The sequence below is a fragment of the Sylvia atricapilla genome, chromosome 3 (assembly GCF_009819655.1).
Source record: "Sylvia atricapilla isolate bSylAtr1 chromosome 3, bSylAtr1.pri, whole genome shotgun sequence".
Taxonomy (NCBI): Eukaryota; Metazoa; Chordata; class Aves; order Passeriformes; family Sylviidae; genus Sylvia; species Sylvia atricapilla.
The window spans coordinates 43636111-43697058 of NC_089142.1; the positions used below are offsets into that span (position 1 = coordinate 43636111).

Below are 60948 nucleotides of genomic sequence, written 5' to 3' on the forward strand. Positions count from 1 at the left end.
GTATGCAAATTCCCTTTTTAGAAGGGAATTTGTACTCTGACATGTGAATCTAATATCAGTACAATGAGAAAACTTTAGTTATTGGCTCATGCTCAGAATAAATAAATTTGAACTTCAGAAAGCCACAAGACTAATTGAAATTACACCAGAAAATGCATTTGGAGTCAGACTAACCAGCAGATAAGCTGTTATAGCATTTGTTTGTTGAAACACTGTGTAGCAAATGGGGGCTGACTTACAAGAACACAAAATTGTTTTTTTGTGACATGTGTGTCACAAAAAAATATAACAGACATATTGAGAAAAAAAAAACAAAACCCAAACCAAACCAAAAAGAAGTAATGGATTAAAAATTACTAAAAGGAGTAATGAATTAAAAATTACCATGGCCTTTGCTTTTTTTCTTCTTCCCTCTTCCTTATTTTGTAAGATAGTTTCCTGTCATCACTGTTTTCTCTTTTTCAGAATCTTTTCTTTTTTAGAGGACATCATTCTTGTCTCTTATCTCATTCAGTCTGTCCCTCAGAGTACCTTATGTCTTAATCTTCTCTAACTTATGCCTCAATTTTTAGCCTCCTTTTTCTATCCTTTTCACAGTGTTGTTTTTATTTCTCCTCTATTTCAACTTCCATTCCAAATACATTGTCTTCCCACGTCAGAGTTCCCTTCCCCTGTTCAACCTTTGTCAGAAAAAAATTCATAGGGCTAACCATCATTTGACCCCTCCAGACAAAGTATTTTGAATGACCACTCTGGCTTCAGGGAAAAAGGAAGTGTTGGTGGATGTTGGGTTTTTTCAGTATCTGAGCTCCTTTCAGTCACAACAAGATCACTACTACTTCCTCTCAGGTTGAATTCAAAATCGTTTGCAATTCTTAGGAAGCTTCATTTGCTATTAAACTAAACCTACAAAGTAGGGAGAAATGGGATATTAAAAGAAAGTGGGTAGAGAGATCCACTTTCTGCCTGCTATACAAGTGAAAAATCAAAAAGTACTCAGAGGTGAGTTTATTTTTCAAAGTATATTCAATCTAAACTAGTGGTAAGAATTAACTGCATTTTATTGGCTATCGTGGTCAAGGATGCCTTTACTATAAGTAGAGTACAACGAGGTTTTCTATTTGTGAACTTGGGATCTCATGTCACTTTTTAATAGGCTTCTGCAGCACACATCTTTTTGACTGCCTGTGATACAGCAGAGGTCATTACCAGCTGCAGGACCTGCTACTTGGCTGTGCCTGTCTTGGCTGGTGGGATGTCTCTTGTGGACATTGTGACTGTTGCCACTTGTCATTTACCAGTACCAGGGAATTTCCAGCCCCGATGCTTTTGCAGATCCTAGGCAAGCATCACAGATGTGGTGTGGAAAGCAAGGTGATGCCTTCTACCTCAGTCATGCTGTTGCATCTCTACAGATAAAAGTACAGATAAAAGGGGAGGGGGGGAGGGGCAGTGTTGTCCGTACATAACCCTTTGAAAATGATGCCAATACAATCTTAATCAAGTCTAGTGGAACAAAAATGGTCTTGCTTCTTGCACAAGCCAATGCAGGGAACAAGGTGGCCTCTCATAGTTTTAGCAACATCTCATTTCTACACATGCTGAGTTTCCAATATTTGTACAAGAAGCTGCTCTGTGAAGGTTGATTGGAAGTGATCGGGATTGTTTTGTGTCTCAGTTTTGCATATTTCTGTTTAAATCAGATTAAGTCATCATATTTGAAATGCTGGATATGGCAGCAACAAAATTGGTTGAAGGAGGACATGAAAATCATCTCTTTGTGTGCAGAGGACTATTGTTAACTTAATATAACAGGGTGTCAAAACCCATCATGTGCTAAGTGTTTATAAAGTGCTTTTATTAATGGTGTAAAAAATCCAATAACATCTCAAGAAACCTCTCATTATGAGAGGAGAAAACATTAGTGCTTTTCCTGACTGTGTTCCTTTTCATGGGGGATTCCTCTGTGGAACACTAATCAAATCCATTCAGAAAGATCTTAATTAATTTAATTAAAATCTGTCAGATCAAACTGATTAGCCTGACATCCAGCCTGGCAGGAGGAAGGAGGCTGGTACATGCATTGTAAGTGTGTTGAGGTGGGCTTGCCTCTTGCAATCAGAGATGCGTGGCTGCTGTGGGGATCAAAGCCATCTTTCATTGTCATCAGAATTAATGTTAGGGCTCCCCCGGGCAAGTGATCCAGTTTCTTTTTGTTAGAAAATATTTTATACCTCCAAAGACCCGGTGGCTCAGGGGACAGCAAGTACCTGGTCCTGCGCCTGGTTGAAGGGGAGCACCAGGTGACCTTTCCTACCCTCCTGACAATGGGAATACAGATTAGACATTTCTCATCCCTTCTCCATCCTCTGTCTCAGCTGTTGGCCATGGATAGGAGAGGGAGGCCATGGTGACAGGGGTGACTGCATTTTGATGCTGAACATGGGTGTTGCTGCAACAGAGCCTTTCAAGGAGTGGTGTGTCCACACGGGGCATCTTTCTTCTGCTCCCACCTCCCACTGAACGGAGGTGGGAGCTGAGAAACTACACTCTCTGCTATCTGCCTCTGCTTGTCCAAAACATGAGGGACTACCTCAGCCACGTAAGCTTCTTAGTTCTGCAGCTGCTAATAATGATGTGTGGTTTCTATAGCAAACATCAGGGCAGCCAGTGCCAATCTGTGTCTCTCTTTTCACTTCCCCTACCCCACACATGGATTTAGGGAGAACCTCTCGTCTTCAAAGATTTTTGTAAACACTTTTATCCATTGTTATAGTGGGATGGATCCATCAAAAGGGTAATAGCTAGTAAATACTCCATTTTTCAGGCCCCAATCCTGCAGGCTCTTAGGCATGTGTTTTAGCTTTAAGTGCCATAATTCAGCCTTCAGTGGAACCATTCACGGTACGTGAAGTTAAGCATGTGTGTAAGTTAGGAATTGTAAAGATTAAATAGCATTCCTGTTAGCTGAAAATCAAAAGGTAGATGAGAACAGGGACTCCAACTACAGAGGAAACCCAGTTCCTGAAGGAAGAGCAGCAGCTGACATGAAAGACTTGCCAACAGAAGACCTGTCAGTGGCACGTGTTTGGTCTTTATTTGTGAGAGGGACTCTTCTCCTGGCAGAATGCCAATGTATCAGTTTCTTCAAGTGTGGAACTCATCTGGAGTGTTGTGTTCCATTTGCGTGGGCACACACCTAGTGAAAGCATATTTCTATAGTTTAGAAGCATGCATCCCATTTAAGTACGTGGGTTTCACCAGACTTTTTTGCCAGGAAATGATAGATTGTTGGAAGAAATGGGATGTAAGTTTCATCTGCAGATGCTTTTCCTGACTTACACCTTCCCAGTACTTTCTGGCCATGTCAGATGAATTGATACCAATATCCTTGAAGCAGGCAAGGTAGCTTTAATTTGATCAGTGATCATACAATAAAAGGGTATGTTTGGTCAATTTAGGATCCTACAGCTGAAGGAAGATGCTTTATGGAATGATCCTAATCACTGATTAGGATAGGGCAGACAAATAGGTAGAAATGAGCCACCAGCCACAATGTCTTTTTTTTTTTTTTCTTAATAAAATTGTAATAATCTTTAGCCTTCTCTGCTATCTAAGCTTCAGCTTAGATATTTAGACACATTTTTCCCTGCCTGACAAGGACTTCTTTGAGACTGATCTTGTATTACCTCCACACTGGCCCAAGGATCCACCCATGATGAGACCTTTTAGCAAGAAAATGTATGACACATATAATAAACATGGTCTCTGTTGACAGAGACTAAACTCAGGCCATTCTTCTAGCGGAGTACCAGAGTCTCTTTTTTTTCTCCTGGTTGCTTTTACTATGCAGTCCTTCCCTGGCATCTTCCCAACTTCTCCATTAATTTTCTCTTAATGTAAAACTGAATTTTATTCAGCCATACTTACTAAATTGGATTATGCTCTGTATTTTTTCCCCCCTAAATATCAGGAAACTAACTTGAAAAACTTCAAGGTTCCAGTCATGGAACCGAGGCTGAGTGGTAGGTTCAATACGTTGCCATAAGGCATATTTGTAGATATAAATGGGCATCAAGAAGTAATTTTTGAAGATATATTTTATATAAGATTTTATAAAATTTGTCTCTTCCTATGCTGCAGCTGTATTAGCTGTAGGTACTACTTGAATCAAAGTGACTTTTATTTTTTTCTTTATCTTTTGCAGTCAGCTAACCTAATATTTTGAGGAAATAATACTGGACATTATTGATCTATTTTTTTCTTTTCTTTCTGGCTCCTAGGTCACAGTTTAGGCCCTAGTTCAGCAAAGTACTTAAGAAGAGGCTTATCTTTAAGCACATGTTCAAGTCTCAGCAGAGTAAATGAGAATTAAGCAAATACTTAAGTACTTTACTGAATAGGGATAGAATTAAGCACGTAGTTGAATGTTTTGCTGAATCAGGGCCTTAAAATTAAAAATTAATCTTATTTGTGCTACGAAGATTGGAAAGCTACGCACTAGATTTGGATCTTGAATTAATATAAACCAGGAACAGGGTAGCACCAACTGTCACAAGGAGAAGGGTGTATAGGTGTAAAAATGGGGTTGTTAAAATTGCTGGGGTTGTTAAAATCGTGGGTAGAACATAGGAGAGATGTGCGTTCTGTTCCTGTGTCTGTTTCAGGCTAAATTACTGGAGACTGAAATTCCTTTGTGTTTCAGTCCTGGAGCTGGGGAATCCTGGCATGCATAAAAAGTTCTATAATGTTAATAGCTGCCATGCTAAGTCTGAAGTTGCAGGGGAAGGGACTTAATCTTTCTAAGCCTCAACACACACTCTGTTTGTCCTGTGAAGTGAAGGTAATGCCACTTCCCTTCTTTCCAGCTCTTTGAGCTGGTGAAGTTTCTTTCTGCATGGTATCTCAATGCCTGGCACAGTGCTCTTGCTTGTGCCTTCTAGAAGGTTTTGTAATAAAAGTCCATAATAATAAATCCTATGCTTTGGGCTTGACAAAATTATTTGTGTGACATGATAGAGTATTGTTGCAGCTGAAATTTTTGTCAGGATTTAGGCTGATACAAAATAATGGTAGCACTAAGTACTTTTCTGACCAGCATAATTTACTTGTGAGACTCTAGGAAAAAATGTTTGAAGTGTTGTAACATTCCACTGTTTTTTTACGAAGACAGCTGCTGTTTTCAGCCTGTAGATTTGATCAGGTTATGGATGTATGTAGGGGAATGTTTGCATAGACCGGTTTTAGGAATGTCTGTTAAATCTGAAAAACCTCTAGAGTTTTTAGTGCCTATCAATTCCTTCTGAGCAGTTTTTGGTATTGGCAATAAACATTTGAGCAGTTGAAGTGGGGTATTTGGCAACCATCTTTTCTATGAACATGGAATGTGTACCTGAAGCTGGCTCAGTGTTCATTATTTTGTTTTTTGTTTGTGTCGCCCTGTAGCGATGCTTTGAGAAGACTGATTGACCCAAGTGCTTCTTCAACTTCATATAGGGGTAGCTCAGCAAGAAGGTACAGTGAGTGTAATGTGATCTGCATGGGTGCTAGCTAATGGTTAACTGGCTCTGCTGAACCTGTGTGCCTTAAACGAACACTATCAGTGTGAGATGAGTTGTCTTGTTCCTGCAGACAACCTGCTTCAGGTTGGAGACTAAAGCTTTACTCTTAGGAGTAGAAGAAAGCAGGAGGGCTTTCACTGCCTGCTCAAACAGAGAAGGGAAGGGAGGACAGGAAGGAAGGCATCACGTTACTAGAGCTGCTGCTTTCAAATTGAAACGGGAGGGATGAGGGTAGTAGGGTTTCTGTGTATGTTCTGAAGTGTGTAGGGTGGCTGACCTCAACTCAGCTGTTATTTTGATTTTTTAACTGACTGTGGTCCGAGCAGGTGCTTGATGCAGTGTAAAGCTTCTCAGGATAGCTGGCCTAACTTTGTGCTAAGGGTTTGACAAAGGGGAGAGAAACAGGCACGATCATGCTTTACACAGGAGGTTACAGTGTGGAGATACTCTGTATGGAGAATGAAGGGGCAAGACAGTGCTGAAACTTTGAGCTCTCTGTACAAGGCAGAAAATTAATAGGTAAGGTGAGTCAAAACTGTGGACCTTGTATGCTGGGGACTTTGAAAACTTCGTGGAAACTGGTTGTAATTAGGCATATGGTATAACTGTCTTGTTTTCTGAAATTTCATAGAGGCATAAATTTACATTTTGTGTATGTGAGAGACCTCTCACAAGCACAGTTCTTGCAATGATAGCATTGTATGATCATCTCTAGTAATCATCTTGGCTTATAGAATGGGTTGAGTTAGTATATTAAATCTGAACTGTTTAAAAAACATTGGTTCTAGATGAGTTGTAATAGTGTGGGGTTTGGGCTTTTTGTTGTTGTTGTTGTTTTTGTTTTTTTTTTTTTTTTTAATGGCCAATACAAATTCCCCTCTATGCATTTGACATACGAGAAATAGGTTTTTTTTGAGAATAAGCAAATTATTTGTTCCTACAGGTAGAGAGATCCAGAACTCAGCACTGAAGGCTTTAAAAGCATATATAGAGCAAAAACAGTGGGTTTCACTTTTTCAGTTATGGGCAGAGTAAGCTGATATTTCATTTTTTTGATCCTGACTAGTAGGAAATACAATTGCTACATCAGAGATTTTCTCTTTGTGGTTATTTTTTATTTTAACTTTTCCTCCCTTTATGAAGTGATCCACATCTAAAAACAAGCTAGCTTTGTATAAAGTGATGGATTTTTAACTGTATAGCATCAATTGCTACAATAGAAGCCTCTGTTCAGAGCAGAAGTTTACAATTTGATGCATTTAAAGTATTTTTTTTTACAAGATAAAGATTCTTTGTTAAAATATTGTTGGGGACTCAGTTCCCTCTTCATTTAGGTTACCCTTGCACCGGTGTAAGTACACTTAATTCAGTTGAGCTCCCCGTGACTTAGAGCATTAAACAGCTGACAAGAAACAAAATTATGAGAGACTTAAAAGACAACTCATTTTCTTCTAGTTTTGTGTTATTTATTAACAGTATATTTCATTTGATTTCGGTTGCACAAAAGCTCTGTCAACTGAGTTAACAGTAAATGTCCCTTCCTAGTTAGCCTGACATGAAAGTCTCTGGCATACACAATGATTATTTTAAGCATCTTGCATTCACAAAATAAAATACATACCTGTAATTTTTACATTTAATATTTTTAAATTACTACCAAAGAACAAAACCTTTATTTGTTATTTTGTTTAAATAATTTTCTCTTGACAAAGTATAGTTTGATATGATAACTGAATTGATTTCTAATACAGAATGAAAGATTAAAATATTTTAAACAGATCAACGAAACATTGACAGGCCTGGAATGTAAGGGATTTTGATTTGCGAATTCTCCAGCCACTTTTTCTTAGGGAGAAAAATCACATTTGCACCATTTCTAGGAGTTATTCTGATAATGGCAAAAAGTTTAAACTTATAATTCAAAAATTTTGAAGCAAATCAGAAATTAGGAATCTGGAACAAGAGGCAGCTTTTGAACTCCAGATTTGTTAAATAAAAATGCTTTAGCTTTTTTCCTGGGAAACTCTTCTTTTAAGCACAGCAAAGTTATAAATTTTTATCTCCTTAGTACCTTCTTGGCTTAAAGTGACAAAGTTTAAAAGGACTTTATGAATACAAGTTTCAGGGATTTTTTTTTGTTTCGTTTCACTAACATCCATTTTACGGAGACTTTATGAGTTCCTGTGCATCCTCCAAATATTGACACTGCTGGGGCTGGATGGAAAGTTCAGACCAAATCTTGAACCTCCTCTTGTTGGTTCTACAGACTGTCTGGAGTCCAAAGGTTACGAACTGCTTGTAAACTATCTCCAGAATAAAAGCCTGTGTGGCAGGACATCAGTGCTGGTATTGTGTCCTCTATTCTTTTCCTAATTTGCAGTTTCTCCCCACCCTGCCCCGGTGGATTGTCAATGGCCTGAATTGTTTCAGTCTGTTTAATTCAGCGAGGCTGTGCTAATCGGTGTCGCCTGAAAGACTGTCCGGAGACCCCGAGACTTCAGAGATGTTAATTCGCTTAGTATTACAAAACTAAAAGGGAAAAGGGGGGAAAAAAAGGGAAAAGAAAAAGGGAAAAGAAAAAGGAAAAAGAAAACAGAAAACCACCAGAGTAGTTCTACATTGTCCACTCTAAAAGCACAGACATTAAACCTTAGGATTCTGAGACAGTCAGTACACAACTTTTAACAGAACAGTTTTTAATACACACCAATTTAACATAAGTATTTTCTTTAACAATAAGCATTCAAACTGTTCTGTACAAGATTGACCCAGTGAGTAAAAGTCAACAGAAATCTTTCTGTGAACCCGAATTTAAAGAGTTTGCTTTGCTTAGCTGTGCAAGATTTGCACCTTAAATCATTTATTTATCAGACCATTTATATCCTCAAACCTGAGACAGTAACAACGCTGAACCTACAGCTTTCCCAGAGTGGATGTGGACCCGTCTGCTACGTACCTGGAGGAAAATCTAAGAGCTTGAGTTACTGCTGAGGCTCTCCGGGTGACTCAGTGAGAGAACACAGTACTCAGGAGAAGAATCCCAGGAAGCCACCAAGTTCAGCCAGGAGCATCCTGAGTTTAGTTCAATGACTTGAGCATTTTTGGGAAGTGGAGGATAGGACAGAGTTCAACCACATCCTTCCCCAATAAACAGAATTGCCCTGTGTGTTCTTGGATATCCTTTGAGGATCCAGGTTCAGCCTCTCAGGCAGAAGTGTAAAATAGTAGATTCTTCAATATTATTAAAAAAATTTGTTCTAAATGAACATTTCTGCCTAGAGCCATTTTCCAAATAAATACTTTAGGTAGAGAGATGGGGAGCAATCACTTACAGATTTCCACAGGCAAGTGCTATACATATTTTTACTCCCAACTGTGACAAATTTACTTTGGGTTTAGTTCATTAAGGAAATTTCATCAGGGAAATGCAATTTCTCCTCACTGTGTAAACATAACCAGTAGTACCTATCTCCTTTGTCTAGCTGTTCTTCAGATATGAAATTCCTGTTAAATGGATCTTATTAATACAAACATTTTTAAAAGCCACACATTCTTTTCCACTCCATCAGTGTGTGATTTTTAGTTGGTAACAGAATATGTACAATCACTGGTTTATCACAGTGATTAAAAGTCCAGTGAAGGCAACTTACATGAGTCTTTAACTATGAATTAATGAGTCTTTAACTATGAATTCATCCTCAGTGATCAAGCTTTAACTTGTTGCTTTATTCAGGAGAAATTTTTTTTTTTTTTGTAAAATAGCCTTTGCCAAAAAACTTGGGTTTGTATCAGGATTTTTTTATGTGTTTGTGGCCTGTACCTCATGATTATTATCTAAATACTCTTCACAGCCAGCAGTAATCTTAATGACAAATCATTTTGCAATGTTTCAAATGTTCTTAACTCAGAGTGAGATAATTCCAAATTCAGTGTGTTAAATATTTTCAAGCAATAGGCTTGCTGACTTTTAATCTGCAGGTCTGTTTTGTACCACGGGCAGTTTCCAGGTACTCGGTATCTCTTGTGCTGCGTAACCTGTTTCGCGTGCGCGGCTATCTAATCTTGCGGCAGGTGAGATGCTGTAATTTGTGGAGTTTCTTATCGAAATGCAGAAAACTGATGTGGAAAGAATGGCAAACCAAGCTGTATTTTGCCCTCGCGGTATTAATTTTGTTTCTAAAAGAGGTGTCACTGAATGAATAATCTCCAGAGCTGTTAAAACATAGCAGGTTGCATGGTTCAAAGCCAAGCCCCGCAGAGCCGAGCTGCGTGGGGCAGCAGCGCCCTTCACCCCCCAGGAGCCCAGCAGCGTCCCCCATGCTCACCAGGATCTGATTGTCCAGTGATGCAAGAGTTTGCTAATTCAACAGTTCGCAGAGGTGTTTGGGGCAGAACCTGTGGACATTTGACCAATTCAACAATTTATGGCTGTAATTGAAGGGGTTAGCTGGTGTTTATTAACTAGCCTTTCTGTCACGTTTCGATGGCTGGACTAACCCTTGGTCCCTGATCTGTTTTCAAGTGTCCCACCGGTGGTGTTGGCGCTGCAGTGTCACTCTTCGGGCTGCCACTTCAAGGCCACAACTTCACATATCAGGCTTTTGCAAATTCAGCCCCATTACTGGACTTTTTCCTCCTTGCTGGAGCAAGTGTTTTATTACAAAGTGCTGTTGCTTTAGAACAAAAAAAAATTATCTTAGAAAAAAAAAGTTTCAATTTTTAAGAAATTTCAGCAAACTGCTTCTGGCTTGAAAATGGTCTCTGGCTTTGTAACCACAGCACAGCACCAGTTTATTTTCGTTTTATGTTTATGGTCACCTCTGCCGTCTCCATCATCATTAAGGCGCTTTTGGGCTGGGATAAAGGCGTCATTGCGGTGGCGTGCAGCAGGGCTTCCCGTCAAACCGCTGAGGCACGCGCAGTTTGGGACACAAATCTATTCAGGGGAACAATGAGTCCTGATGGTGAGAACAGGCTGCTTCTCCCCCTTACCCATGAAAGCTTCTATAACTAGAACTAATTGGCCGTTCTTAAAGTGCAATTAGCAGGGATATTAATCTAGACCTGACAGGTGTGAAAATGTGTTTGAGTCCTTTCAATAGACATCCTATCTGATCACCCGTAGGAGGGGTCTGAAGCAATTGTACCTATAAACTCTCAAGGCTTTAGTTTGCTGGAACCGAACAGCCCACTTTTTATAATCACATTTGAGTCAGATGACATTAACTCAACAGAAATGGATGGGAGGAATTTCACTTAATACTGACTTAATAGTTGGTATCACTTCCATCATCGGGAAAGGAAATGACTGCTTCTGCCTTCCTTTGGGTACGTGAAGAAAAGGGAAGACTTTTTAAAAATATGTATTTTAATGAGAGAGTTAGGACTGAATTATTTTGCATTGAGGATAATTACGTGTCCTTCCTTGGTTTGCCTCTTGCGCAGTTTGATAATCTCCATTTGCAGTGTTTGCTGCTTTCTTCATTTACTTGTCCTTCATCCCAATAGGCATAGCATAGAGCAGAGACTTTAAAAGGTTGTTGCCAACAAGGATGATATTATCATCAGCTCAGCAGCTTTTACATTGTAATAATGTAACTGTTTAAGTCCAGTTGGGGATGGAGTTTCAGGACTCAAGATGGATGCAGCGCTACTAGTTCAGCTTTGCTGCAGCTGGTGTACAAGGGCACAGCTCAGTGGAGCTGCACTGGTCTATATGTGTCCAAAGATCCTTAATTTAACCAGCAGACTTACTGTGGGATGCTGAAAGGGTTCCAGCTGAATCTGCAGATGGCTGCTTATGTTAGTGGGCTTCAGGCTTGGAACTAAATGAGGAAATTTGTATTTCCCTTTTTAATTAAAAGGGGTATTCACAATCTAAGACCAAAAGACAAAAGCCTACCCCAAAGACATGCATCTGTTTTACATAAGATAAATGCATTATAAGAGTGAGAAATTGCTTGAAGATGGTCTTGATACTGAAAATAGTGTGAGTTCATGGGCATGCACATGCATGTATACTGCTCAGTCAGCTAGATTTTTTTCCAAAGATGGAAAACTTATTATGTATGGTCTGCCCTGAAAAAAATATATCTGCATAATGCTTTATTAATTCACTCTTCTGGAAGTATCTGAATGTCTAGACCACTGTGATACTTCTTAGAAATACCGCAGAAGACTCGTTAGACTTGTTAGAAAAGATGGGTCTAGGTCTTCTCAGTCACTCAGCAGAGTCTTCTGAGAGAAAAGGCAACTTCATTTAAAAAACTGTTCTACAGTTTTTTACAGGTATGAAGCCCCCCCTTACCAAGGCTGGCATTTCTTTTCTTGCCTCACCACAGTGATGGAAAAGCCTCTCTTACACTAAAGAACTTCTTGTCTAAATTTGCTCGGGAGAGTTTTGTTTTTCAGGAAAATCTTTAATGGAAAAATCGCAAGAAATAGCTCCTTGATGTTTACTTCATGACAGTCTGAGCACAGCCACATCCTTTCCCAACCTTGGCAAAACGAGAAAGCAAGAAAGATCACGCTTACATAATAAAACAAGTTCAGCAGCCTTCAGGAGAATGAGCAGTGATTGAGGCAGCCTTAGAAACCATGTATGTTCCCGAACCTGAATTTGTGTGCCTTTCTGAGCTGTAAAGCTTATTATCTTAGCTGTTCATGTATCTGCATTGCTCTCTTGATGCCACAATACCCCTCAGGACACTACAGTTTTCCACAGCCAGTGAGGCTTGGAGTTGGCTCTGCAGGCTTTGTAACAGAGCATGCTGCAGGGTTAGACGTGCTTTCTTGCATCTTTTCTAAGAAAGGCTCTGCATTTTCTAACCTAATGCAATTGAAAATGATCTTGATTCAACACAGATGACTAGCATAGGAAACAACACTGTTTCTGGAGCAGTAGCAAGGTTTGTCATTCCTTTGGAACCCATTGCCCTTCTTCCTGGTTTAGGAGGACAAGGCAGTGTTTTTCTTGATTACCCTAAATAGTGCAAAACATCCAAGGGGAAGGAGTGTCTTGTGATTGAGACAAAGGGCTGTGATTCAGGACTCATGGGTTCAGCTCCTATCCCTGCTCTCTGCTTTCAGTTAAACCTTGGGGAAGTCATTAGATTTCTTCCTCTTACACAAAATCCCACACTCCTACTGTCTTTTCCATTGAGCTGAGCGGTTCTTGTCACCAGCTGCACATTTGTATGCCTTCCTCATCATTGTTACCCACTAATGCAAGCTGCCTTCTCATATTTGGGGAGGAAGGTTGAGGTATTAGAGTTTTGAGGGATGTTCTTAGAACGGTGAACATGATCCTATGCCCAAATCTGCTACCAGGACTCCTGCTTGCCTTTTCATCTCCCACACTAATTCTCTCCCCTCAAACAGCTCCATTTCTCCCCTGTTCCTCCCAAACCACGGAGAAGTGGAGAGGAAAAGAAGAGATAGCTTTCCCCCTTCCTACTGTGAAACTGAAGTGCATTATTATCTATCATCTCTTAGCCAGACATGGCAACAAGATTACTCAAATTCATTTCATCTGAATACGAGTTACGCAGTTTTGCAAGTTGAAGGCTAAAATTATCGGAATTACCCAGAGCTAAATGGTTTGTTATAGCAGGAAATTGGAAAATCTCTTGGTGTTTGCACCATTGTTTGTCATGGAAGTGTTAAGTCCTGCTGTTTCATGTCTTCACCCTTTTTATAGACAAAAATGGTACACAATGAAGAGGTTTGTTCATACTTGCTTAAATTCAAATGGTTTGGACAGTTATTTTCTTTATACCTCAGTTATATTTTCATTCCTATTCAGAGTTTTCATTACCAAGATATTTTGTGGTTACCCGGAGTGACACTTAGTAATTGCATTGCGATACTTCTCTCTTAGATTTCTAAATTGTAAGAATGCAATAAACCCTGCTTTTGCTCAAGAAATACCTGAAGAAAAGAAATGCAGTGATTAAAAGAATATCTAAATAACAACTGATGTGGTATTTATTAATGGAAAGTTGCAGCTCTTAGCTGCATGGCTGGTAAGAAACAAGAGAATGAATAATAGCTACCAGTGTCCCAAGTTTGAAAAGTCAGAGGAAATGGCATCAAGAAAAAGCAAATGAAGATGGATGAAATCCCAGGAGGGTGAAGGGAGATTGAAGGGAGTCCTCCACGCTGGACAGGGCTGAGTGGCTGACTCCTGGGTCACCTCAGCTGCTGCTTTTCGGAGTGCTGTTTTGAAAGGGCGCTGTTTGGGAGAAGTGTTTCCTGGCCGCCACTGCTGCACACCACTTGCAGATGCTGCCTGTGGGTCAGTGAGAGGTCACCTCCAGTTAACTCAACACCCTCAGTGAGGAGAATGCTCTTGGGGGTAAACTTTCCTACTATCACTGTCTAACCAGCACTGAGAGAACTTGCAGATGCTTAACTTGCTCTTTTGCCTTGTCCTGAAGTAGTTTCCATGGCATCATTAGCACTGCCAACTATTACCTCTCCACTTGTCCAGTACAGCAGGTTCAGCAGCACCAGTTTCTACAGCCTGGTGGCTGGGTTTTCTCCAGGCAGGTCCCCCTCCCTGTGCTGTGCTATGGCCAAGGCCAAGCTGCCCTCCAGTGCCTCACCACCGCCTTGGCAAAGCTGCCAAGCACCAAGAGAGACCTCGGGGTCTGCAGAGGGAAGAGCATCCCATGCACACTTGGATGCCCCAGAGCATGTGTGGGTGCCTCCCAGGCTTGCTGCGTGTGACAGGACGTGGCTCCTGGTACCACAGTAAACCAGGGCACTCACTGCTCCATGGTTTAGTGCTAAAGGGAAGAGGCAGCTCTTACACCTCTGCCTGTAGTTTGAACATTGTCAGTGATGACATCAAGGCAGACATCAGGAGAGGATGGACTGAATGTGTAGGTTCGTGGTGTTTGCTTATTAAATGTAAAGTCCAAGTGTGTTCAGCAAACTGGCTCGAGTCCTGTAGCTCCAGAAGCAAAGGAGTTGCATTTAAATAATTGTGTTCTGAAAAAGATCAAAGATGCAAATAAGAGGCACAAGTTGTGCAGGAGCCCGTTTTACATATATGCATAGAGATGCACGAGAAATCAATGTATTTTACATTGCTGCCACGTTTTTTCTTCTGACAGCAGTTACAGAGCCCTGCTCACAGGTGAGTCTGGGTGCAGGCGCTCCCTGGTTGTTACTTCCCTGCTGTGGCTTTCTCAAGTATCCATGCAGATACAGGGCAAAAGTCTGGAAATGGTAAAATGCTGAGGCAAGACGATTGAAGTCTGAAAAAGGTCTTCAGATTTCAGACTGTTCTGTTCTTGTCCATAAAAGAATTTAGTAGGCATATATTTTATGTGTGTGGGTACATCAGTAGATGCATAAAAATACATACGTCTGTTTTCAATAAAAGTGTTCCATGATCTAAACATCTTCCAGATAACATCTTAAAAATCTTAGGCTTCATATTTTCTCAAACAGGCTTGTTCAGGGAAACGAAAGAGAGTGCTTGACAAGATTATGGTGTTGCTTCTATACATTTCCTTTATTCTTGTGGCTAAAAGGAAATTACAATGTGTTGTTAAGTCAAAGCGTGGTCTGTGGAGCTGAACCAAAAAACCTTTAAATGGACTAAAATTCCCCTTCTGATAAAAGGGAAAACTACACAGCAGAGAGACAGGATATCTTTAATTTAAATAGTGGGTTTAGGTATATTAATTTGAGTTCAAAGCATCTTTCAAAGGGTATGATGCCCACATTTTTAATTTTACCTAATACTGAGCATCTGGTGTAGACTGGTTTGTGGTACTGAGAGCAAAAGGAAATACATTACTCATAGATGAAAGGAGCGAGGGGGAATCACTGTCCTGACTAAAAATAGCCTTTTTTCCACCAGTTAATATCAGCTGGAGGTTTTATTAAATAGTAATTGTCTAGAAAAAGACAATAATTGAGTGTGACTGTTTCCTTTCAGGGGCCAGGCCCAGGTGGTGAAAGTTAAGTATTGTCCTTCAGATAAGGTCCTGAAAGCAGTTTTCCTGGATGTCCACTGAGCCCTTCTGCAAAATGTCCTTTCTGGGTGCTGAGCTGCAGACAGACAAAATCCAGGCCTTTTTGCAGGGCAGCAGCAGTTTTCAGGGATGTCGTACCAGAGGATTTTATGGCTGCATTGCAAATACAAACCTGGCTCACCTCTTTGGCTGGAACTCTAACCCAGAGGCGCAGAGATCACAAGAGACAAATGTCTTGAATTAAGAAATGGGGTTGACATCTATAAAAGTCAGAGCAGATCTAGTAGGCAACATGTGTAATAAGACTATAATATTATATCTAACAGGGAGATTGGAAAGCTGTCTGAAAAAAATGCAGCTTCTGTTCAGAACTGCACATTCAAAACACAAAATACACCAGATTTATGGGTTTTTTTTGTTCCCACACCCCCCTTCCCCTTTATTTACTGATCTGAATCCCTATGCTCTTTTCCTAAAAATCAGCCTGGTTTTTTTTCAGTACAGGGTTACTGACAGTCCTGGTAACAACTTTGCCTATCTTTATTGGAGTCCATAGTGAAAAAATGTGTATTTCTCTGAGGTTAACAAAAGTCCCCTCTTTATTTCCATAAGGTTGTTCTCTTTGAATGACACTTTCATACATCATAATGTTAACACTTAGGGCTTGTCTGGGGCTTTACATATCATGAATATCTAAACATTATTTCATTGACCTTTGCAAGTGTCCACTGAGTCAGAGAACCATGAGATAGAGTCAGACAGGAAGTGCTTTTTCTGCCCTACAAAAGTTTTCAAATTGCTACTTATTCTGAGTTGAATGGACTCAAAACTTTTTTTGGGGGGGGGTGGGGGGGTGGGGGTTCATGGAGGAAAAGTGGAGGACGAGAGAGCGTGAGACACACAGCCGTTTGCTGCAAAATGGCCAAAAGTTCCAGAGTGCTCCCTGGGGAAGGGGAAAGCTATCATTTCAGCCCTTTGTCCTGCATGGTGGAGTTTTGGGACTTAAGCCTTACGCCTCCATATGCTGAATTAGGACTGTAATGGCTGAGCCGGAGTCAGGCCAGCTCTGCTGGGTGGTCTGCAGACAAGCACTGGGAGAGAAGGTCACTGTGGCCTTCTAGAGAGAGCAGCTTCCGAAAGCTTTGCTGGCTGTAGCTTGGACTATCTTTTCTTTTGCATTCCATGTAAGTGGTCTCATTGTGAGATGGAAGTTGAGCTCTTATCCAGACAGAAATACCGCTTATTCAGAAAGGAGCACACATGTTCTACCAGGAAGCCTGGGTTTTGGCCATTCAGCATTTCCCAGGGGAAGCTGACCCCTTAGGTTGGTAAGGGTAGTTGCTTCAAAGACCACAGAAATCGACACCATATTCAGTTTGAGAATCCAGACATCTTGATTCTATGGTTTAAACCACTGGACCACACTTCTTCTGAAATATGTAGGAATATTTGCATCTTTATATAGGAAAACTGAGGCATGGAAAGGGTCTGAGGTTTGCCAGAAGCCACACACTAGGCCTGTGGAAGAGCTAAGAACAAAACTCAGGTTTCCTGATACCAGCATGAATGATTCAGCCACAGCACACTGTGAGGGCAGGACAGGAAGGAGCAAAGAGATAAAAAATGAATTTCTTCTGAAAGTGAAAATTCTTTCTTCAGGTAGTGTTTTCCATTACACCCAGATCATTACTGCATCCCTATAATCTAATTTTTCTTTACCATTTGGGTTTAACAATAAATATTGCGTTGGCACCTACCCCTGGAAACTCCTGGCCCTCTGCTGACCACAGATTGGTGGGCTAAAATGAGAGACTGCCCATTGAGAATATAATCCTGGTCTGCAGGGGGCACAGAGATTTCTTCACCTCTGGGAAGCAAACAGTGGTTTACAGTTACCCGTGCCTGAAGCTCCACGTTTTTAGCAGTGCTTGAAGCTCCACATTTAGGTACAGCACACCACACTGGAAGTTAGCATGAACCTTAAAGAGGGGGACAGGGGCCTTCATCTGATGAGAAGGGTGATGGCTTTGCTTGTGGTAATTTAAAATATGTAGAAAATATGTATGAAATTTTAAAAAGTATGATACCCACAGTTTGGGAAAGCAGATATTTCATGTATTCCTTCATTTAAAATGTAGTGGAAACCCAGTATAATTCTGTTCACATTTATCAATGTGTTTTAACAGAAGAAAAATGGGGTCAATAAGTCCTCTGAAAAGAGGCTAAAATGAAGGAAGATAGAGTTCATCGCTTCCATATTTTGAGCCTGCGACTTCCAAAATCAAAGGCTTGGTAATCCTAATGGATTGACTTCCAAATTTCCTTGGATTTGTATTGCTGGACTTGTCTCTCTCCAGGGCTTAGCTGGATCCCTGCAGATAGATTTTTAGGTTTATATGATGTAATTCCACTTAGACCAGCTGTAAACTTGTGGTGGCTGAATTAATACATTACAAGGCAAAAAAATAAAGAAAAAGAAAAGAGTGTACCTACAAACCCCCCTGGCTTGTATATCAAATCCTGAGGGGGAAAAACTGGGCATTTCAATTAGTTGGTTGTGTGGCCTGATTGAAGAGCAGCCCCATGGCTAACAAAGCTTTGTCTGTAGTATCAGCTTGCTCCTCATCCACCAGGACAAATAGAGTGGTTGGTCATTAACGGGCTAGCCATCGGGTAGGGGTTTTGTTCTTAAATGGGGGCTTTGTCTTATCCCTGCTGTTTAAGCCCTCTCCAAGCACTCCTCACCTGTCATATCTGTCATACATTTAATTCATCACACTCTCTGGTCAAAAGCTACACTGATAGTATCAAAAGAAGAGGAGGGGGCTTCTTATAACTTTAGCGATCAAAGGAGATTACAAAGCAAATAAGATTTTAATGAAGACGGCAGGTTTGGAAAGGAGAATTTACTGCACTGCGAATCGCTAACACATAAACGTTCGTTTTATCTCTATAGTATTTGAGAGTAGAATCCCAGGCTATTACAGAAGGAAGGATGGATACATGTGTTGGTTCATGGTTTTAATTAAAAACACTGAGAGAGGAGATGTGAGGGGTAAAGAGAGCTCTTTTTTTTCACTTTAAAGGTCATATTTTTATTCTGTGAATATGATAAGCAGACTGTGTTTAAACACAAGTTTGTTTTAATAGTGACAAATACATCGAGCAGTTTGCCACTGAACTGATATTGTCAGGCTAATGCTCTCTGTTACTTGACCTAAGTTTCAGAATATCGATCACAATACTGAAATACACTTGGCCTCACTGTATCTACTAAAGAGGTAAAGCAGGCAGGCAGTTTCCAGTCATAGTCACGGAAATCCACATGTTCCTAAGATCATACATGATGGGGGCCAGTGCTGCAGAAATGCACCTTTTGTGTCAGTGGGTGTTTTACAGGAAGGCAGCCCTGTGCCAGTGGTGTGTGGAAAACTGCCTGCCTTCCCTTACAGGGAAGCCTTCCCTTACTGAGAAGCACATGCTGTCCTGTGGCACTTTGTTATGGAATGCAAGCCTGAAGCAAACACATCTTAATTCACAGAATATTCTGAATTGGTAGGGACCCACAAGGATCATCTCTTTGGTGAATGGCCTATATAGGGATCAAACCCATATCCTTGGCATTATTAGCACCGTGCTCTAACCAGCTGAGCTACTGTGAGTGGCTCATTCACTATTACCCTTTATTAAACTTGCAGTCTTTCTACAGAGGAATTTTCCCATTTGGGACTGTCAGTCCAGAGTATATGCTCTGTCCTCTGATAAGGTGGAAACAACTGATGGGAAATTATCTGTTGCAATTCTTAATGCTGCTAGTGTACAGTATGCAAATTCTGCATGGCCAGTCATCTGGAGATTCAGTTAGCAGCAAAGGCACTCCACTGGAAACATAAAGGTCTTGAAGCAGATCATCTTGATGCGTAAAAGAGAACCAGGGGATCAGGCTCAGCCAGTGTGGATTTATGAAAGTCAGGTGATGTTTAACTAACCTGGTCTCCTTATGACCAGATGACCCACTTGGGGGAAGAGGGAAAGGCTGTGGAAGTTGTCTATCTGGACTTCAGTAAAGCCTTTGATACAGTTTCCCACAGCAATCTCCTGGCTGTTCACAGCTTGAACAGGGGCGCCTCACTGGGTAAAAATCTGTCTGGATGGCCAGGACCAGAGAAGGGTGGTGAATGGAGTTACATCCAGCTGGTCACCAGTGGTGTTCCCTAAGGTTCACTACTGGGGCCAGATTTGTTTAATATCTTTATCAACTGGACAAGGGTTTTAAGTTTACCCTCAGTTCACAGATGACACCAAGTTGGGCAGGAATGCTGATCTGCTGGAGGGTAGGAAGGCTCTCCAGAGGAATCTGGACAGGATAGGCTGGATCAATGGGCCAAGGCAAATTGTATGAGGCCCAGCAAAGGGAAATGCTGGCTTCTGCGATTGGTTCACAAGAACCTCATTGCACCACTACAGGCTGGGGGAAGAGTGTCTGGGAAGCTGCCCAGCAGAAAAGGACCTGAGGTTGTCAGTCAACAGTGGCTGAACATTGGCCAGCCTGTGCCCAGGTGGCCAAGAAACCCAGTGACATCCTGGCTTGGATCAGCAACAGTGTGGTCAGCAGGACCTGCCCAGTGACCAGAACACAGTACTGAGCACTGGTGAGGTTGTACCTCAAACACTGTGTCCAGCTCTGGGCTCCTCACTACAAGAAAGGCATTGAGGTGCCAGAGCGAGTCCAGAGAAAGGCAGCAAACCTGGTGAAGGATCTGGAGCAAAAGTCTTATGAGAAGCAGCTGAAGGAGCTGGAGTAGTTTAGCCTGGAGAAAAGGAGGCTCAGTGAGGACTTGGTTGTTCTTTACGACAAGAGGAAACAGCCTCTGGCATAAAGGGAAGTTCTGACTGGATATATTAGGAAAAAAATATTCACTGAATAATTTTCAAGCAGTGAAACAGGCTGCCCAGAGAAGTGGTGGAGTGACCATCACAGGAGGAGGTATTTAAAAGCCATGTAGCTGTGGCACTTAGGAACATGGCTTAGCCGTGGACTTGGAAGTGCTGGACTCGTGGTTGGAATGATCTTTAACATCTATATGATCTTAAGGGTCTTTTGTAACTGAAACAATTCTATGAATTTATAAAGCAGTGCTTTGGGTACTGGCTGGCATCTGTGCAATGTACAGAGCCAAACCTGCCCTGTTAGCAGCAGAGCTAGGCAGCTTTACTTTGCAGTTTTTCTTTGTGATGAAAAGAAAGCCTTTGCGACTGCTGAAGCCTTTGATAAAAGAAGGGGTAGTTTGTATTATTAGCACGGATGTTAACATCTTTACTTCAAAGACGGGGGAAGTGGCTGCCTAACTTTCTTTAAATTGAATTAAAAACGTGGGGTCCAGGAAGGAGCTCACAAAACCATGTCTGAACTTGTCAGCCTTTACGGGTTTAGGTGGAAAACTCCAGTTCTCACTTTCCGCTGAGTAATACTGAGAGCTCATTATTTGTGTGGTTTTCAACCTGGCTGTGAATTATGAATGATTTACTTAAGAAGTGATAAACTATGAGTCTGCCCTTAAGCTAAGAGGAGGTCCCTACAGCTGAGGTGTTTCACATTCAGCAAGGAGATGGTCCTCAGCACCCTTCTGATGTTGGAGTAAATATTTTGTATTTTCATCTGAGGGCTAGTATCCATCCCTTAAGTTGCTTTTCTACAGGCCACAGGATCTCCTGATATGCAAGGCCCAATGAACTAGTTTTACTGAAAGAGAGATGAAACTTCACATGTGATCTGTCATCTGGTGGCATGAATTAGCTGAACTGAAGTCAGACCCAGATTTTTTTGCAAGTTAAGATGGGATAAAGATACAGCCAGTATCCTTCTGTACTGTAGTTCAGAAACTCTGCTTGAATCTTGCTTTGAGTAAGCATGTCAGCAAGTAGCTTCTAAACTGATTTGTTTTAATCGATAGCGATAAAAACCGTGAGTGAATAGAGTTGTGTTTATCTGATACTGTGAGGGACAGAACGGCAGAGGCAGCTGCAGGGCTCTTCCAGTGCTCACACCAGCTCGGTGAATGGGTGTTAGTGGCACTGGGAGTCAATCTGCAAGACTCTTCTCTGTAAACAGGGTTGGCACATGTTCCAGACACAAACATTTGCATTTACTGTTGGTTTAATGATCTCCATGCCTTTATTCATCTGGAAATTGTGGGATTTTTTTCCTTTTATCTTTTTCCTTGCCCTAAGTTAAGGTGGCAGAGGCTGACTTAAAACATAGCCTTTCCTTTTACAAATTAGAAATTCTGAGAAGCTGCTCAAGTTACTTGAGGAATAGACCAACCACCTCTACTAACAAGTTCTGGTTATATAGATCCTAATAGATTTTTGCAAGACCAAAGTACTTAGGTAAAGAAGAGTTTTTTAAAATAACATAAATCCACATGACAGCATATAGAAGTCAAATGACAGAGCAATTCATGGGTTATTGTTACGAAACTAACCTTTCAAACAAGCTCCTAAAATGCTCTGTGTTTGGAGTTTCTCTTGTGGAATTTACTTTTAAGCAACTTTCTCCAAGTTTAAATCTATTACAGAAAACTTCAAAAACATTCTGTTGTTGTTGTTAGGAAAAGAGAGAAAGAAAAATAGCATGTCTTTCTTTCTGTGTTAAAGCAAATGCTTCTAAAATGTATCACCCCATACCTGACTGGAATTAAAAAAAAAAAATAAAAATGAAAACCTTCAGAAACTGGGCATCGGTTTTCTTCGACAGCACAAAAGCCACCGTGCCAACATTTAGAACTGCAACACATCAACTGCTCTTATAGCTCATACTTTATTCTCTGCATCAAAGCTCTGGTGGGGGGGAGTAAAAACAGAGAGTGAGAGAGCGAAAGAGTCAAGCTCTTCAGAGCCTCTAATGACGCGTGCCAAACACGTGGAAGGTAAATCCCCTAATTCAGTCTATTCTTTCAGCATTCCCTGGCGGGCGGCCAAGCTAAATATTTCTGCTGGATAAAAAATGCACCCTCCTATGCGGCACTTTCTTAACAGGATGGCTCTCCAGCTTTAGCGGAGGGGGCTTCTCTGGGGGAAAGCCAACATGTGTGTTCTCTTATCTATTTATTTATTTTATTAAAAAGGGGCTTTATGGGCTGTGATTGGATTAACTTAGTGAACCCTGGAGGAAGAGGAAAAACAAATTGGGAAGCTGGTTTAGCACCCCCACCTTTTTGTCATCTTCTTTTGGGATTTCCTGGCTGGCTGCCACCTTGAGCCTGTTGAATGTTCTTTAGATCAATCAATTAAAAAGGCTTTAATATTTGGGTGATTGGAACGCAACATATGGGCTGCTGGTGCGGATGTCATGTGGTGCGTGGAGTTAATTGAAATGATTAATAGAGGTGTTAGTTTCTTCAAGACTAATTGAAGAAAGAATATAATTGGAAGCATAGACTAACCATTATTGTTGACTTTTTTTTAACATATTGCATCCTTTAAACACTTGTGCATGTTTATAAACATGCAGATGGACTTTCTTTAGATGTCTTCGATGTGGTGATTTGCAAAATCACATCAACTCTACAAAAGTCAAATTTATTTTTATGTAAATTAATCAGAAAAAATATTTCTCTGTGCCTTGCTTGTTTTCAGTAACCAGTATGTACACTGAATTTCTGGTACCTGTTTGTCTTTACTTCCTTGCCAGACTTAAACCAATTGATTCATCCTCATCCTTATCTGTGGGGTCAGAGCATCCATCCACAGAAACTGATCAGGAGCCTCTGAAGGTCTGTTAGTGCCCTCTTCTCTCTGCACAGTGAGTTGTGACAGCACAGTGCAAATGTGCCAGGTGTTTTAGAGAATAGCATCACTACTGTACTGCCCCACACCTTGTCAGCTGGACCATATATCAAAGGGATAAATACATAAAGGACTGTCAGCAGCCTGGATTTGACAGTCAGAAAGAAATGTCAAATTAAAGAAATTCAGAAGATTTAACTGACATCAGCTCTTTTGGCCTCTCCACCTTCTTTAAGAATAGTAACTTTTTTTTTTCAGGAGTGGTAGCCTGGGAATTTCTTATTAAAATTTCTAAGCTATTGTGAAATACAAAATGAAAGCAATGAACTGGCTGCAGAGGACATCTGGCAGCAAGGAGTGGGTATGAAAGATGCGTCTCTGAAAGTCATCGTGCTGCACAGCTCTGCCCGGCACTCAGGGTAGAAATGGGGAAACAGAAAACACGACAATCTCTGGTCTGTAGTCAGTGAGCACGGGCTGGCTGCCCGAGCACTGCGCGAGGAGGAGCAGCACCACGTCCTGCTTGCTGCTGGGCTGTGGTTACTACAAGTGCCGTAGCAAGCTTTCAGATGGGGATTTCTTAACACTGAAGACAATGGCTTAAACGACTTACGAATCTGCTAGAGGGCAAGTGCTCACTTGTGGAAGAAGAAAATCGGGCAAGATGGCAATGAAGTGTTGATCTAAAAGGTAAATCAGTTTGGATTTGGGACAGATAAACTACATTTGGAAATGCATTTTTTTCACACTTTTTGCCTGCTTTTAGTAATAGAGGAAATGCTTGTGCATAATTTTAATGTTCTGGAAAAGAACTGTCTTCCTGGAAGGGACATACATATTTTCTCTATTTGTTTTCCTTTGCACATGTGGTGCAGCTTATGCATTTGTGTATCTTTTTCAGCAGTCAGAAAGTTTATTCTGCAGCCCAGAATAAGCTGAGCAGAGAAGTGATAGATAAGTTTAGAGGGGGTTTGTTGTTGGCTTAGAAGAAAAGAGTATAGGATGGTTTTAATATTTTAGAGTCTTCCCACACAGATTTCCAGTGATGCTTTGAAGGCAACTGTGTGTCTGCAAAGGCTTTGAGCCTCCCCGGAAGATGTGGCCTGTCTTGCGTACAGATCTGAGCAAAGCGTTTGTAGAAAGGAAGTGGCTGTCCTGTACTGGGGGCTGAGAGGAAGGGAAGACATTAGGTCTGATGGCAAGCTTCCCTTACTCCCTGTTGCCTGATTTGTGTGCACGTAGTGCTAATAGTTTTAAATGAGAGGGATATGCTGTGATAGACTGGCACAAATATATCCTTTCAAAATAAATTTTTCTATTATTATTATTTGGTGATGAGATTAGTCATTTAAGGATCTGGTTTTATTACAGCTAGCTACTGCAATTACATAGTCACTTATTTACTTTTTTAATCTTAACAGTGATGAAAAATAGGAGTCTTAGCATTCCATTGCCTGCATTGCCCATTAGGATTTAGTACAAGAAAAGGAGAAAATTGTATAAACTTACTGGAATAGGAGCATCCTCTCTGTCTCTATCAAACCTTGCCGTGTTGTGTAAGTGATAAAATTCTAGTGCATTGGCCTGGGTTACTGAAAGAGGAACAGCAGACCAAGGAAAAAGGGTTTAAATCTATGCACGTGCTTTGTATGTGGCTTGTGTCTGATGGCAATATTCTCATTCTCATACAAAGGAGAGTTTTCAATAACATAAATAAAATAAATCTCAGGGAACAATATCTAGTACCCTGCTAGCATCACCTATTGCTAAGACAAACAGACTACTTGCATTAGGAGATCTCACTTTAAGGTTCTCATAAATCTGCCAAATTCTTAACATGTGCCTCATTTGTTTCTTGCATTTTCTTTTCCTATGGATGCATCTTCCCCCAAAATCTATTCTGTCGTTTCCAAGAATTTGGCTATGACAAAAATTGTATTGCTAACATTAGGAAGTGTGATGACTTTTCTGTGGAAAAGTAACCTCCACCATGACAGCCTCCCTTTTTTGGAGCAAAGTTTGAATGATAGGTTCAGTGGCTTGGGGAAGGGCAGAGTATGTAGCAGGGGAGGGTGGTGATTGTCATTGTCTGGGATGGTCAAAGCCATCTCCTCTGCCAGGATAACTTCCCAATTTGTGGATCTCCAGATGTGCTTCATTTGCATTGAGTCTCTTGGCTTGGGTCAGAGTAAGACCAGAACACACTCTGGTAATGTCCCCACCTCCATTTCTGACTCCCACACCCAGGAGAATTGCTTTTGAGCTAGAAGCCAGCCTAGAGGATTGGCAGAGCAGCCCTCCCAGGAGGTGCAGGAGGGCATCACGGCTCCCTTCAGTGGGCAAACACTCTTGAGTCTAGAATGGAACACCGGAACTGAGAGCAGAGGAAAGCAAAGGAGTGCATGTTCAGCACGTGCTCATTGCAAACTGTCCAGAGGCCAGAGAGTCATCAGAAGGAACTGTTTTTAAAAGCCTACGGACAAGAGCTGAACCTAGAGGGGATTATGAAGGAGGAGAGACTATGCCTGGAGATCAGCAGTGTCAGGGAAGAGGGAAACTGAGAGTAAGGTTAGTACAAGACCAGGGGATTTATCTTTATGGGTTATTGTAGACGAAGACAAGCAAGCTCGGTGTTAAAAGCGGGCGGGATGTAAGCCAGCTCTGATCCAAAAGCTGCCTGCCTGCATTAGCACAGTGCTAAGCCCAAGCTAATATATCCGGCTTCTCACCAGGGCTTATTAGCTCGGGCTCAGTGCCATACTAACATAGTCACAGGAGTTCCAGTTGGCCTGACACCGTGTCTGCTCAATGTGTGAAATGAGCTCAGGGCTACATGCCTGCACAGGAGCACCAGGAGATGCTTGCAGACTTGACTGCACCACACTGATGAGGAGGCTGTGGAGGCCAGGCCTGCTGGTCAGCAGGAAGGGGCACGTGGGGATGGAGAGTATGTCATGTTTGCCTAAAGTAGGGCAGGAAAGAAGTGCAGTGCAGATGAGGAACCAGGAGGGACTGAAACTGGCTTGATGAGAAGACTTGGCACACAGGAGGCTGGGTGTGGGAGTGGTAGATGTGAGTGTCTGGAAAGGGAAACTACAAGAGGGGTCAGGAGGAACAAGCTGAGCACTCGCTGGGCAAGGAAACCAATCAGAAGTCTGAGTCGAGCACTGGAAGAGGAAGAACAAACTTCACCACACCTGGCATGAAATCAAGATGCCTGAAAGCAGTCATCCTCTGCTGCCAGCCTATCACCTGATGAAACCCTTCAACAGAAGTGTCCTATCCCTTACAGCGCTTGTGCTGACCTTGCCGAAAACAGCTGTATGATTGCTGTGAGCCAGGAGTGCCAGTGTCCCTGCAGAGGTCTGCCTGTGGCAGATCAGAACACCTCAGCTCTGTTCTTGATCTGTGTAGGCATCAGAGTAGTGCCAGGTCATGAGACATCTGCATTTTCTATTTGCAGTTTCAAAAATCAGCATAAAACCTGTGGGAAAAAACCTTACTAAAATTGCAAATTCATGTTCTCCAGAGTTTAAAGTTGTTTACCTAACTCCAATTTGATCCTCTTATGCATTATGATACAGTCTTTATTACTCATTTAATTACTGTTAACTGGCCACTTGCCTCATTCAGGCATAAGACAGGCTTGCTAGGGGAGATGAAGTGGGGTGGTGTAATAAAATGTTATCTTTAAGACACCTCTTCCCGCCATCTCATTCACTGATGCATAAGGAAGTAACATAGCCATGGTAGGAAGAAGTCCTGCTCTCCTCAGAGCAGGTGAGCTCTGCTCTGAAGAACTGTGTATTATTCCTGCCTGTGATTCGGAATAAGATTCAGGCCAATTCACCTCAGCAAAGCCTTTTGTGGGTGAGCAATAATTTTGACATCTTCTTGGGTGCTTGATGTGAAGTCCTGCAAAATGCAGAGCCATCACAGGTGCCAGGAAGAGAAATGCTTCAAACATATAAAATAATGCACTCTGCTGAGCAAATCAGCTGCTCTGCATCCCAAAAGTAATGTATGCTTTTGATGTTAGTGTCATTGTGTCTCTATACCCCTTCAGCAGAGCGAGAATAGCAATAATACCTTCATCAACATATGGGGGAGGTATTGTGAAAATCAGATTAGTCATTATTTGATGTTTGTGAAGCGTTCAAGTGCTGCTGTTCTGATGAGCAAAGCGGAAAAATACAAGACAAAATTGGTTGTCTTTATTTGAATGGTCTGTGGTTAAAGTAAGGCACTGGGCCTTTCAAGGAGAAAGGAGAGAGAAAAAAAATCTGGAAAAATGGCTCATCTAGTCAGCACTCTTCTTTCTAAACACCGAATGAGGTGGAGGAAAAGGTGGTGCATCCTATTCTAAGACTGCAGAACTGAGTTTCTGTACACAATCTTAGATCTCCTGGCATCTCCTACCAATTGAAAGAATGCCTGAGTTTGCACCATAATAGGTCTCCATTTACTGACATTTTGGAGTGTTTGTCTCACTGCAAAGCTTGGGGTTTTTTATGTGAGTCTGTTGTCTTGCAAATCTGATGGTTGGCTGTAGGTTTTTACAGAACTTTGACTCAGCTTCAGGGAAGGAGGAATGAAGAAGCAGAAGAGTGAACTTCTGGAAGCTGAAACCCTCCTTTCCCTGGGTTTGAGCAATCTGTGCAGTTATGAAACCTTTTGAAATCTCATTTGCTGATGTCTTTCTGACCCCCCAAATTATTCTTGTGTAAATGTTGACACCCAGCAGAGATGAAATCATTGACTTGAAAAAACATAACTAGCTTATCAGAAACTGCAGGATTCCAACAATACACTAGCAACACCAGCCTTCTTTTTTCTTTCTTTTTTTGACCTTTTTTTAAAATCGTTTGTAGTTAGTTGGCAGATGGTATTGTGAATCAGACGGTACATAACTGAGGGAACAGAATGGGTTTTACAGTTCACATGAACCCAAATCCCTGTCACATATCAAACCGGTTTTATTTTCAGGTCTTCTGCGTGCTTATGATTTTTATATGTTTACTCATTTCAAGTTGATAGTTTTAATTACAAACTCACAAAGTGTATAAGCAGAACAAGAACTAGATATGTTTTCCAACTGAATTCAGGCTGTCTGTAAATTTTCTCTGCATGCTGTACCCATAGCTCACTGAAATCAAAGAACATCAAAGTTTCTCCACTGACCACCTGAAATCAGTTAGTCCTCGATTGGTTCTTTTTATGATTCTGACACTGAAGTTATGTGATTTGCTTGCTGAAGGAAAGTGATTTAAAAAAGGACAGACAAACCATCAGAAAAATGTCGAGGCTTTGGTCTCCTGTATCATGCCATTCAACACCAAGCAGGGCAAAAGGAACAATTGCAATCCGTTTATTCGTGGACAACTGTAAAGCCAGAAGATGCATTAAAACTTGATTTTACACCTTGGATGTTTAGGATCACAGATTAGCTCCATAAATAAAAATCTTCTAAGGAATTTGCTGTGCATAGGAAAAGGGAGCTGCACTCTAGCAAACTAGGAAAAAATCAAAATAGTCTTGTTGGTTCAAAAGCATTAACTTTGAGTTCTGCTGTTCAGGTGTGAGTTTTGGTGTTTTATGTTTTAAATTAAGGGCGTGGCTGAATGTTCATTATCCCTATGATAAAAGCAGTAGAAATAGGTGCAAAATGGCCCTTGTGCAATGCTGTAATTTACCTTTATTTTAAACTGGCTTACACATCTTAATACATTATGACAATCAGAATTATCAGGCCACCAGGCGGAGAGGAGTTTGTTTTGTTAATTGCTCTTGTTAAGCCTAATTACAGAGCGGGGTGGAGTGGATGTGAGGGGAGGGAGGAATCTGCTAGCAAGAGGAAATTCTAAAATCCTCGGAGCAGTTGCAGGCAGTGTATGTTGGGGAGCAAGAGTGCGGGTGTGGTGTGGAGTGCGTGAGCATGCGTGTGTGTGTGTAAGAGTGTGAGAGCGAATGACAGACTTTCCATATGGACTAAAATCCTGAGATGCATAAGCTGGACGTGAGGAACCTGTGCTGTGTGGACACATGAAGGTACAGCTGAACAAAGAACTGAGCTGTAGTTTTCTTTATGAACTAACTCTTCTTTTTTTTTTTTTTTTTTTTTTTTTGAGGGGGATGGGAGAGGGCGGGAGATGCAGATTATTTACTTTGCTGTTAATCTTTGAGGTTTGCATTAGACTGAGCGTTAAAATCGTTTGCCGGTATGCTGCACTGTTCTTTGATATTACAGGTTGCCACGTAGCTGTGGTTTGGTATCCTAAAGCCCTTTGAAATGTTTTCCTTCTTCCCAGTGATTGTAGCAGAGATGTGCCGTTCGCAGACTCTGTTATTTGTTTATACTTTCCAATGGAAAGCATACATCCAAAGAGCCCTTCTGCCCTGCATTATTCCAGTTTGTTTATGTGCCCCACATTACGCTGTTGGCGAATTACTGTGCCTGACCTGCATTGTCAGCCCCCTCTATTGCCTCGGGAGCCTCCGGCACAGAAGTTTCTGATAAGGCAGTTTTGAACAAGCCAGACGCCAAGTGAATGATTCTATAACAAATCTGTGCTCTTCTCCGGGGTATGTTACCTGACTTGTTTGCTGCCAAGGTGGTTTTATTGGTTTGGCTACTGGGTGGAGGGAGGAGACTAGAACAGCACACGAGTCACGCTTTTGTTTTGCTTAATTATAATGTACGCTTTTAATAAAACCTTTTAGTGCCGTGAATTAAATGTCATTGCAATCCTGCACAAGAAGAAAAATGCTACTGCTGTTGTAGCTGACAGCTGAGTGGTTAGATGGCCAGCGTGAGTCTGAGGCTCAGAAGCCTTTTCTTTGCTGGCTAGAGATACTGCTGGGTAAATGTGTTTACTTTTTCCGTAGTATTTATACTAGTTAATGTGTCGCACTAGATAAATCTACTTCCTGAGTCCATCTTTCAGCTTGCTCTCTTCCATCCCAATTGACAAATGGTTTGAGTTTGACACCGTTTTATCAGTTGAGCCCCTGCTGGGTGCTGCATGCCTGCTTGTTTCTGCTTTATCATGAAAAGTGAATTATCTGCAATATTTTGCTACCATCTAACTAGCAGTTGGCAGGCTTTTCTATATGAACTGATTTAGATTTCAGCAAGGGGAGGCTGTTGTCTTTCTCTGCAAAGCCGTGTTGTTGCTCTCCCGGAAAACAAAAGATCCCGGAGCTTTCTGCACCGCAATCTGCTGCTGTCCCACTTTCAAGGAGGTGTTTTGTTTGTTGCAGCAGCTTCCTATCTTAAAATGATAAATTGAGTGGACGTGTGTGCTGTTTTAAACTGCTGTCTCCAGGGCTTTGTGTTCACTTAGGATAAAATACATTATTTTGTGTTAGTCTCTGCTGTGATTTAAACTTGGTTTAAAGATTACACAGCAAAAGGGAAAGCATCAACATCTTCAGCAGTGGTAGTTTGATGAGGAATAGCTGTCAGAAGAAGAACTCTACTGACTTAACCTCAAGTGGGTTGCAAATGCATTAGGGATTCATTAATATTAATAGTAGAATATACATTTCCTGCTTTCGTTTGACATCTTTCAAGCTTTTTTTTTTTTTTTTTTAAAGAGCAACTTGAAGTGCAGTTTTAACACTTATTCAAGTTACTACAAGGATGATAAGCTAAAGTTAAACAGAAGGAGACCTCTGAGTGTGTGGGGCTGGTCTCTAGGAGTCCTGGAATTTGGTGCTGTGCTTTAGAGAAAGATTGTGGTAAACTCTCAGTTGAGACTTTCAAGGCAGTTTGCAAAATGGGTCTGTTAGGTGTGACTGCAACCAGAATAAACTGTTGTCACAAGAAATTGTTCTATGAGGGTGACAGGAAGGTCACTTTCAAAATGACATGTAAAGGGTAATAACTGTGTAGATTTCTAAGGTGGGCACAGTAGTGTCTTGTTCATAAATTCAGGGGTGGAAAAAAAAATCCAAACCCTTCCTGAGTCTCCAAATACTCTATGAGGTTGGTTGAACAGTTCAGTTTGAAAAATAAATAGATCCAAAGTAATTTTTACTTGCTTTTAATCTTTTAAATCCTGTAATGTACATTTTCATGCTTCTGCTCTGTCGCCAGCAGCCTTCTAAGATTTATTCCATGGGGGAAAAAAAATTGACAAAACCACCCAATATCTAACATAAAATAAACTCAAGAATTTTGTTAGGACCAGGAGGGAACATGTAATAGAGATGATCATTTTTCAGCATCCTGCATATCACAGTTTTACCCAGTGAGCCCTTTAAGTAAGAGAACTTGTGGCCGTGGAATGAGGCAGGGGCTTGCTTTTTATAGAAAACACAGCTAAGAGTCCCAGTTAATAAAATAACAAAAGAAAACAGGTAAGCCCCCACAAAGCACCTAGTCAGGCAAGTCTGGTGATGCAGCAGCTACAAATGCAGAAGTGCACATGAGTTTGGCAGATCATACTGATAGGGCAATTTGAATTGTCGGTGTGCGTCTGCTCTACTTGTTGAGCCTAATGAAAAGTACAGTTTAATCACTGGTGTGCCAAATTGACCATGATTAGCTGTTATTGCAGATTAGTGCATTGTCTGGGGCTCCAGAATTATTGATCCGGGTGCTGTGCTCTGGTGTTTTCTGTGCCCTCTATCGTAACCTCTTCTTAATGCTTAGGGCAGAAAAGCAGGAAAGGAGAGTAGGAGGGAAGAAGTCCAGATGGGAAGAAAACAGGTCCTGAAAAGACCACATAGGAACTAGGTCAGGTACTCTGGAGATTAAAGAAGCATGCTTCATCCCTGGACGCAGGAGGCAGGGACAAGTAGCATACAATTACGAGGAATTAGAACGGCAACAAGTAGTGCAGATTTATCAGCTTTAATTGTCTATTGTCAGGACAGAACCCTTCTTGTAGATCAGGCGCTGCCAATGCTTTAATACCTCTAATGGACTCTCTATTGTGGGATTATCTCTCCTAAGGACAATGTATTTCTTAAAACTGTTTTGGGAGAGGGATGGGAAAAAAAAAAAGGGAGGGGAAATAAAAAGAAAAAAGAAAAAAAGAGAAGAAGTAGCTGCAGCCTTCCGTTGTTTTGGGTTTTTTCCCCTCTCTGGTTTGTCACATTTGCAGGAAGTAGCTGAGAGCCCTGTGTTGCTCTTCTGTCAGCAGCACTATTCCTTCAGGGGAACTGATAGATACCTATTGAACATTAACCCCCTTTGCTCCACCTTCCCCAACGAGCTCCTCCAGAAACAATAGCTGGTTGATAAAGAGCAGATAAGCAAGGACACCCGGCTTAAGAATCTCTCTGCTATCTTTATTTTAAAAGCTTTCCTGGGTTTTGCAAAGTAAACATTACAACATTTAAAGAAGGATAAGGTGTCAACTATTTAATGAGAAGTTGTGTTTAATAGCAGAGGAATTCTTCCCTCCCCCAGCCAACACACAGGTATGAAAAGACTGTTATTTCACCACCCTGGGGTAGGAGAGGTGGAGAAATGACAACTGTACTCTTAGAAACTTAAAAAGTGGTCCTACAGACCAGCCCTTCCAGATTCCCCAATCAACTCTAAACATCTAAACAGTCACTATTTTGAAACCTTTGGTCCTCAATGCACGGTAGTCACATTGCTGGATCTGTGATAATCTGTGGGTAAATATTTTCATTTCCACCACATGCACTTTGTCATGGTGTGTAGCTGTTGTTTTTGTTAATCTGTTTTGAAATGCGCTCTGTGGCCAGCTCTTTGTCTGAGAAAAGTGGCGTAGTTCCACCCATGGATCTTGCCCTCCTTCTGCTGTGTTCATTGGCTCCAGGAGATTGGGCAGCCTGGAGAGTGCCTGACATGAAAACTGAATTGTGCAGGAGCACAGACTGAAGTTTCGTCATTGTTCATATCACTGGGTCTTCACCAGGCAGATTGAGGAGAGAATACCCCAAAAAGTGTCATGACTGCCAAGTTGGAAAGAGACATGAAAGTTCACATAGTACAGTTAATTCTGAGGTGACTTCATTATTTCAGCTTGTTGTGAGCTTGTTTTGGGGCTGATGTCTGAAGTAGTCACAGGAGTGAGCCTTCTAATATATGCATACCATCTCATCCCTCTTCCATGACAATCTGGAAATCAGCCTATTTAAAATGAAAATTTTCCAAAGCACACTCTTTTTTCAGTCTTCTTGTCACCTGTAAGGTTGGAAAGTAGTTAAAGTAGTTGGAATGGGTTGGCCAGTTGTCGTTCGTTTTTCCCTCAGTCTCAGTTAAAATGGACAGAATATTCAAAACTCCAGGACTGGGATGTGAAAGGCTGAATTGGTACTCAGATTTTCCTGTCCAGTATAAACCTATGTTGATAGAACATCCTTGCCTCTCCCAAGATCACCATTGCTCTTAGACCATCACATGCACTTAGAAGTGTGATGGGAAGGCTGATGGTAGCCAAGAAGAGAACGTCTGTGGTCCACCTTCTCACAAAGCATTCTTGCCCTCCTGATAGCAGGCCCAGACAGCTTTGGCTCCTTCTCAAACTCAAGCCTCAACAAGAGGAAAAGACTGAAGGTTAGTTCTTGCTTCTGTGTGCTGTGAGAATGTTTTTATTCCATTGGAGGAGAATTGTTTTGGCTTATTCACACGTCATCTGAGCAGTATTTTTATAAGGCCTAGTGGGAAACAAAAAGGGGTATGGTATTTTAGTTTGACTCCTTTTTTCTCTTTTTAAGGAAAATATCTTGAGAGGATAAAACAGCAGAAAACAAAAGTGATGTTAAGGCTTGCACTAGGCAGTAGCTGAGAGTGCAGCCAAAAGATCTGCTCTTGGTATTGCACAGTCCAGACAAAAATAAACGTTTGGCATTTGGAAGTGCTACGAGGCAATGACCAGGGTGCTCTGTAATTAAAGGCAGTCCCTGAAAGCTGCATGTGTTAATTCAAAAGCCTCCTGGCTATAGCACACGCCACCCCAAATGCCCTTGCAAAAGGCTTCTTGTAGACTCAAGTGCAATTTTAATTTCTCTCCTTGTAGGCAATACCAGCTGAAGTTGTCTAGGGCATACAAAGCCTCTGAGATCATATCTGAAGCCCATAGGCAGGTTTTGCAAAGGTCAGTCCAGTCTGAAGAGAAGACGGCTTCTCTTTTACAATGAAGTGTAATTTTTGCTGTTGCACAGTCACTAGAAGAACTCTTTTTCCCTTGAATCTGACAGTAACCATCTTTTCAAAAATGTGGCCCCAAAACACAAGTGCATATCAGAACTTGAAAGCAAGTTTGTCTTAGAGTTTGATTTCAGTTGGCTTTTAAAAGATGTGCAGTTGTGCAACTACATCATGTACCTTCTCCAGTAATGACCACAACTGGTCCCCAAATGTTTACCAGCACAAGGATGCCTACATGCAGGAAGTGGGAAATGGGGGTGGGTCTGGTAGTTACTCTTGATGTGGTCAATCTGCCACTGACCTTGTTTGGGGAAGGGGAGGATGTGAAAATGAGACTCTCCTTTAATCTCTCGTGTGCATTTTATCTCCCCTCCAACTTTTTAAAGAAATTTCTTCTATTAGAGCCAGCTCCCTTCCCTCCTTCTTCCCTTTACAATTACAGCAGGCACAGGGAGAACAGCAGCAGTGGCAGCTGAGGCTGAGTTGCACAGGCTTGTTGTTGAGCTGAAGTGGTGATAGCATCAAAGGAAATGGATGGGGATTTCTGAGATCAGAGCTGTTAGGGCCATTCATGATTTGTTGCTTGGCTGAAAGCTGCTGCAGAGAGAGCTGCCTGAGAAATGCTGATTAATACAGTAATTGAGGTTTTCTATGAGCGAGAAGGAAAAAACTAAAATATGACTAAAAATGTTCTTTTTGAAATGAACAACATTTTGAGATTGCACATTCCAGACAATACCAGCTACTGGTACAAACGATTTCTATAAAAGAGCAGAAAACTTCGGGTTGAACACGGCGCCTTTTTATGTTTCTCTCTTAAGGAGGAAGGTCAGAAGGTCAGTCTATATATTTCTTTAATGGCAGAGTTTCCTCTGTGATTCTTACTTTAGTACACATTCTTAACAATTTGTTTCTGTCTCCTTTTCTTGATAAACTTAGTTTTATTCCTGATCAGGCACTGTTAGGGTGGATCTGCAGATCAGGAAAACCCTTCTCCTGAACTAAGGTAGTTCTGGGCTCAGCTTCACTGAGACACCTGGAGCTAATTTCGGGATAGCCGCAGAGCGTGCTACAGGGTTGAAATCTATAGGCTTCACAGGCTGTACTCACCTCCCCAGGCTCCAGGGATAGAGCCACACTGACCTGGGATATTGGCATCCTCCTGATGAATATTTCACTTCATCTGATGTGATCTAATCTATTCTAATCTAATCTCTGCTTCCTCTTGTTTTCCAGCCCAAAAGCATTCTCAGTTCCTTGAAAAGCAGATTTACTTTTTTCCCCTGCTCTCCTTCACATTAAGAAGATCAGTCTCTGAAGGAAACACATCAACCCTTTCTTCTTGTCTCTCTTCCCCCCCCCCTTTTTTTTTTTTTTTTTTTTTTTTTTTTTGTTTTTCTTGCAAGCTAACAGGGAAGTGAAAAGCTCTGAAACAGCTGCCTCTCGGAGTGAGACTATTTTTCGGTAAAATAATCACCTTCAGTATGACTACATTGTTTTTCTGTTCTATGCAGTGTGACTCAGCATCAGTTAATTAACCCAATCAAGTAGGCCGGATTTCTCTCCTTTAATGAATGGTTCTTCCTACTTCAGAGACTTCCTAGACCTCATTTTGGATGTGCCTCGGTTTTACAGGGTATATCCAATTACATTTCTATCCTTCAGCCCCAGTGCTCGGGCCACCTCTCCTGTGGAATTAGGCTGTGGTGGTAGTTAAGCCAGGACACTCACTTGCGAGCAGTTGCCCTACTTAAGTCTGCTGCCACGAGCCCTGCCGTGTTAGCGCACACGGAAGGTCTTTACACAGATATGCTATTCTCAGCATCGCAGGCCCAAAATGGCAAGTAATCCTTTCCACACGTCTTTTTATCAGTGGGAGGAGGAGCAGGTTAAGGGAAAGGGGTTTGTGTACTCCTGTCAGAGAGACAGACAGGCACTCGATTGCATAAACCTGCTTCCCGCCCCCTCCCCTTCTCCCTTTTTCCTGTGAAGAAATAACCCCGAGCTCACCCTAGAATGTAAGTGCATGTGTGCTTAGAAGGAGAATGTGAAACTAGCTGCCACATAAGGTGCCAGGCAAGTGACGAGAATTATGCTTGCAGACGTGTGAGAAGGAAAAGTAGTAGAGTTGCCTCACAGTGAAGCAGCTAGCATTTGCACTGGGCTGCCGATGGCTATAAATGGAATTGTGCATCACCGTTCCTCTGAGCCCGAGGACGCCTTGCTGAAGAGACAGGACCACTGAAGGAAGTAAGGCATCTGGTTGTTTTGTAATGAGAAGCAGGAATGCTCTTAATAATAAACAAACAGGACATTGTATGCCATCATCACAGGATGTCCTTCCTTCAGCCAGCACGCTGACTTGGATTGGAGGAAAAAAAAAATTGGGTGCTGGGATCTGCTGATTGTTCTACCAACCTTCTTTCCATCAGCAGCGTGTTCCTGCATGGCTGCTCGCACATTGCCCCGTGCGAGATCCGTGCTCGTTTTCTTTCTGCACCGTCACAGGGGCATCGGGTTTGGAATCGCTGCTTGCTGCTGTGAGCTTCCCTGCTGTTACCAAGGGAAAGGAGGAAGGTTTTGTTTAAGGGAAGAAACAGAAATGTTTTCCCCAGTTCCTCTTACAGGCACTGATTAGAAACTCGGGAAAAGGATAAAATCAAAACTCTGAAACTCCCAAATCTGTCATCTCAAGTAAAGTACTGTTGTTGAGGTTTGGGAGCAAACACTTTGAATCGAGTTTTAATCAATAAGCTAGTAAATTAATTTTAGTTGGTATTTCTGATAAAGTTCTATCAAGTCAAACTGCGCAAGAACGAAAGCGGGCACGTGCTAAACTCCGCAGCTTTAAAAATAGCCCGGAAAACAGATTTCTAGTAAAAGCTGCCTCAGGTGCGCTCTCCGCGAAACGCCGCGGTGCCCGCCCACCCGGCAGATCCAGGCGGCGGGGCAGCGCCGCGGCTCTCCCAGCTGACGCACGGGGCCGAAAGGAAGAGGGGAAAAATAATAAAATAATGACAGTGATGTAAAAAACCCAACGCGGGTGGGCTGGGCGGGGCAGGGTCCGCAGGTAGCGCCCCACCTCCCGCGCTGTGAGAGGGGCCGGCGGAGGGAGGGAGGGGCGCTGCGTGAGCGCGGGCGGGCGAGCGGCGGGCGGGCCGGGGCGAGCGGAGCGCCGCTGTGGCAGGCGGCCCCCCAGCGTTCCCCAGCGGCAAGAGCAGCAGCACCTGTGACAGCCGGGGGAGGGAGGAGCGGGAGGGGAGCGGCGGCTGGAGGTGTGAGTCAGTCTCCCGGGGACCCGGCCGCTGGAAGGAAGGAGAAATGTTTACTCTGTAGAAATGAGCCAGGTTTGCCGCCGCCGGTGGGCTTCGGTGTGGAAACGCGCGCGGATTCTGCCCCGGTAAGGAGCGCGATGCCGTCCCCTCTTTCACCCCCGTCTCCACCTCCCCGGCTCTTGCTTCTCGCCCGTCCCGGCGCCCGCGGGACGGAGCAAAAGTTTCCTCGTCGCCTCTCCCGGATCGGAAGCTCTCCTCTGATCGGCATTAACCCTTTCGCTCCGCCGCGAAGCTGTCACATCCCCGGCCCGAGTTTTCGCTGCTCGTCCCCTCTCCCCCTTCAACGCCAAGGGTCCGGCACTGTCGCAATGCTCGCCTCGACCGCGGTCGGGACGGGGCACGGGGCTGGTCCGGAGGCGGCGGCGCGGGGGCCGTGTATTGCCGCGACCCCCGCCTCAGCCTCTTCGGGCCACTGTGCCTCCCGGGAGGGCCGGTCCCGGGGGCGCGCCGGGGGTCTCCCCCGAACCCACAGTCAGTCAGCCCTTAACCTCTTTCTCGGAAGATCGTTGCGCTTTCAGTCTTCGTGTTTCGTTTTTCCCGGTGGAGGGGTGTGAATTTCATAGTAGCTGCCTATCCAAAAAGGAAAAATGAAGGGATTTTACGCCGCATAGAGCGTCATTCTCGGCTACCGGCATAGAGATTTTGGTTCCTCATGAACGTTATGGAAAGAACCCGACCCTAAGCATGTTCGAGGATAGGTTTGATAACAGCACTTCTGTCCTGAACAGACAGAGGGGCTGAAGGACTTGCTGGAACTGTTCTGCTGGGCTCATATCCACTGCTTTGGGATACTAATTCTACGAGGTACCATGAAAATCAAAAGGGATAGAATAACTTTTTAAAAGATTATTTATTTATTTCCCCTGCTCCTTTTGTGGTTTGACCTCCAGGAACACGTTGCAGTGCTTTGTGCAGGGCTGCTGCTGCTACAGTGATGCTGGCAGGATGTCGGCTTTCTCAGCCTTCCATGCCAAAGGATAAGGGGACGTCAGGAGGAGGCGGGCGGGGGGGCCAGGTTGTTTTGAAAGTTGTTTGTGTGTTGAAAGCCGGTGGGAAAGTTCAGGCTTCCCCATTTGGAAGAGGCAAGGCTGGGTTCCGCTCTTCCAACATGCGCTTTCCATTTTTAGCTTCATTCAGACGCAGACAGCAGTTCCTTTCCTCTTCCTCTCCTTGTTTGTGTTACACTTTTCTGAGGCAGCTTTTCCACAGGCGACTAAGTGGTCTCACGGCCGTGACCCCACATTTTCTTCAGCACGGAATATTCTTTTCTCTCTGAAGCATTAAGGAAAGGGTCTGAAAAAGGTAAAGTGGTTGTCACAGCCTAAGGATTTTCTCCTCTTTGTTTTTGTTCCCTCATTACTACCGAGGCTGGCATTTCAAAGTGCTGCTTCAGTCAGAGCAGCTTCGTTTACACTGCTTTTTGGCTATTACTCAACTGTACCAGCTATCCTGCATACGCTTTTAAAGTGTCACAGACTACTGAATTAGTCACACTGTATCAACGGAAACCACAACACTGAAGGACAATGAGGATTAAAGGCTGTTTTCTTTTTTTCCAGGCTGCTACACAGTGTAGCTCGGACGCTGTGAGTTTCAAGAATCTGGTGAAAGGGAGAGAGTGGACAATGAAAATGGACATGGAGGATGCTGACATGACTCTGTGGACAGAGGCTGATTTTGAAGAGAAGTGCACATATATTGTAAATGATCACCCGCTGGATCCCAGTGCCGATGGAGGCACCCTAACTCAGGCAGAGGCTTCCTTGCCAAGGAACTTGACTTTCAAATACGCATCTAACTGCAAAGAGGTAAGCGGCAGTGCTCTGGGGAAGGTTGGAGTCAGACAAGCCAAATCACAGCGCTTTGGAAAGCATGTGCTCACCCTGTCTTTGGTTCTTTAGCATACACACACCCTACCAACAACAACAAATGCTGCCCGCTGGCTTTTAATATGCGACCCTAATAACTCTTTTAAGAAACTGTGTGCTGGTCATGTGTTGTGCAATATTTTCAGTGAAAATTGCAGCCAACCTATCCCTGAAACTGGTTCTGTACCAATTCACAAACAGTTAAATTTTCACACAATTTGAACAGCATCTGAATAAGCATATTTAAACTGTGGGGTAGTTCTTTGTGCCAATTTCTAGGCTGCTGTTTGCCAGGACCATTCATTGCCTCTGGCACAGAGATTAAAGTGCCTCGGTTGTCCAATAAATAGCTTTAAAAAAGTAAAGGGAAAAAAACCCAAAAAAACAACAAATTCCTGGAAATGTGTTTAATTATTTCTTTTTGTTTTCCCTTTGGTTATGAAATTGCTTTATTCTTTTCGTGAGCTTGTTGTATTCCCAACTTCCTAAATTCTTAAAAACTATGGCATGTCACTTAAGGAAGTAATGGTAGAACTGTAGCAAGCTTGACAGAAGGGTGGCCGTAGCTTAAATTAACTTTTGTTTATCTGGGACAGTATCTTCACCGGTAGCTAGCCGTGCGAGTCTGTCCTATCCTTGTCCCTGGAGTGGGTACATTCTTTGTTGTTGTTTCAGAAGGGCTGGAAAGAAACAAGCCTGGATGAGCAATTTGGTTTTGTGTTTACTCCTTGGTATAGAGTAGCTATTATAGCTAGGTGTGATGTTCGGTAGCGTAACAACCCAGGGGACAACCCTTCATTTCTCCCTGTGCTGAGACTTGTGGTATAGCAACTATTACCTGTGCTTCTGCTTTGGCTAAACGTACTGACCACAGAGCTGAAAAGAAGAGGTACACTCATCTGTGCCTATCAAATATTTCCTTCCAGAGCAGGTACTTGTTTAATCCTGTGTACAGAAATAGGACCCCCAGCTGAAGGGTGTTGACACCGTGGAATTTAGCTTGGCAATGCCTAATAGAGCGCCAAGTACATTTGGTAAGAGGTTAAAGCTAAACTCTCCTTAAAATCCATCTTCTCTTCCCATCTGTCCTGCCCTGCAGAACTTGGGCAGAGAAAGGTCATGCTCCAGAAAAAGTGTAAAACCTGGATTTGTGTTACTGTATTGTTAGATAGGTCTTAGTTTGGCATGAAGAGAGAAATAAAGCTGAGACTCTGCTGTGGGATACAGGAGGATTTCTTGATTGAAGGAAGAGCTTGCAGTGTGACAGCTCTGGTCGGTCCTTGGCTGCCAGCTGATGACTGATTGGCTGCTGAGGCTGCTTGCTGTCTCTGGCCCTGTAGAGTCCTGCTGCTGTGGCTGGAGACGTCCAAAGAGCTTTCAAAATTCCCAGCCCTGTGTTTGGAAACACCCAAGGTGTAATTTCCTTATTCCCTGGCTCAGGTCAGTGAATCAGGAGGATTGCTGCCATCTCTGTATAAGAGGTGGGGGGAGAGAGAAGTTGTTGAAAGATTGCTGGTTCTTTCTTGTAAAATGTGACCCGTGCAGCTCCCTGCTAGTGGGAGTCTGAATATAGGACATCCTCCTTTTGTTCTCCAAAGCTCCCCCCGCTCTTTCATTTGTGCTGAATTGCACCTACCCTAAGGAGCAATAGGAGCTTTTAAACCCTGTCTTTAAGGTAGCTCTGAAAGGAAGGGCTGATATGATGTGCTCTTTCGCCCACCTTCTGTGAAGGCTGCACTCCGGTGAATGTATGGACAGGCCTCATTTGCTACTCATCTGCTGGGTGAAGTAGTTGTAAGTGGCATAATCCACTTGTGTGCTAGTAACTTCTGACGTGAAACGTTGGATTTTTTTTTTTTTTTCCTGTCTGCCTTCCAAGTTCGATTTTGTTTAGTGGGGTCAGGACTGGGTCTGTGTGTTACTTTTGTGTGTTGGTGTTTGTGGGTCAGTGAGGGAGCCTGATTCTGGTTTTGACCTCATGGAAAACCTGGAGTCCTGACAGCTAGGTAGAGTGGGTTTTTTTCACCTGCAAAAGGATGAGGTAGAACTTCGGGGGATGCATGTGTGCGTGTTTGCCACTGGGTTTCAGATGTGAGCTGTCTTCAGTGTTAACTTTGGGGAGAGCTGTGGCTTCATCTCTTTGAGAGTTTTAAATGCCGAGTCAGTTTATTGTCAAAAAAACATATATAATATATCGCTTGTGAAATGCTGATACTGTCATGATTAGATCATGAAATCCTACTGCTGTCACAATTACTGTTGTATCTCCGGCTGGAGCAGGAAAAGTACTGCGTGCCTGCTTAGGAGGGAGGAAGTACGACTGCTGCTGTTTGGGGAGGGTTGTTTTTTCTATATCTTCTCCTTGCCTGCTTTGTGGAGCTCCTCTTTAAAGGTTTATGCAATTTGCAAGGGAGCCCATGACACGTCATCATACTCTTGTTTATTCTTGGATCTTGATCAGGGACTTTTCTGAAGAACAGATTTTTTGCCGTGAGTTCACAGAATGTGTCAGCATTTTAGAAAATGAATTACTACTGCTCGTAACATTTTAGACTGCTGGATCTACATGAAATCATTTATTTATTTCTATGCGTGAATTATTTGTCCTTTCCCCCAGTTTAGGCAATTGTCAAAAAATGATGAAATGTGGTGTCAGGCTTATGCTCTAGAAGGCCATATGTGAATGATCTTTTCATGCAGACATTTAACAATATTTTTTTCAATAATCTTCCCTTTGGTCTGGTGCTTAAAGCTCAAATAGCCTTTCTTGATATAAAATGACAGTTATTCTGCTGTCTTGAGTATTACTAATATCTCATCCTGGTGTGTGAGCTTTGACAGAGGAAAACATCTTGGCGAACCACTCATTACTGTTGCGTATCTCTGATAAGGATATTTCTTAAAAACAGACCTTGAATCAGTGATTTTGGTGAAAGCAGTGATTTTGAGCTGTTACAAACTGTGCCTCACTGACCTCAGACACTTGCTCTCCCCTATTGCTTTTATTTATTTTTTCTGTGGTTGCCGAGAAAGCCATCTGAAAGCATTCTATTTTGTGGCACCACTTTTACAAAACTGGTCACCGAACAAAGGGGTAAAAATACACACAATTATAGAACTAGTAGCTAAAAAAAATCAAAATCAGTGTTAATTCAGGACATGTGACGGCCTGCCCTATGTGCGTGTGGAGAATACTGCTATTTTGATGAAGCCAGCAGGAGTTTGTTCGGTATTTTGGTTTTTTAAAGCAGAGTAGTGGTTCCATTGCAAAATACCATCCCCTTGCAGAATTAGCAGGAGTCGTTGTTTTACTTCAGTGCCCTCTCCCCACACAAAGATTCGGGAGCGCTGATCTTCCAAAGCGCCGTCTCAGATCAGGTTTGGGACCGGGGCCCGCGGGCAGCCCGGGCTGTGCCGAGCGGGCCAGGCGGGCCCCAGGCGTGCCCGGCCCCCGGCGCCGCATTAGGACCCTGGTCAGTTCCAGGGCCGCCGTCCCGGGCTGCCGCCGGCCCCGGGCTCCCCCCGCCGGGCCGCCCCGCCGGCGGCCGCGCTGTCCCCGGCGCGCCCGGGCGCCGCTCGCAGCCGCCCCGCTCGGGCAGCGGGCGGAGAGCTCCGGCTGAGGCCGGGCTGCACCCTCCTGCTGGAAATGCTCTGGTACTGAGAAGAGGGACGCGACCGGAGCGCTGGGAGCTTTGAAGGGAGAAGGGGTGAGCGCCTGTGGAGAGGGACTAGCGGGGGAAGCAGCCCGCGGCTGCCGTGCGGCGAGGTGCGGGCCCCGCAGGCAGCGCCCGGGCGGCGGCAGGAGGCTCCGCTCCTCGGGAGCGCCCGCGCCGGGCTCCCCCCGGCTCCCGGGAAGGGCTCCCCGCCGGGCGGAGCTGCGCGCTGGAGGACACCTGGCGGACACAGCTCCGAAGTGCCGCTCCGGCACAGCCCTCCGGCAGCCCGGGGCCGGCTCACCCCCGGCTCCCGACCCGGAGCTGCGCCGCTGTCCTGCCTGCCAGCCCTCGGCAGCTGCCTGCTTCCCGGCCTCTCCTTAAGCCGCCCCCGCTGAGCTGCGGCGGGGCAGGAGCCGCTTTTGGCTGCGGCAGGGGGGCTGCTGGCGGCCTGGAGCCAGGCTGCCTTGGCACTGCTGGCGCCCTTCTCCTGTAGAGTGCCCCTCATCGATCCCAGCAGCTGAGTTTGGGAGGGAGCATTGGTGGCCGGGAATTGCTGACCTGAGAGCCACCGTCAGCTAAAAGTAATCTGGACAGCTTTATAGCCTGGTTTAGCAGAACGTCAGTGTTGGCACACACAGATCTGCAGAACCTCTTCTGCCAAATTCTGATGGGTACAGGCTGAGAAATCATCTTTGCTTCTCCCCTGGCATAGATGAACACAAACGCTGTCTGTAAGGTGCATATCAAAAAGTATCTGCTGTGTCAGAGACTGTTTCAAGTTGACTAGTTCAAGGAGTGATTTCTAGAGATTCTGAGAATTTCATTATAGTAATTTTAATTAAGGCCAAGATATTTTTTAAACCATGAAAAATCTCAAGCCATCATGCAGTAAAACTGGTAGGGTGTGCTTGTAGCTTGGTTGTGAACTTTTCTTGAGAGGGCAGATGGATGTAAATGAAGATATATAGGGAAAATGAGAAGAACATCTGCCTTTTTCAGCTCTCTATGAGACATGTACAAGCAAGATAAAAATAAAACTGAGCCACTGAGCTTCTTTCAGCATATGGTAGGTGTAAGAAAATTTCTGGAAGTCCCTCTTCTCTCCAGTCCAGATGCACAGATCAATGGAGCATTTAACTACCTCTGCTGTTGATGTTTTAATTCTTTTTTTCTTTGTAGTGTGCTGAAAACATATGTTAAAATGCAAAAGAGTACAAACAGCCACCACGTACACCCAGCAATCTGTTTCCAGGTGATTCCTTGGATCCATGGCTGTTATTTGGCCCCTTTATTTTGACATTTATCAGGAAATTATGCTAGGTGTTCATTTTTTACTGGGATTTTTAATCTTGACCAGTACACAGGCAAGGATTTCTCTGTCTGCCTCTCACTTATACATTAAGGATCACACAATGTAAGAAAATGTTGTGAGAAAATCAGAAGACTTAGCTAATTAGTGAAGCACCGTCTACATACAGTCCAGGGTTTTTACCACCCTTTGCTGAGAAGGAAATAGAAAAAAAAGAAAAGCTCACTGAAGTGAGCTATCTGTAAGGTCTGACAAGTGCTAATCTGCTTTGGTAAGGACATGGATTCCTTGTGGTGTAGAGACAGCAGTAATCCCAGTTTTCAGTCTTCTCAACTACTTTTGGTGTTTCTGTCTTGTTCTGAAATCCTGGTGAGCAAAAAGACAAGTGGCAAGATGTGTAAAGGGGATACGTTTAATACATTTTGCCATGAGATTGAAAATATATTTGGTTATAATACCAAATTAATGGGCTTTTTACCTTTTTTTTTTTTTTTTTTTTTTTTTTTTTTTTCTCTCACTATCTGAGCAGCAGGATCAATCTTGCAAAGGCTTGGGATTTTTGTTTTACAAAATTGTTGGTTTTCTAACATTGTTTGGATACATTAAATTTAAGAAGATTGGTGAGAAACAGAGAGACAAAACCAATAACTCAGCAGTGTTTTGCAAAGGGTTACTCCAAGGCACGTTCTTCTGAATAATGATGAATTGCTTCCTGATTTGTGGTCAGTGACTTTTTTTTTGGTATAATTACTGTCAAGAAGGAAGCTGAACAACCAGAGTACATTTCTTAGACTTAACATAGTGGAGAATTTTCTTTTAAATTGTTACACCTTTTTTGACCAAACCCACTTGCTATATGTTATCTGATGATAACTAATGATTCCTGTTTGTACAAAAAGGTGACCTGTGACTACATGTCCCAGAGCCACTTCATATTCTGTTTTGTATGCCACTGTATGCTGGTAAGAGAACTGAAGGCTTTTTTGGTTTTTGGTGTTTGTTTGCTTTTTTGGGTTTTTTTGGTGGGTTTTTTTTTGGGGCGGGGGGGGGGGGGGCGGGGGGGAGGGTGCTTTTTGGTTGTTGTTGTTTCTTTGTCTTCTCCTTTTAGCTGTCAGGGCGGGTATAGACCGAAGAATGGAGGGGGGGTGGAGGGTGGTTTCGTTTTGATCTGGAAGAGCAGTCATTCCCGTTCCTAAGTTGTTAAAAAAGCAAGCTCTGTAGCATGAAGTGATTGATAGATATCGCATATTTTTGTTTGCTGGAACTAGACTTTTAGGGGTTGCCTTTGATAGGAAAAATAACTTCTGAAGATATTTGACAGTCTCTGTACATTTTGCTTACTGTTTCTTCTTGTAAATGTATTTCCAGAAAGAACATTTTTAAGGTGGTATTCATCATTAGCTTCCATCTGTCTTTGGAAAATGCTAGTACCTAATAAAATTGTTTGCATTGTCACCAACACGATTGTTCATATATTTATTTCTGTTTTGCTGACCTGTCACAAAAAAATTCTTGCATTGTTTGCTTTACCTTGATACATCTGGGGGACAGGGGAGAAGAGGGGGACTTCCCATTTTCTACTGGTGACGGACTGATCCTGTGCTGCTCTTCTTGTAGGTCACTGGAGTTATAAGCAAAGAGTACATCCCAAAAGGAACACGCTTTGGACCCCTGGTAGGAGAGATCTATACCAGTGATACAGTTCCCAAGAATGCAAACAGAAAATACTTTTGGCGGGTAAGTAGGAAAAAACAGCAGCACGTTGTTGCAGTAAGCAGATCACTAAATGAGTATGGCTGAGAAGCTGGGTCACTTCCTGCTGCGTGACGCCAGGGACAACCTCTGTATGCGGCCAGGTGCAAACAAGGCCAGTGGGTGAATTAAGCCAAGTAAAAGCTTGGCTGTCTTGGATGCAGGGACTCTGTGGGTGGAGAGATCAGTGGAGATGCACAGCCCTTCCTGGCTCTGTCTTACAAAATGTATCGGTGTTGATTCTGTAAGGAAATAGTTCTGCTGCTTGCTGTAAGGGCAGGTTATTTTGCATTTCTTCACAGTGGAAGGGCATTCTGATTTATGCAAGTATCATGTCCTTGATTTTTCCCACCACGAAGAAGCTGTTAAAGTACTACATAAACTTTCACTCTGGAATTATGATACATTTTTTGACATTTTTTCCTGCGTCTTGGATAGACCTGCTGTAGCACAGTGGTGGTAGTCTTCAGCATGTGTCATTCAATTAATAAACTTTTCTAGGCCTCCTCAGAATTGTTTAAAAGAGCAGCTCATAGATCTTAGCAAAGGGAAAAGAAACAAACAGCAGAGGTGGTGCCTAATTTGAACTCCATAGTATAAGCTGGAAGAGAGCAGCAGCCAATATGTTTTGGCTTGGGCAGTCTGTGCTGCCAGTTTATCAGTTGACATAATCCTCATTTTTCTTACAGACACCTTATTAATTGCTAGAGAACATTCCTTCAGCCCCATCTCATTTCATGGATTTGTTTTGCTGCCTTCTAGCTGTGTAGGTTGTGTCTAAATCCGTGGATTTGGGACTGTGTCCAAGCCTCTGTGCTCGGGTGCCTCCCTGCCTTAGTAATATCCCAACCTCATATCCAGGTGAAACCCAGGGCATGCACCAGCATTCCCCACACCCCTTTCTTCCTACCTAATTGAATCATTTTGGTTTTCTCAGATCGTCTTTGTACGATGTAATACGGCACTGCACAGGCAGTTATTTGCATAAGTGTTTTTACAGAACAGGCGATTGTTTTCACATTAATAAGGCCACAGAATGTTTCTTTTTGCTGAACTTTTTGGGAGCTTGTGTCCAGTCTAGGAAGAGACCAGTAGGCTGACCCCACCGGTTGTTGGTAAGACAGCAGACACAGGGAAGAGGGGCTGATAACCATCCTGCAGGACTTCATTCCTACACTGCAGTCAGAAAGATGACATCATTCTTATGATGTGATTTTAAGCCTTAATGCGGAGGGATCCTCAGAAATAATATCCTAAGAGCCATCTAAGCATCATTAAATTCCCTGTTATAATCTCTTGATTCGTTCAAGACAGACTGCTGCACTTAAAATTAATTCCTTCCTAGGGGTCTGACATAGGCTTGCATATGCAAAGGAAATTGTGGGAGATAACTTCCCACATGTTACTAAAGGCATCCTGGGCTCGCTGGCAGGAGCGGGAACATCTGCTGGGCGCCCGGGGACGCTGCCCGCGCCAGGGGAGCGGGGCCGCCTCATTTCTGGGAAGCGCGCCGTGACTCAGCACATCTGGGCGCGCCTTCCCCAGAATCGGTGGGAGCTGGTGGGTGCCTCTGCCGGGGAGTCGGAGCCGTGGCCCTGACGTGGGAGCTGGTTTGGGAAGTGGTGGCAGGCGTCAAGCGCCAGAGCCCCGCGTTCCTGGAAGTTTGCGAGCCGGGGTGAGCAGAGAAACCCGAAGGCTCCTCTTGATGCAGCACAACTCGCCCGGCTCCCTTCCATTTTCTCATAACAAACACACCGCAAAATCTCTCGCAAGCTGCTTTGATGAGGCCACATGTATTTCCCCCTTCTCAGTTTACAGGAAGTTACTCTTAAAGAAAGTGATTCTGGTGTTTACGGCCCGCGTTAAAGGGCCAGGCCGCCTCCCCTCTGCGCCCGCCGGGCTCCGGGGAGCACGGGAGGGTCCCGGCCGGCCAGGGAGGTGCGAGAGACAGTGGAGAGGGCACTCGGGCAGGAACAACAGCCTGTGGAGTGTTTTCTCCCTGAGATAAGCTCTCTCTCCCCTTTGGAAAAGCATTTCCTGCTCAGCGAGGTGCGTTGCTGGTGCAGGCTGCTCCCACTTGAAGGTCTGGCTTTTGCCTGGTCATCTGTTTCCAGAAAACCAGGAACCCCATTTCATCCAGCACGGAGCTAGTTCCCCTTGAGAGTAAGCAGTGTCTTTTTTACAAGTGTGTTTCCTGGATTTCTCTTGATTTTTTTTTTTTTAATATATATTTCTCTTATGCTTACCATTTCAAGAAACAGTAGGTTCTGTGTCAGTGATGGGAACTTCTTTTCCCCGAAACTGCTGAGCAGTTTTCAGATTCATGTTTTCTTGCCCCTCTGTGGACAAGTCAGAACATGTCCCTTGGTAGGAAAAGTGACATCTCATGGGCTAATCCCTCTCCAGGTCTTCCTTCGGTTATGGCAGGTGATTTTCATCTTTGCCTCACCCAGCCTTCCTACAAAAGGGTTACAGTTCAGCTATGAGCAAGTGTTGCTTTAGGACTGGGGGGTGGAGAATGTTTGCATAGTTTAAACCTTTGGGTGGAGGTGGTAGGAAACTGCAAGTACAGAGGCCATAGAAAGAGGCCAGAAGAGAAGAACTCTGACGTAGCACAGCCAGCCAGTCTTATACACAGGTGACTCAAAGCATTAATGCAAGCATGCACTCAGACCTGCAGTCATCAGCATCACCCACTTGTTGATCAGAGCACCAGGAAAAGGACTCTAAGGTAGACTGTTCACAGAGAGAGAGTACTCTGCATTTCAGATTTTGGGTCTTGTTTTGCCAAGCTAGCAGAGACACAGGCTAAGATTAAATGGAAAAGGTCACTGTGGACTTGCCTTTAAATACCTTAACTCAGAGGATGTCATTGTTGGAAAGGCAGGAACACAGCTTGAAGTCTTATTTCAGTAATACATGCTCATCTTAAAAAAAAAACAAGGGAGCTTATCACTTTTCCCTGATGGACTCTGTGCGTACCTGTTGCGTATTGTGCCTATATATATATATGTATATATATTCATAAGCACTTCCTCTCTGTTCCAGATCTATTCAAGTGGTGAACTTCACCACTTCATTGATGGATTTAATGAGGACAAGAGCAACTGGATGCGTTATGTAAACCCTGGCTACTCTGTTCAGGAGCAGAACTTGGCTGCTTGTCAGAATGGAATGAACATCTACTTCTATACCATCAAGCCCATCCCTGCCAACCAAGAGCTGCTTGTGTGGTATTGCCGAGACTTCGCAGAGAGGCTGCACTATCCCCCCTCCAGAGAGCTGACAATGATGAACCTCAGTAAGTGGATTACAGTATAAACAAGGAATGCTAGTAATGTCTCTTCTGCCTATACAGTCTAATAATAAGTTGTATAATTACACAGCTGCATCATCTGTTGTGTCACAGGAGGTAGCTTGGAGTGGAAAAGGGGAATTAAAAATCCCAACACAAGAGAATGAGTTCCCTGTGCCTGTTCAAATAGAAAGAGAATCTAAAATTTGAGCAGTTGCTTGTTTACAATCTGAGTCTTATCTGATGAAATTCTGGACAGACAACCTGCCCTCTGTCTTCCTAACCATAGCTGTTTGGTTGACTCTCAGACTTTCCAGTTTTAGATCTCACAGTGTGTTGAGCAAAAGTCTGCTTTGGTAGCATATACTGGAGGCTGTCCAGTCATGCTCCCAAAGGGCTGCCCTCACTGTACCAGGAAGTGGCAATGTGCCATGACTCTGTCTAGGTGTCTGACAAAATACATGTTTACTGCATAATGTACTTTGAGCCTTGCATCTACACTTACTTATCTTATGGGAGCAAACCTGTGGTCTTCTCATCTGGTTACTTGTGTTTTAAGCCCAGTGTACTTTGTCCCCATTTCTGACTTTATATTGCAGCTTTCATTTTCTGTTCAAAAATAATAGCACTGGTAGCAAAGGGAAGAGGTGTTTCCAGGAGTTTGTGTTCCTCTGTGGTTTCTGATTATTTCCAGCCTTGGTGCTTTACTTCTCACTTAATCACTGCCTGACGCCTCACCCAGAGCCCCTTCTAGAGAAGGACAGATTCTTGCTGATTTCTCAGTGGACTCTTAGGCTGCTTCCCCTGCTGCTGCTCTAACATAGAGCAGAGTACTCTTCTGTCCTTCAGTGACTACACTGAAACTTGAAGGAAAAACTGCAAGCAGTTTTGGGTTTTTTTGGTTTTGAGGGTTTGTTGGTTTGTTTGTTTTTTTAATTAAAGAAAACTTACTTATGGTTATTTGGCAACAAGGAATGGGTTATAAAGTATCAATGTTGCTTTGGGAATCATTAGAACTGTCATCCCGTATTATAAAAATTATATCACACATTCAGATTAATCAAAAGTACATCTGTACTCTCTGGGTGTCACCCTTTCACAAGCTTTTTTTCTTTCCCTACAAATTAATAGAAGAAAACTCGTTGTCTCCTAAGGACAGAGAGAAGAGAGGGAGGGAATGTCTTATGCAGCTATATTCTTTGTTCAGAAACTATCTCACTGATTCTGTCGTCTTTGTACGTATGTCATTTCACCACTCTCTGTGCAGTTTTATTTCCTGGTAAAATGAACTGTTGGCTTTTCAGTGAGACCTGCAGGTGAGATGAGGCAACAGCATGTAGGGCTCTGGTGGACGAAGAGTTTGCTAAAATCTAGTCAGGCACATTTGGCCACTAGCTAGGAGGATACACAAACACAGGATTAGTTTCCTGCATCTTCTGGCACCTTAGGCTTCCTTGCAGAAGTAGCAATTAATGTATTTGTAAAGTGTTTCTTACTCTGTCTGGTTACTCTTAATCAGGTCAAAGCTAAGGGTGTCTGGACATGGTAGAATAACTGATTTTAGTAAAAATAGTAAGTTCAACACAAGGGTTTAAAGAAATGGGAACTTGAGCCACAGTTTTGTAGTTCAGCCTTAATATTTGCTATATTTCCAGATGCTGAGTTTGAAATAGACATTCTTCTCTTTTTTAAGATAATTGCATTTAAACCATTTAGAAACTTCATGTTAGCTCTTTCCACATAAAGAAAATAATAATTCAGAAAATGAGAAAAACTCTTCACTTTTTTTTCTTTTCCCGTTATTCTTGTGAGCAGCACATTCAGGCCTAAAGCCTGCAGATGGGCCAAAACCCCTACAGGTCCCATAAGGATTGAGGTTTTCTAAAGTTAGCCTTTGAAAAGTGTGGAAGAAAAATCAAAAAGTCTCCCCAAGATCCTTATTTGCCAAAGTCCCTGTAGCAATGGTGCAATCAGGGGTGGTTTTTCCAGCGTTAGTGCTGGAACCAGATGAGTTTACCGTGAATGCCAGCACTGTTTAGCTTTCTTCTGCTCCTTTCTCCCAGGCTGCTAGTTAAATCTAAAATTAGAGAGCATCGTGCTGCCTCTCCAGCCTCTCTCTCTCTCTGTCACAAAGGCTGCCCAAGGTACCCTGGCACGGCACTCATCCATGAGTGCAGTGCAGAGGGTTTGTCCCCAGTTTTCTGGCACCCTGCACCTGCGACAGACATGAGGCTTTGGCCCAGCAAAACATCTGAACACAGCCTTGCTTGAGGGGACCCCACCCCAACACCCCCTCCCAACCTGCTAGGAAGTCAGGGAAGTCCTCTCCAGCTGAATAGATTGCTAATAATTTGGTGTTTAAAGTGGTATGGCTTCCCTCAGAAGAGCAGGGGTGCATCATCACCTCTCCCAGCTCGTGGTTGCTGGTTTTGGCACCCGCTGAAGAGGGAGGGAGGGAAAGTTGGGATCTGGGTCCCAAGAGGCAGGCTGAAGTCAGGGCCTCATCCCATGGGATACACACTGCTGTGGGCAGGAGGCAGCCAGTGGCCGTGGTGTGTTGCACCCAGATCTGTCCCTTCACTGTGTCTTGGGTGTGCAGTGCCCACTGGTGCCCGTGGGAGGCTTTGGAATAGTCGTACCTTGGCTGGCTGCCCAGCACAGGAGAGGGCACCTGGGACAGACACCTACAGAGACCTTCCAGTGTTGCCAACTTAAAATGTAGGCAGCTGCTTTAAGTGCCTCAAGGGTTTGGGCATCACAGCCTTAGAGTTCAGCACCTTAGTTCCTCTTTAAGCACCAGAGCAGGATGGGCCTCCAGGGAAAAATGTATGAGGGAATTTCTCTGGCTTTATTTCCTGTAATTAGTGGCCTCAAAAATGAGAGAATTACCACTTTAGAGCATAAATGTATTTACACACCCAATGTAACATCTACCTGCCTCTGTAACAGCAAACTTTCAAATTAAAGGTAACTTCCCCAGCATTAGTTCATTCGTGCCGCAGAAGGAAAGCATCCAGATGCAAGACAGCAATTAGGCATGTCCTTAGTTGTGGGTTTAACCCTGTCCTCTGTGTTTTCCTGAACTGGGCCTTTGACCCAGTCCTTTAGACGCTGGAGCACACACCTACCTTCATGGCCATGATTAGCTCTGAGTGGAGCTACATAACCTCAAATGGGATGTTGAAGTGCCTGCAAAGAGTTGCACAACAGTGGTAGAGGCAAGACTCCACATTTTCCCAGTGCTGGAAACTCAAGTGTTGTTCCCTTCCTGCCTGTTTTGAGGCCTCTGATGTTTTCTGTCAAGATTTGAGATGTCACCTTCAGATGGTGCCATTGTCCAGTAAATAGTTTTAAGTATGGTGGCAAAGATTTTTGTATTCTGCTAAAAATAAATTTTCACTAATTTGTTAAATGTGCTTAACCACATTCAACTGCTCCTTCAGATTGTCTTTTAGTCTGTGTTATTTTACTTAGCACACACTGAGTAAATTTGTTTTGGCGGTTCCAAAAGGTTTAGAATTTCATTCTTACCTCAACATGGGAGCTTTATTTTGGGGTGGAGGAGTGGAGAAGGTAACAGTTAAAAAAAAAAAAACCAAAACCAAACAACAAAAACCCAGCAAACTCCGAACAATTGCATTGACTCAGGACATGACTATTTGATAATAATGTTCATATTTTGCAATCATATGATGCAACTTCCTGCTGCTCGTGTCATGTTTGTCTCCTCAGTCAAGTACAGGCAGGTGACATCTTTTGGTCAAGCTTCAGAAAAAAGTTCAAGCCGGGGAAAGATAATTTGCTTATTTACAAAATACTTGGCAATCCTTCTGTTTCATTAACAGGTTTAACAAGACATTATTTAAAATGTTTCTGATTCTGTGAAGGTTAACTTTTTAATGCTTTTTTCTTAAATGCAATTTACTCTTCTTCCTGCTGGCCCTGACATGCTGACCATTAGCTCAGCCATGTAGCTTGCTTTCCCTTTTGTTTATGGGCAGTTTCACTTTCTGGTTTTGAAGCTTTTGTGTTTGGGTTGAGAGGAAACATCTGCACTTGCTTAAAAAAATGCCTCCTGGAATGTTCAAAAGGGCTCAGGAAAATGATTTTTAAATGATATGAGAGGTTGTCTTCACAAAATCAGAATTTGGGGGTTGTCTCAATATTGAGAATTATTTGAAGGCTCCCAGAAAGACCTTCTCTGAGCAAAAAGTTTTCAAAGGCATGTCACACTGCCACGGACACATTTAGAAAACAGATGATCAAATTATGTACTTCTAAATGTTGGTCTCTGTTCTCATTTTGAGTGGAAACAGTCTTTGTTTTGCCCGCTTCACAACTTCGAGGTTCTCTTTCTACTAGCAAAAGAGATGCTTAATTTAGATCGAAAATGTGAATTGGCATAATTAAGCTCCACCACTCGAAGTGTTCGGTACCATCTCACTCCAGAAATTACTAATGAAATTACTGTCTGCCTACAACCGTTTTTCAAGTTTTTAGAAAAGAACAGATCATTGTTTTTATGAAATGTTTCTCAGGCTACAGCTCAGATCACAGGAACCAAGAGCCAGTCTATAGTTCTGCAGCAGTCTGTAGCTGGAACACCCACATTGGAGTGACTTCAGGCAGCTCCTTCACTCAAGTTTTAATAATACTTAAAAGTAGCAGGAGTTTTGTCCCTTTTTTTCTTGCGTGCACTGACTAGTCTCAGATCTGAGCAAATAATATGTTGACCTCAGTTAGAAGTGGATCAGGCTCCTCCAGAGGCACATCTGAGGTTTTTTCCTTTCTCCCCCCCCCCCCCCCCCCCCCAATCGGTAACTTAAAAATAGAGCTGGACCATTCTTGTTTTGTCGTGAATCTCTTTTCTGTGTGTCTCTCTGACCACAGAAACTAGACAGATCTTGGAAGAGTATGTCCGTATATGTGTTTTTACTGTATATATATATATATATATATGTGTGTGTGTGTGTATGGGAGTGGGGGGGGAGAAATGCATTTCAGGAGTGAAAAGGAAACATTCTGATCGGCAAAAACTTAAATCTAAGATCACAAGTTCAAAAAAATCCATTTATAAGAAATATATCTCTTTGACTTTGAAGCATGGCTCCTTAAAGAGCAACAAGAAAGGTTGTAAACCTCTCAATCAGTTTCAGCCCTGGTTTAAATCCACCTTCAGTATAAAACTTAAGAACCTCTCCTTGGTCCCGGACATTACCTTTTCTTATTTTACGCAGTGCTGACATGCTTGTTTATGTTTTGATATTTCTGGTGTTCCCAAGTGTCCCTTGTGCTCAGGTAATTAGGGAAAAATCCAAGAGGGGATTTATGGACCAAAGATAGCTTGCAAACTAAAGAGAGCTGTCACAGTTAGACTTGAAAAATAATCTTTAAATATCACAACTTCTGTCTACACATGGAAATTAGTAGGAGGGACAGCTTAACTGGTAAAATTCAGAAGGGAAGAAAAGAGCAATTATCTTTAGTCAGAGATAATTCAGTCATCAAGAGAGAACATGGGATTGTTGCACAAAGAAAGTTACGATCTCTGCACGAGCTTCCTTTCTGTTGTTCCTGGGCTTGCTCCTGCACATAAGGCACGTACATCCCCAGCCTCTTGTTTAACCTTGTGACTGAGAGTGGGAGCTGTTTCTCCAGCTGAAGTGGCCCCAGTTTCTCTATCACTTTTCCAGCACCACCAGCATTTCTCCTTCCCTTCCCCCTTCCCCTCGATTTTTTTCTTTAAAAGAGAAAAGTGTCAATTTGAACTTCCTGCTTGACAGACCCCACTGAGAAACTGATATGGGCCTGATAAGGTGGTATTTATTTATTTTTCCTCCTGCAAGGCTTCACAAGTCCTGCCTCCACCCCTCTGTCCAGTTTTCAATACTGCCTGGTCTTGATACTTCCCCATGCTGATAGTGTCACCAGGAATGTTTGCTCTGAGACACTGCTGTGGTGAAAGGCAGCTGATAAGAAGATACAGATAATAGCCACAGTGCCATTGTGGAGCTTCTTGAACCTAGTAGGACCTCTGTGCTATACCCAAAAAGCTGGTTGACATTTAGAAAATGGGTTACCAGTCCAGGAGTACAGACAAAATGACCAAAGAAGGTAGATGTTTTTTAAAGTCAGGAAACACAGTGTGTTATTACTTTATTTTTGATACAGCTCTGCATTAAACTTTGGACACCAAGAGAAGTAATTGGGAAGCTATCTGTGTGCTTTTGCGTGCACATGCTTGCTGTACAACACCTTTTAAGTTTTATCATAGACATTTTAATTGAACTAAACTGTGTTCAATTGCATTTCATTGGAGCTTGAAAATATACAAATACTCAAAAATCTCAAACTAAATTTCCTTGTTACTAGTCTAATGCCATTTCAAAAAGGATGCTACTGTAAAGTGGGTTGCTGTAAGTAGGAGCAAGTAGCTGCTTTGAAAGCAGCTGTTTTCTTGGATACGTTTAATAAATGGCTGTTTCTTTGCCTTATAGGGTAATGTTGCCAAATGATAGATTTCATCAGGGTAGTGAATAGCGAAGCAAAGAATTTGTGTTGAAAGCAGTGTGGTCATTGCTTGTTCTCACGTTCCTCACTTGTTTCAGATGATCCTCCAGAAATCAGAAATAACTGTTTCTCACCTCAGATAGTGAACAGTCAGTCATGGAAGCAGAAATGCTTCTAATGGATTGGAGTGGTTTTGAGTCACATACCTACTGGTGTTGGCTTGTACCTACTGATGGAAAGCCTTGCAGTAACTAATTACGATTATGAAACCTTCTTGTAGTTTTTCCCCTCATAATAAAATATCTTACAAGTAATCAAGATCATGTAACAAGGATAAAGGCAGATTTGTTTTTTCTACTGAAGTCATCTTTCAGTGTGCTGTTATGATTGTATTATGTCCAGACAGCAAGGTCTTTGAATACAAATAGAGTATGTGTTGAACTGAGATGAATGTATGTTAGCTTCTATTTCCTTCTAAATACATATTTCTTTTCCCCTTTTTTTAAAGCACATTTCAACTTAAGCTGGAGCCAACCAGTCTTGCTTTCTTTTGCTTTGCTTCAGCATTTTTTTTATAAAATACAGCTGTAAGCAGAGGAGTTTCGCATAGACTGAATGCCACAGAAATCTGCAGTAAATAGTCTGCTTTGTTGTAGATGTTCCTAAGCAGTATATTTAATGAGTAATGATCTGTTTACTGATGGAGAATACCTTCTCTTTGAAGAAGGCTTTCATCCTAGCCAGCCATGGTTTTTTTGGTACTGTAAGTAATTGAACTGGCTGGTGAAGTGACTGCTGTGGTTTGGCAAAACCCGATTTGTCATGCCTTGTTATTTTACTGAGGAACATTTCTGGGAGCTTGTGTTCTGCAAAGTCCTTCAGTTAAACCTGTATTGTGAACAAATGCTCGTTACCACATTTATTAGAAATGCTGCTTAAAGAGGTATTTGACAGCGAAGCTAGGCAAATTTAAGGGTGAAGAAAGGTGAAATCAGTTTGCAGATTGGAGGCTGGCACTCTGCAAATGCATCGTCATCCAGATCTCTATGTACTGGTCGGTATCTCTTAAATTAGCAATGCTTTTTATTAGCATCTAATACCAGCAGGCATTTCTTCACACAACAATTAGTTTTCTGGCAAGCTGAATGATTGCTCATCTCTGAGAGTAGCCCTTCCCTCCCACTAAACTTGTAGGGGTTAGATTCTGTTTTGAAAAGAGATAATGCCCATGACATATCTAAATAATCATTATCTTGTTTTTGTATTGCAGCACAAACCCACGTTAATCCAAAGCAGCACAGCGCTGATAAAGATGAGCTTTATCAGAAAAGCGTCCCAAAGAAGGAGCACAGTGTGAAAGAAATCCTGAAAATGGAATCCAATCCTCCTAAAGGAAAAGACTTCTTTCAGACCAACATTTCACCAGTTACTCCAGAAAAAGACTTGGATGATTTACGTAAGAACTATAGCCCGGAGAGGTGTTTCTTCCCTCGAGTTGTCTACCCGATCCGACCTCACATTCCAGAAGACTATCTGAAAGCTTCCTTAGCATATGGCATGGACAGACCCAGCTACATTACTCACTCGCCCATCCAGGCATCTACTACACCAAGTCCTTCCGGGAGGAGCAGCCCAGACCAAAGTTTAAAAAGTTCAAGCCCTCACAGTAGTCCAGGGGTCACAGTTTCGCCTCTGGCACCTACTTCCCAAGAGCACAGAGAGCCATACTCTTACTTGAACGGATCATATGGCTCAGAAGGATTGGGGTCTTATCCTGGATATGCACCCCCTGGCCACCTCTCACCTGCCTTTCTACCATCCTATAACCCCCATTACCCCAAATTCCTGTTACCTCCATTCAATATGAGCTGTAATAACCTGAGCGCTTTGAACAATATCAACGGCATCAACAATTTCAATCTCTTCCCAAGGATGTACCCTCTTTATGGCAACCTGCTCAGCGGAGGTAGCCTTTCCCATCACATGCTCAACCCCACCACGCTCCCCAGCTCACTGCCCAGTGAAGGAGGCCGTCGACTGCTGCAGCCTGACCATCCGAGAGACTTCCTCATACCAGCACCCAACAGTGCCTTCTCTATCACGGGCGCTGCTGCCAGCATGAAGGACAAGCCATGCAGCCCTACCAGTGGGTCCCCCACCGCTGGTACAGCAGCCAGTTCGGAACACATAATGCAACCTAAACCTACCTCAGTGGTGTTGGCTGCCACCGGTGGTGAAGAAGCCATGAATCTCATTAAAAGTAAGAGGAATGTGACCGGGTACAAAACCCTCCCATACCCACTGAAAAAGCAGAATGGGAAGATCAAGTACGAATGCAATGTTTGCTCCAAGACCTTTGGCCAGCTCTCCAATCTGAAGGTAGGCAGCAGGGAATAAGACAGGAGCCTTCTCTGAAGGCTCAGATTTCTCCCTGTAGGTTTTCGAGGAAAAGCCGGGTCAGGCCTCCCTTGCTTGTTAGGCTGTTTATGCGTCTGGGCTTAATACAGCATTCCCCCAGCAAGAAAGCGTGGTTGTGTATTTTAATACTGACGCCACCTAATTAACTAGATAACATTGTATTTTGGCAATGAGACTCTTCCGCTGACTTTAGGAAACATCTGAAAGCACTTTTGTTGTAGTACTGGAAACTGCAAATTGTTAATTGCTTTGTCTCTCCCTAGGTGCACCTCCGAGTACACAGTGGCGAGAGACCATTTAAATGCCAGACTTGTAATAAGGGCTTCACACAGCTGGCTCACCTCCAGAAGCACTATCTGGTACACACAGGAGAAAAACCCCACGAGTGTCAGGTATGTAACACAGAGAAACAAGAGATGATTCCTTCTGAGGCCGAAGGGACGGCAGGGCTTTGCACACCCCCTACAGTGTGCAGGGAGGGCTGAGGGACAAACCCTTGACTGCTCAGGGCCAAAATCTGCACCACAGCCCGGCCCAGCCCTGGTGCAGCAGCATCTGTGAGACAGCACGATTGCCTGCAGCCTGCTAGAGCAACATCTGCCTGATACACAGTTTTGTCATCAGCCACACTCAAAATGACATTCACCAATATTTAAATAAAAAGGTGGGGATTTTTTTCCCTTTGTGAGAAAGTGTGAAGATATAGAAAGCTGCTGCTTCATCCTGCCATCTCCTCCTAGGTGTCTGTGATTTAAACCATAAAACTGCCTCCCACTCATTCACTGTTTCTCTGCCGCCCCCCACATTAGGTTTGTCACAAGCGGTTCAGCAGCACCAGCAATCTCAAAACCCACCTGCGGCTCCACTCTGGAGAGAAGCCTTACCAGTGCAAGCTCTGCCCAGCCAAATTCACCCAGTTTGTGCACCTGAAGCTGCACAAGCGTCTCCACACCCGGGAACGCCCCCATAAATGCATCCACTGCCACAAGAGCTACATTCACCTCTGCAGCCTCCAGGTCCATCTGAAGGGCAACTGCCCCGTCGCCCCGGCCTCCGGCCTCTCCATGGAGGACCTGAACAGAATCAATGAGGAGATCGAGAAGTTCGACATCAGTGACAATGCTGACAAGCTGGAAGAAGTGGAGGACAATATCGACTTAACATCGATCGTGGAGAAGGATATACTGACCATGCTCAGGAGGGAAATGGAAGGATCTAATCTGAAAGTCTCTCTACAGAGGAACCTGGGAAATGGGCTTATCTCCTCAGGATGCAACCTTTACGAGTCGTCAGATATGTCAGTTATGAAGTTGCCTCACGGTCACCCACTACCTCTGTTACCTGTAAAGGTCAAGCAAGAAACAATTGAACCAATGGACCCTTAAGACTTTTTGGCAAAGTGATTTTTTTTATTTATGACTTGGCAAGTCAGGGTGCCTGTAGCAGTTGCTTGTACATAGTTTCAATGCTGCAAAGCAATCTTGGCTTACAGTAGTCTCCCTACGCTCTCCAGCTGAAAGAAGGAACTCCAAAGTTACTGTTTTCTCAGGGCATAAAAAGGGGCAAAGGACTGTGCATTGCCTCGCCAGTTACTAAGAGACAATCATCTATCCATAATTATTTTTTCAATGATAGTACTTCATAATTTATTATGCAATTAATCATTCTAAAAGCAATAATTAGGAAAATGTTTACAATGACTGGAAAAATTCATTGTAATTTTTACTTTAAATGTTTTTATTTTTTGTTTTATGGCCATTCTTTGTAGATATTTTTTTCTGCACATCTGTTTTAAGAACCTAAGATTAGGGTTTCAGTAAATGTGTTTTATGTACCAATGTCTTTTAAACAAATGTGGTTTTTCGTATTGCCAAAGTTGGACATGTGACATACAAAATCCTAGATCTGTTGGTTTGACAAAAAAATGCTGTGTACTTTCATGAGCAAATCACCCCACTGGGAATTGAAAAGGAAAAAAAACCCAAAAAAACAACAAACCAGAGCAGCAGCAAGCAGGGAAGAAACTTTTTCTCCTGCCTCTCTGAGGAGAGGAGAAAGATTCTTCTACCTGCAGCTCTCCCTGGAACAGATGTGGCACAGCAAACACTGACCTGCCATGGACAATACCACAGGTTTTTAGGACACAGCTCCAGCCCCACACATTGTCATGTAACTTTAAGACCAAAGGAACACATGAGCTTAAACTGGCTTTTCCAAAAAAAAAAATTCTCACTTACATTCTTATGTTTCCAAAAGCAGTTTAAAAGCAAAGACACAAATAATATTCTGCCTAAAAGGGGGGTTTGGGCAGATTTCTTTCTTCAGATTTTTGTTTT

The 60948-nt window shown here is 43.1% G+C and overlaps 1 protein-coding gene across 3 annotated transcripts; it reads left to right on the forward strand.

Annotated features, from left to right (window-relative positions):
* Positions 1-29151: 29151 nt before the first annotated feature.
* On the forward strand, positions 29152-60446 carry PRDM1 (PR/SET domain 1). 3 transcript variants are annotated; one of them, XM_066315202.1, is made up of 7 exons: positions 29152-29386; positions 39364-39612; positions 46255-46374; positions 49438-49690; positions 57465-58573; positions 58876-59004; positions 59422-60446. In XM_066315202.1, the coding sequence occupies exons 1-7, from the start codon at positions 29381-29383 to the stop codon at positions 59995-59997; spliced, it is 2442 nt and encodes an 813-aa protein (XP_066171299.1). In that variant the 5' UTR covers positions 29152-29380; the 3' UTR covers positions 59998-60446. The 3 variants fall into 3 exon arrangements, with proteins under 3 accessions (XP_066171299.1, XP_066171300.1, XP_066171297.1); XM_066315203.1 differs by lacking the exon at positions 29152-29386 and adding an exon at positions 37822-37869; XM_066315200.1 differs by lacking the exon at positions 29152-29386 and having other exon boundaries at positions 39331-39612.
* The last annotated feature ends 502 nt before the right edge of the window (positions 60447-60948 follow it).

Excerpts from the sequence above, each read along its gene's own strand:
- PRDM1 (XM_066315200.1), top strand. The coding sequence starts at position 39,331 with ATGAGGATTAAAGGCTGTTTTCTTTTTTTCCAGGCTGCTACACAGTGT. Across the intron at positions 49,691-57,464 it reads GCTGACAATGATGAACCTCA|CACAAACCCACGTTAATCCA; the intron begins GTAAGTGGATTA and ends TTTGTATTGCAG. Across the intron at positions 59,005-59,421 it reads AAAAACCCCACGAGTGTCAG|GTTTGTCACAAGCGGTTCAG; the intron begins GTATGTAACACA and ends CCCCCACATTAG.